The sequence below is a fragment of the Salmo salar genome, chromosome 10 (assembly GCF_965601325.2).
Source record: "Salmo salar chromosome 10, fSalSal1, whole genome shotgun sequence".
NCBI classification, from domain to species: domain Eukaryota; kingdom Metazoa; phylum Chordata; class Actinopteri; order Salmoniformes; family Salmonidae; genus Salmo; species Salmo salar.
In genome coordinates this window covers 19,779,255-19,851,343 of record NC_138300.1, presented here as the reverse complement: position 1 = coordinate 19,851,343, position 72,089 = coordinate 19,779,255, and the positions used below count along the sequence as shown (strand labels likewise).

The window sequence follows — 72,089 nt, the reverse complement described above, 5'->3', positions numbered from 1 at the left end:
AAAGCAACTTTGACGTGTCAACCTTTAAACCTATGTTCTTAAGAATTTCTTCAGAAAACGCTATGGTCATGAAAGCGTACATAGGCTTATGGACCAATCATGAACTTGAAAGCTGTATAGTCCATGCCAAGTTTATCTGTAACGCTACTATGTCTATCTTCACACCAGTATCCAGATTTCAAAAGACATCAGGGCCTATATGATACTATTTGTGTTTTTTTGTTAAGGCCCTAATGACAGTGAGTAAGTGGTTTAACTGGAAGAGGCTGATAGCATCTCTCTATCTCTACAACCAGCTTCAGTTCTAGTTGGAAGTCAAGTATCTAGGTGCTCCATAATGATCAGGGTGGCAAAATAATTTATTTTTGCCTGTATATTCATCTCTGACAATCATTTCAGGGAAGGCTGTTATGACAATTCACTCCTTTACCGTTAACACCTGTATGAAATTGCTTTGTTTCTCCTGTTTCAATAAGAGATCTGAACGTGATGACAGACTAGCGTTATCAAGCGAACATGCTGTTCTTTCAGGTATGTTCTACAGTTACTGAATAGGTCTACCTGTTTTCACAAAGTACTGTGAGGAGTGATGGGTTCATTTATTTGCCCAGAGACATACAGTTGAAGTTCGGAAGTTTACATACACTTAGGTTAGAGTCATTAAAACGTGTCTTTCAACCACTCCACAAATGTCTTGTTAACAAACCATAGTTTTGGCAAGTCGGTTAGGACATCTACTTTGTGCATGACACAAGTAATTTTTCCAACAATTGTTTACAGACAGATTATTTCACATATAATTCACTGTATCACAATTCCAGTGGGTCAGAAGTTTACATACACTAAATTGACTGTGCCCTAAAACAGCTTGGAAAATGCCAGAAAATGATGTCATGGCTTTAGAAGCTTCTGATAGGCTAATTGACATAATTTGAGTCAATTGGAGGTGTACCTGTGGATGTATTTCAAGGTCTACCTTCAAACTCAGTGCCTCTTTGCTTGACATCATGGGAAAATCAAAAGAAATAAGCCAAGACCTCAGAAAAAAAATTGTAGACCTCCACAAGAATGGTTCATCCTTGGGAGCAATTTCCAAACGCCTGAAGGTACCACGTTCATCTGTACAAACAATATTACGCAAGTATAAACACCATGGGACCACGCAGCCGTCATACCGCTCAGCAAGGAGACGCGTTCTGTCTCCTAGAGATGAACATGGGGACAAAGATTGTACTTTTTGGAGAAATGCCCTCTGGTCTGATGAAACAAAATAGAACTGTTTGGCCATAATGACCATCTTTATGTTTGGAGGAAAAAGGGGGAGGCTTGCAAGCTTAAGAACACCATCCCAACCGTGAAGCTCGGGTATGGCAGAATCATGTTGTGGGGGTGCTTTGCTGCAGGAGGGACTGGTACACTTTACAAAATAGATGGCATCATGAGGTAGGACAATTATATGGATATATTGAAGCAACATCTCAAGACATCAGTCAGGAAGTTAAAGCTTGGTCGCAAATAGGTCTTCCAAATGAACAATGACCCCAAGCATAGTTCCAAAGTTGTGGCAAAATGGCTTTAGGACAACAAAGTCAAGTTATTGGAGTGGCCATCACAAAGCCCTGACCTCAATCCTATAGACAATTTGTGGGCAGAACTTAAAAGGATAGCGGTGTGAGGATAGTAGTGTGCGAACAAGGAGGCCTACAAACCTGACTCAGTTACACCAGCTCTGTTAAGAGGAATGGGCCAAAATTCACAAAACTTATTGTGGGAAGCTTGTGGAAGGCTACTTGAAACGTTTGACCCAAGTTAAACCATTTAAAGGCAATGCTACCAAATACTAATGGAGTGTATGTAAACTTCTGACCCGCTGGGAATGTGATGAAAGAAATAAAATCTGAAAGAAATAATTCTCTCTGCTATTATTCTGACATTTCACATTCTTAAAATAAAGTGGTAATCTTAACTGACCTAAGACAGGGAATTTTTACTAGGATTAAATGTCAGGAGTTGTGAAAAACTGAGTTTAAATGTATTTGGCTAAGGTGTATGTAAACTTCCGACTTCAACTGTATGTGAAATGTTTAAGTTGAATCACAGATGCTTTGTTGTACACTTATTCTAACATTAGTATTTTATTAGGATCCCCATTAGCTAATTCCAAGGCAGCCACTACTCTTGCTGGGGTCCAAACGGGAACAAAGCAACACATCACAACTACGGCTGTGGCGGTCACGAAATTTCGTCAGCCGGTGATTGTCAAACAAATAACTGTTGGTCTTACGGGTAATTGGCCCAGAATTAACATAAACACATTTAGCATCTCCTGGCTTTGGTTGAGTCCTCAACTAATGTGAATTCAACGTGAAATCAACAACAAAAAACACCATGTCATTGGATTACAAATTGGGTGAAAAAAATATGAAATGCCCTTACGTTGATGACTTTTTGCAAATACAATATGTTTTCCACATTGATTCAACCTCATCATATTCGATTTTTTGGGTTAAAATGATGTGGAAACTGTCACGGTTTTCGTCGGTTATGGTGGACCAAAACGCAGCAGGTATGTGTATACTCATCTTCTTTATTTACGGGAAAAGAAGGAAAAAAACCAAACAAACACGTATACAAAAAAATAACAACGCAATGACCGACAAAATAACAGTCTTGAAGGCAACACAGCAATCCAAGAACAATCTCCCACAAATACAAGACAAACACACCCAACTAATATAGGACTTCCAATCAAAGGCAACACCAAACAGCTGCCTTCAATTGGAAGTCCACCCCAATTAACTCAACATAGAAACACACTCACTAGACTACACATAGAAATACATAAACATAGACCATAACTCAAAACCCGGTAATAATAAATCAAACACCCTCCTAACTAACACACCACCCTGAACCACATAAAACAAATACCCTCTGCCACGTCCTGACCAAACTACAATAACAATTAACCCTTATACTGGCCAGGACGTAACAGAAACAATGTTGATTCAATCAGTTTTGCCCAGTGGGTAATGACTGGTTTGTTCTTTCATAGCCATCATAACAACACTGCTAGAATCTCTATCTTCTGCATATTTTACTCAGGAAGCTGAAGACTTTTTGAAGGGAGGCCCTCCTATAGAATCATTAGCTTTATACTGTAGGCCTAAAACCAGAAACATCATGCTGTCCACAACCTATTTTGAGCGTGCATGCAGCTCAGCATACAGTATGGTCTTGGAAAAGAGGGCAGGCCTCTGAGATGATAACTGAACTGTGTCTTCCCTCTGGCTGTGGTGTTTTGAAAAGTGAGCAGGATAAGACTGCTCCACTCTTGTTCAGTATGTGGCCCTTTACTGTAGTCTTTTAGGCTACCACAGGCCATTGCCTTTGCCTCTGTCATTGGAGCAGCACATTAACACTGAGGGGCAACACTCTGTTTCCCCTGTTTTTCCATAGCCACCTAACACACTGTTGGCCAAGTGTGAACTGAACACACAGTAGCACCGAGAGACTCATTTGCATGCAGATCGTTTCACACTCCATTTGAGTGCATTGTGCGATGTGTGTCCCTCACTTCGATGTGATAGTAGGCCTATTTATCCCCATTCAGACTGCTTGGTGTTGAGAAGGATTTATTGATGAATACGGTCCCCTATGTACTGTACTGTAATACCTAAATTCAGATTGTGTGTTCATCAAATCAAATCAAAGTGTATCGGTCACATACACATATTTAGCAGATGTTATTGCAGATGTAGCGAAATGCTTGTAATCCAAAATGTGTGCATCATGGATTACAATATAATATACAAGTTAAATGGACACATTAGGTAATAGCCTAACAGAATATCATGCCTAAATTATTGACCATGCATGTCTTAGGCACTTCTGGTAAACCCCAGCAACAGTGAAGATGTTTTAAACAAGGGGCATGTGAAAACCTGCTTTGGACTGCTGACATATTTTCAGTACGCTAGTATAAAAAAATTCAGTAGCACTGAACAAACAAAACAAGACTGCTAAGCAGTGGCATTCCAAACACATTTAACAAACTTCCCAATAGTTTCAGAGAAGTAACCGAACATAAGACTATTGATGACTATACAAAGATTAAGGACTGCATGATCTCGTCCCCCTATTATTGGTGTTGCGTCAGTGTCTGTGTCTTAAAAGTAAAGGTTGCGTAAAAACAACTATACCATTATTCATCTGCAACATCTAGCTGTTGTACTATAGCCAACACAACAAAGAAAGGAACACCTCCATTTCCGAAACTAAAAACGCAGACTTCTCTAGTACCCAGACCTGTAGTCCTTACAATGAACCTCCTGGTTGGCTAAACAGACCTTTTGTCACGACACAGTAAGACAACTCTATATGGAGCAGGGATCAAAGGAATTGAGTGCGAGTCACTTTGACGGGCGTCTGTATCATGTTTTCTTTAGCCAGATGCATCATCAATCATGGTCCCTCAACCATGTTTGTTTTTCCCTTTGTACTCAGCCTGTGGATGAGGTATGAATATCATTGGGCATAGAGTTGTGTGTGTATCATTGGGCATAGAGTTGTGTGTGTGTGTGTGTGTGTGTGTGTGTGTGTGTGTGTGTGTGTGTGTGTGTGTGTGTGTGTGTGTGTGTGTGTGTGTGTGTGTCAAAGTGTCAGAAACCATCATAGACACACACACAGACAAAATACACCTGTGGAAATGCCTCTTTGCATAGATATCCAATACTTATCTCATGACAGGCTGCACTTTATGAGTCATGTACAAAATATGGCAGTTGCTACAGTGAAGAGTTCCACAGAAAGTCAACCGCAATATCATAATAAGCAAACGTTGAATAATGTTGTTTCATCTTCTCAGTGTAAGAAATGCCGCCTCTATTCCAGAGAAATACAGGTAGTCAAGCAGGTACAGAGCAGGGCAGAGAAGAAAATACCAATTCTCAGAAAACAGTTTACGGTCACCAAATGGGAAGTGTCTTTCCACATAACTTTCCACATAACAAGCACAGTAATAATCCCACACATTTTACTGTACTTATCAGGACTCAGGATAAGACCCAAATGCAGACAGTTCGAATCACAGATGTTAATTTACAAAACAGGGGGCAGGCAAATGACAGGTCAAGGGCAGGTAGAGGTCAGTAATCCAGGGCAGAGTCAGAAAGGTACAGAACGACAGGCAGGCTCAGGGTCAGGGCAGGCAGAATAGTCAAAACTGGGAAGACTGGTTGGGGGGATGCGCTGCTGACAGCAGGGTTACTGAGAGGCTGGGAGGTTACGGCAGTGGCTGGCTGTCTAATAGAAAATCCACGGACTTGCTCCAGCAACGTGTGGAAAGCACGGTTGTGGCGTTCCGCCAAGGTCTGGAATCCTTCCATAAGGTTGTGAAGTAACTCCTCTTTTCTTCCAATGGTGGCTCTGTGGGAGGAGACGGCGTCACGGACCTGGTCCGAGTCTGCTGAGTCAGTCATGGCCAGTTCATACTATCAGGACTCAGGATAAGACCCAGATGCAGACAGTTCGAATCACAGATGTTTATTTACAAAACAGGGGGCAGGCAAATGACAGGTAAAAGGCAGGCAGAGGTCAGTAATCCAGGGCAGAGTCAGAAAGGTACAGAACGGCAGGCAGGCTCAGGGTCAGGGCAGGCAGAGGTCAGTAATCCAGGGCAGTGTCAGAAAGGTACAGAACGGCAGGCAGGCTCAGGGTCAGGGCAGGCAGAGGTCAGTAATCCAGGGCAGAGTCAGAAAGGTACAGAACGGCAGGCAGGCTCAGGGTCAGGGCAGGCAGAGGTCAGTAATCCAGGGCAGAGTCAGAAAGGTACAGAACGGCAGGCAGGCTCAGGGTCAGGGCAGGCAGAGGTCAGTAATCCAGGGCAGTGTCAGAAAGGTACAGAACGGCAGGCAGGCTCAGGGTCAGGGCAGGCAGAATGGTCAAACCTGGGAAGACTAGGAAGAACAAAAACTAGAGCACAGAAAACACGGGAATACACTGGTAGGACTTGATGGGACAAGACGAACTGGCAACAGACAAACCGAAAACGCAGGTATAAATACACAGGAGATAATGGGGACAAATGGGAAACACCCGAAGATAGGTGAAACAGATCAGGGTGTGACAGTACTGTCTGGAACATAAAGCACAGCACACAAGAGGCTTCAATTCCAAGAGGAACAACATGATTTTCATATTCTCTAAAATATGAAATACACAGGTCGTTGAGGAGAAACCAAGTGAAGCCATAAGCTATTACTTTCACTATGTTATTTCTTGATACAAACTGTGGCGATTTGACGTGTAATTACAAACTGTGGGAAGTAAATGAGGAGCTTTGGCTGTGGCCCATGTTTACTGAAGCTTCTGAGCCCAGGCCAACCAATCAGCACACCGTGTACAAGTACAGTATACAATACATGTTTAGACAGAGAGATATAAGAAGCTCATATCCCTTCAGACTGTGGAATTTATCCATAGCAGTGTGGTGTCAACACACTACATTTATAGAATAGAAAGGTGAAAGAGACGTGCAGTGCCTTCAGAAAGTATTCACACCCCTTGACTTTGTTGTGTTACAGCCTGAATTACATTTCAATTCTGGGTTACTGATCCACACACAATATCCCATAATGCCAAAGTGGAATTTAGCTTTTTAGAATTTTTTACAAATTAATTCAAAATGAAAAGCTGAAATGTATTGAGTCAATAAGTATTCAACCCTTTTGTTATGGCAAGCCTAAATAAGTTTAGGAGAGAAAAAAATGCTTAACAAGTCAGATAATAAGTGCACTCAGTGTGCAATAATAATGGATAACATTATTTTTGAATGACTACTCCATCTCTGTACCCCACACATAGTACAATTATCGGGTGTGAATACCTTCTGAAGGCACCGCATACCTGTTGATGGAGAACTGACAATGGAAAGGTTTTCAATTTAATATCAGAATGTTCTACAAATATTATTTAGTATATTTTGTGGATAAGTAGGATGGTAGACAGTTCTACCCACAGATCCCCAATTTAACCCTTAATTGCATATCACAATATCACATATCACAACAGATCTGTTCTGGTCCATAATGTAATAATATAGGAATATTCACACAATTCACACAAGCATTGACCATTGAAATGATCATGACAACAAACACATAAGACAATACAGATGCATAACCTAAGACAAGTGGACAGCGTCTCCATTTGTTGTCAAACTGCAAGACTGGGCAGTCACTCCAGTTAATTGTAGTAACTATAGAAAAACTGGGAAAGGTCTTGAAATAGCAAGGAATTAGGAATGTGAGCTGCCTTAAATCATTTAACGCATGACTGCTTCAACAGTTTTTTATAATAGGAGAATCAAGAACTGTAACTATGTACTAGTTTTAATCTCTAGATTCCCACTTTGTGTCATGTTGAAAGTGAGCTGTTCTTATTATGTTCTAGAAAAGGTGTAATCTTGGATTGTGGCTGTAAAGACTCATAATATTAATTTGTATATACCCTTATAATTAATTTCAGCTTTTTTATGTTTTTTATAACCTTTATTTAACTAGGCAAGTCAGTTAAGAACAACCCAGACGAAGCTGGGCCAATTGTGTGTTGCCCTATGGGACTCCCGATCACGGCTGGCTGTGATACAGCCTGGGATCGAACCAGGGTCTGTAGTGATGCCTCTAGCACTGAGATCCTGTGCCTTAGACCGCTGCGCCACTCAGGATCCCCTATCATGTGTGCTATTAAGACATTTATAGACAGCTACACAGCTGGACCACTTTGTGAGTCAAATAAAAAACAATGCATTAAAACAGCATTAGTGCATTGGTAATCGACTCATCCTCATAATTTATTTTCATTGTGTGTTGGAAAGGGAAAGTCCTGAAGAACGTCCTTTTAAACAACCTCTTACTATGTCATTTGTTATTTGTGTATAATAGAATAAAAGATCAATGGAGAGAGAGAGAGAGAGAGAGAGCGAGAGCAAGAGAGAGGTTATTGTGTAAGTCCTAAAGGCATAATGAGTGGGTTGGCCTGGAATAAATAAATAAAAACCTGATCATGGGGCCTGTAGAAGGTGATGTGACTCATATCTCTTCCAGTCCTGACACTTCTCTGATATGTTTGTATTGTGGTAACTACAGCCAGACAATGTATTTGTTTTCCTTTTTAGTCATAATTACTTTTGTGTATATACCCTTTGGTGAGAAGCCATCAAAATGCATAAACCTTAAGGAAAAATGAAAATAAATAAAAATGTTTCCAACCTCCCTAATCAGTCCAGATCAGTCCAGCCTGAATTTTTCTGTGAACATAGCCATTGAGAAATAAAAAATTGCAATTCCTAATTGGAAATTATATAGCATTTGGAAACAAAAACAAAAATCCCTAAAAACACTACCTTAAACGTAAACCACAATGACGGGCTATCAGGACATTTAGGCTACTGTCCAGTGGCTTAGAGAGTCACAACACACTCCTGTTATTTTGAGAAACAGCCTTTTCAAAACCATGTCTAGTTGGAGAGCTGCTCTACTCTACACTCTTAGAAAAAAGGTGCTATCTAGTGCCTAAAAGTTGTTTGGGGCTGTCCCCATAGGAGAACCCATTGAAGAACCCTATTTGGTTCCAGATAGAACCCTTTTAGGTTCCATGTAGAACCCTTGGGGATGGCCAAAGAATACTTTTTTTTCTAAGAGTGTAGCATAACATGTCTATCAAAGTCTGGCTGCCACCGTTTCCTTCACTGCTCCACAGTCAGATGGGCAGCAGCGAACCATGTTGTATCTGTCTGGCCGAAAGCTATGTGATTTCAATAAAGACTTTCAGATGCTCATTGTGTGGGGCCATACCACATGATAAATGGGGCCACACCAATAATCCACACTAATTTCAAGTGCTAATTTCAAGTGACATTGACGCCCCCTTAGAGTTTGGGTTTAATATTTATCTTTCAGAATCAGTTCCACTAATTGAGGGGCCTAGTATTACCACTGTCCTGGTGGAAGGTTGAAATGAACCACTGGTATTCAGACATGGGTTCAATGAGAGAGCCAAGCCCCAGGGTGAGACGCCCTGTACTAGGATTTCACACTCGTTACTCGTAAAGCTACACAATGCTGTGTTTACTAAAACGGGAAAAGTGGGACCTACGTGATGAACAACGTTCCCGAAATATGCACTATATTTACGTCTGTGACGGAAAAAAAGATGGAGAGTATTTACACTGAGCTCAACTCTGCACTGTGTCAGTTTCCCGGAGGCAGATGTGTTCTCTAAACAAAGCCATGGTCACTTGAAAGTTTAAACCGTTTGAGCTACGGCTATAATGGCACACTTCTCATAACAGAGGCCTAGACTCACATTATTTACAACGGACTGGCAATGATATTAACATACACTAGTGATACTGTACTGTCTGGGCAACCTGTCACATTTACAGGTGTGACATTAGGTAGCTACTTCACACGTAGTATAGAAGGGCAATGATAGTATTCCATTCAAATCATGCCTCATCGCATATTATCGAAAAATGTTGCCCTTTGCTGAAAAGGATAATTTGGACCTTGCTTCCCGCCATTCACAACCCTTGAATGTGGACTTCTGCTTCTGTGGGGTGATGATCACCAACTCGATGGAACTTTCCAGATTCCTGCATTTTCGGGGAAGAGTGCCGTAACAGTTCAGAGCTTTCCACACACACTCCTATAACACCCCTGTGTTTACGGCTTAGGCCAATCAGAGAGCTAGAGGAATGGAGACACATATGGAAGACATCTTTACAGGATTTGGGGTTTCGTGCCTCTCACTCAGCCAAAGGCTTCATTTTTAGACATGCTATGAGTGCCGTTCTGAGAAATTACACCAATTGATTGGACAAGTTGGGTTTCAACACGATGGACTTTCAATTAGTTGCTTTTCCAGTCAGTTTTATGAAAGCACTGCTTTGGTGTCCTGGAACATTTCCCCCCACTATTATGACTCGTAGTAAAAATATAAGTCTGTATATAGTTCTTGTGAATCAACTAGTGATGGGGGGGAAATGATGTATACAGTTACGTATCGGGTTATTTTTTACAATATATCATATCGTTTGGACACTATCCCTATATTACTTTTGCACTTGTTTCCTGTGCTTTTGTTCAGTGTCTATTGCTGTCTAATAACAGTGTAATTGCAGCGGTGAGTAACACATGACAGTCATGGCCGTGCTTAGAGGTCATTAAGTGTTTGTCCTTCAAAGGAAAATCTCCTTCAGCTCTGTAACTATTTCTGATAGCTACCTAGCAGAATGACTGGCATTGACCTAGCAGAGAAATAATCCCCTTGTCTAGGCTACATGGTTATTCCTCTCACAGACCCACCATTGGGTCAGGTATGATTGAAGTTAAATGGTTCATATTGGGTCTTTATGATGGCCCCTCCATCCTGTTCTAACCCAAGCCAGGCTCTTCTTCACCTGGCCTCCGTTGACCGTAGGGCATCAAAAGACATGTCGGAATGGAAGCTTTTAAGAGAAAACTGTTCAATATGACAAGGATCATTTGTACTCTATTACGCAGTTCAAAGAACATTCTCTGAATTACCCCCAAATGACTCTCCCACAAACTCATATGTCGATTTTCGAAAAGAAAATTCACAAAAAAGAATTCACATTTTGGACTTGACTATGGGAGCAACCTAATAACACACATTTAATGGTCTTACCAGAATGTAGCAGAATCTATTATTGTGCCAATGTCGCCAAAACAAAACAAGAAATACAGAGTGCCACAAACACAAACAACCAAGTATTCAAATGACACGTGTCACAAATGCCACTCCCCTTTAGAAAAGCCTTCAATACAAAAGTAGGCAGTAAAACTGCATATGACATGTATATTTGGTTGTGAGGCCTGCCTATCTTCTGTATCATCTGGTAGTTGTCACCCCCCCCCCCCCCCCCCCTTCTGTAAACAGAGGCTGGGAGAGAAGATCTGTGGCGTTCTGCCGTGGAGTTCCTGTAGGTACACCACCTCCTCCTTTCCGGCTGGGAATCTGGGACTTCTCAAAGACTATGTAGCCTCCAAGTTCAAGGGAGGTTGAGCCTTTCACTCGCTTAAAATTCCTCCCTGATCGCTTACTTCCTGAAAATAACACCTCTGGCCCTGCCACACACACACACACACACACACACACACACACACACACACACACACACACACACACACACACACACACACCACACCCCCCCCCCCCCCCCCCCCCCCCCCCCCCCCCCCCCCCCCCCTCCTGTACTAATACCAGTCAAAACGCCAGACTGAGCAAATCATTAATTGTCTCTAAGCCTGGCAACTGAAAGGCACATTACTTGAATTTCTTGTTAAAACAAACAAGGTTGTACCATGTCAAATGTCTTTATTGTTACAAAAATGGGTAGGTAAAAAATAATGGAAAGAAGGAACAGTGAAACATTAGATGAGCTGAAACAGTGTTCATCAACATGTTCTACTTTGTAGTCAACTTACATTGCTCTCTCTTCCTTAAACATCACGATTAATACTTTGATGAGTGACTTGACCTTATGTGAGGGTCAAATTCACAGTGCAATGTGAAAAGAATTCTTCAACAACGCATTGACTGGAAAACCTCTCCCAAGAGAGCACTGAAGAAAATATTACCTGGGTAAAAATAGTCTAATGTTAGCTCTCTTGCTGAGAGACAGACAACGCTACTGATAATAACTGAAGTATTTAAAAATGTGCCCAATAAATAAAACTGTCTTGATGAAAAATATGGAGGCTTATACTTGCTTTTAAGATGCAAAGATAGACACGCTAAGCTGTGATCATTTATATCAAGACATAACTTTTCAGAAGTTTCATGATGAATATCTAATTGTGAGTTGCATTGACACAGTTGGAGTTTGAATTTAATCATTGCATACAGTACCAGTCAAAAGTTTGAACACCTACTCATTCCAGAGTTTTCCTTTATTTTTACTATTTTCTACATTGTAGAATAATAGTGAAGACATCGGAATTATATATTAACACATATGGAACCATGTAGTAACCAAAAAAGTGTTAACCAAATCAAAATATATTTTATATTTGAGATTCTTCAATGTAGCCACCCCATTGCCTTGATGACAGCTTTGCATACTCTTGGCATTCTCTCAACCAGCTTCATGACATGAGGTAGTGCCCTGGAATGCATTTCAATTAACATGTGTGCCTTGTTAAAAGTTAATTTGTGGAATTTCGTTCCTTCTTAATGGAATTGAGCCAATCAGCTGTGTTGTGTCAAGGTAGGGGTGGTATACAGAAGATAGCCCTACTTGGTAAAATACCAAGTCTATATTATGGCAAGAACAGCTCAAATAAGCAAAGAGAAACAACAGGCCATCATTACTTTAAGACATGAAGGTCAGTCAATTCAGAACATTTATATTACTTTCTTCAAGGGCAAAAACCATCAAGCACTATGATGAAACTGGCTCTCTATGTAGAAAATTGTAAAATAAATAAAAACTCTTGAGTAAGGAGGTGTGTCCAAACTTTTGACTAGTACTAGACTAATTGGACATGTTTCCGTGTTTGACAAAGAATAACAAAGAAAGATGGTTTTAATTTTTATATATATATTAAAAAATTAAAACCATCTTTCTTTGTTATTCTTTGTCAATGTTCACCATATAAGACTGCGGCTCAGTTGGTAGAGCATGGTGTGTGCAACGCCAGGGTTGTGGATTCGATTCCCACGGGGGGCCAGTACAAAAAAAATGCATGGTATGAAATGTATGCATTCACTACTGTAAGTCGCTCTGGATAAGAGCGTCTGCTAAATGACTAAAATGTAAAATGTAAAGTTCAATCAATGTGTTTTGTAAATATTTTAAGTCTTACCAAATCACTATGAAATGGAAATATTGAATGAATATAATAATGTATACAATTAACAGTTTTCCAGTTGTTCACAATAGTTGTTTTGTTTATGTCACACTTGAAATGAAAATGCTAAGTGTAAGTGGCAAGTCTGATTCTGATTGTTGCTAGTTGCAGTTTACTAAACAAACAGTAGGGAGACTGCATTTGTATCTCAACAAGTTACAGCAGAGAACGTTTTAGAAAACTGGAGTGATTATCTTAGAACATACAATTCTATTGTGCATAAGGAAATGTTTTATACTTTTTGGGGGTAATTTTTGGTTCATTGAAAGAAGCAGACTCACATGTAGGCATTATGCCCAGTGCCAATATGTAGACATAATTTATGTACAGTGCATCCGGAAAGTATTCAGACCCCTTTACTTTTTATACATTTTGTTACATTACAGCCTTATTTTAAAATGGATTACATCGTTTTTTTCCCTCATTGATTTTTTAAAAACTGAAATATCACATTTACATAATTATTCAGACTCTTTACTCAGTGCTTTGTTGAAGCACCTTTGGCAGCAATTACAGCCTCGAGTCTTCTTGGGTATGACGCTACAGGCTTGGCACACCTGTATTTGGGGAGTTTCTCCTATTCTTCTCTGCAGATCCTCTCAAGCGCTGTCAGGTTGGATGGGGAGCGTCTCTGCACAGCTCATTTCAGGTCTCTCCAGAGATGTTTGATTGGGTTCAAGTCCGGGCTCTGGCTGGGCCATTCAAGGACATTCAGTGACCTTTCCCCAATCTACTCCTGCATTGTCTATGCTGTGTGCTTAGGGTCATTGTCCTGTTGGAAGGTGAACCTTCTGAGAGTCCTTTAGATGGGGGCTCCCGAGTGGCGCAGCAGTCTAAGGCACTCAGTGCTTGAGGCGTCACTACAAACACCCTGGTTCGAATCCAGGCTGTATCACAACTGGCCGTGAGGGCGGCGCACAATTGGCAAAGCGTCGTCTGGGTTTGGCTGGTGTAGGTCGTCATTGTAAATAACTTAACTGACTTGCCTGGTTAAATAAATAAAAAATAAAGGTGCCTTTAGGCAAATTCCAAGCGGGCCGTCATGTGCCTTTTACTGAGGCGTGGCTTCCGTCTGGGCACTCTACCATAAAGGCCTGATTGGTGGAGTGCTGCAAAAATGGTTGTTCTTCTGGAAGGTTTTCCCATCTCCACAGAGGAACTCTGGAGCCATGTTAAAGTGCCCATCGAGTTCTTGGTCACCTCCCTGACCAAAGCCCTTCTCCCCCGATTGCTCAGTTTGGCCTAACAAGAATATTGGTGGTTCCAAACTTCTTCCATTTAAGAATGAAAGAGGCCACTGTGTTCTTGGGGACCTTCAATGATAAAAAACATTCTAAAAACCAGTTTTTGCTTTGTCCTTACGGGCATTGTGTGTAGATTGATGAGTAAAAACATGTATTTAATCCATTTTAGAATAAGGATGTAATGTAACAAAATGTTTAAAAAGTGAAGGGGTCTGAATACTTTCCAAATTCAGTACACTGTCAGAAATAAACAGTCATGTCTTCATGAAGAATTTGGCCTCATGAACATTGACCCTAAGACTTACAGCAATATCTCCAAGTATTACAGCAGGCACTCATCTAATTTCCTATTACATGGCTCCTCAAGAGTTAGGCCGGTAACTCATGCGTGAGGTCGTTTTGTGCTCAGGAAATAATCCAAATATAAACGTCTGACAAAACTCCAGCAGGAACAGATACAGTGAATTCGGAAAGTATTAAGACCCCTTCGCCTTTTCCACATTTCGTTACGTTACAGCCATATTCTAAAATGTATTAAATCGTTTTTCCCCTCATCAATCTACACACAATACCCCATAATGACAAAGCAAAAACAGGTTTTTAGAAATGTAGGTTCCAGTCCTTAACCCTAAATCAACCCTAACTCTATGTCTCTACCCAAACAGGACATCACAGTGCCTGGGACATCGTCTGCATATGTGAGATTTGAGCGTGCCTGCTCCTTGCTGCAGCTGGATACTGTATATTGTGGGGCAGCGCTACAGAAGAGTGTTAGGTGAACTATGGCGCTGGGAGAGAACAGCGTCCAAATCCCTCTGATTTATTATAGGGATTAACGTGTCTCTGATGAACCCTGAATCCTCATTGTCATCCAACCCTCTGCAGGTGTAACCAATTACCAGCCTTTATTACAGACACACTGCCCTTAATCACTGGCCGTATAAGAGCACTCACGGATATTGTTATAAGTTAGTGTGTGTATACGGTTTGTGGTTGTGTGTGTGTGTGTGTTATACACTGTCTAAGCCTATCAGATGTGTCGTTGTGAGTCAGGAGAAGAACATGCCAATTGTCTGGAAGTTGAAATGAATCTACTGTATTAGTCAATCATTTGTGGTCTAAATCATCTGAGTACATAGGAATGCCAGGGTGGCCTTACCAAAATAGTTATGCACCACTTGCAAGCATGTAATATGGAAAATACATAGATGTACTATACTGTAGGCTATTTATTCAGCAGGAACTGCAGAAATAGCATACTAAGACAAATACATGTTAGCATTGTTTTCAGAGGTATTATTCGAAAATTATAATAATGTTTAAAAAATATGATTCATGTCCTTTACACAATTTTGATTACATTTTGAGGCTTTGGTATTGCTAAGATGAGCAGTCTCTGTTGATCCTTTCTTGACACTGTACAATCTTCAAACCAAGAGCACCCTCCTGTGGTGAGATACCAACACTTACACGGACAGCGACGGCCTGAGCTTTCAGGCTTGTCTACTAATAGGTAGTGCTGAGCGATTAGTGCTTTTTGCTGTTGCTTCTGTTTCTGTTCGATGATTAAAAATGAATGACGGTTTTCGATTTCGATTATTATTATCATGTTTTTTTTTTACATTAAATGCACTATGCATTATGTGGGTTGGATGCTGTAACAACACTGAATAAAACAATTAATAAAAGTCCCATGATGGTAATGACTGCCCATTACTGCATAATTTACTCACATTACTTTAATAAAATATTTGTTTTATTTGATGACTATTATTTCATTCCAAGTCATCATCTCATCTCTATTGAGCTGCTGTCTATGCTGTCTTAAAAAATATATATTTTAGTAGTTCTTCAAGTAAATAAGGCATACTTTTATGACTGCTGAATACCAACTATCAATCACTTAGATCATGTATTTTAAGGCTTGCGAAGCAACTACTTTCTATCCCTCTCGATCGCACATTCTCTCTTCTCTCGGTTTCTTCTCTTAGTTTCGGCGTCTGTTCCACACATTAGGACAAGTTTAAACGGGTGCGCAATGGATTATGGTCACTGTAGTTAATTATCACGTTTCTGCGCTAAACTATGTATAATATTTACCTGTTGGAAACTACAACTCCCTACTCCATAGCACAGTTCAGGCTTGGTCGGATTTATGTCTACAGACATTGCACATCCAGCTCACAAATAAAACGGAACTAAATGGAATTCGATCATTTAACCTACGTTGGTCAATTAGTTGTTTAAAAAAAACATTCATTTATGTTAATCGCTCAGCACTACTAATAGGGTTGCAAAGGGAGGGCATGTTATTGATAACTTTTAAAGTTTACCAGTAAATTACCAGAATTTTGGTAACTTTCAAGTTTTTTATTTTATCACATTACATCTAGTGGCCTTTTTGGGTACATCACATTATCACAGGCGTCTGATTGTCTCTGGCCCCTATAGTAGGCACTATGCATTGGGGCAGGTAGCGTTCTCCTGGCATCCGCCAAACCCAGATTCGTCGGTTGGACTGCCAGATGGTCAAGGGTGATTCATCACTCTAGAAAACGTGTTTCCACTGTTCCTGAGCCCAATTGCGGCGAGCTTTACACCACTCCAGCCAACACATGGTGATCTTAGGCTTGTGTGAGGCTGCTTGGCCATGGAAACCCATTTCATAAAGCTCCCGACATTGTTATTTTGCTGACGTTGCTTCCAGAGGAAGTTTGGAACTTGGTAGTGAGTGTTGCAACCGAGGACAGATGATTTTTACGCGCTATGCGCTTCAGGACTCGGCGGTCCCGCTCTGTGAGCTTGTGTGGCCTACCACTTCGCGGCTGAGCCATTGTTGCTAGACGTATCCACTTCACAATAACAGCACTTACAGTTGACCAGGTCAGCTCTAGCAGGGCAGAAATTCGACGAACTGACTTGTTGGAAAGGTGGCATCCTATGACGGTGACACATTGAAAGTCGCTGAGCTCTACAGTAAGGCCATTTTACTGCCAATGTTTGTCTATGAAGATTACATGGCTGTGCGCTCGATTTTATACACCGTTCAGCAATGAGTGTGGCTAAAATAGCCGAATCCACTCATTTGAAGGGGTGTCCACATACTTTTGTATATACTGTGTATTTCCACACTATGAGGTTGGAATAATACAGTGAAATTGTGAAAATTATGATAATGCCCTTTTAGTGCATGTGCTGTTTGAAAAGACTGCCTGAAATTTCAGCCTGTTTTGGTGGGAGGGAGTTTTGGCCTTCCGAGGTAAGTTAGTAAATAGACTAATAAGAAAGAGTTCCAAACCTCTCTGCCAATAACAGCTAATTTCCAGTTTTCCCCTCCCCACTTAAACCACTCCAGGACAGACCTAGCAAAATTCTTGCTTGAGAATCTGCTCTTTGCTATGAAGCTATTTTTGACAATTTTAATTTAAACAATCACAGTTAGGTACTTAACTGTTACATGCTGACCAAACCGGGCGTCCGCATGTTGATGTTGTACCCCCCACACCAGACACGATCAGGTAACGCAGGTTGAAATATCAAAACAAACTCTGAACCATTTATATACATTTGGGGACAGGTCGAAAAGCATTAAACATTTATGGCAATTTAGCTAGCTAGCTAGCTTGCGGTTGCTAGCAGATTTTTCCTGGGATATAAACATTGGGTTGTTAATTTACCTGAAATGCACAAGGTCCTCTACTCCGACAATTAATCCACACATAAAACGGTCAACTGAATCCCTTTCTCGTCATCTCTCCTCCTTCCTCAGGCTTCTTTTTTACTTCTTTGGACTTTATATGGCGGTTGGCAACCAACTTTAACGTGCATTACTACAACCAACTGGAGTATGGACGTCAGTTCATCTTTCAATCACCCATGTGGGTATATGCTCCTAAACACCAATGAGGACATGGGAGAGGCCAAACTTGCAGCGCGTTGAGCGTCACAAATAGAACCTATTTCTATTTTAGCGCCTGGCCATGCAGATGCACACTGAGGCGCGCGAGCAGTGTGGGTGCAATGATTGAATAACGTGTTCATTTATTTTGCAACGCTCGCGGTGTGGTTAACATGTTACCCATAAATAATTTGATAGAGAAAAAGAAATCACTGCATTGGACCTTTAAAGCATAGAGAAATAATTTATTGAAGTTTTGTAATATTTTGGCATTACCCAGGCCTAATAAACCAGGTTTCCATGCAACCATTTCATGCAGATGAATTACCCGATGCATGAAAAAAGTTGAGACTGGGCTGATGGAAATGCCGGTACAATTGTATAAATGTTGACAGACAATTTGTTCGTTAGACAGGGTATGATCTTTTTGTGTTGGTAAAACTAATTATGCGGGGAAACACTTTATGCGCAAGTATTGATATAATAACCACCATATTGAAGTGAACTTGGAGTCACTCAATGATACGTTTTGTGGTCCTCCCTCCCACTACAACTCGGGAAAGCATACAGTTTATTAGGCTACAGGTTAAATCATTTATGATGAATTTCACAGGGTGGTGAAAATGCACGATGATGAGCTTGATGCTCCTTTCCAATAAATCTTGAGGGTCTTATTCTGGTAACATGATGATCGATGCATGGCTGCAGTTTGACAAATAAAAAGAATTATCCATAATGTAGGTGTCCTGTATCAGCAAAATGTTGGATAGAGCGCAGGTGCCAAGACCAGAGTGGGCACATTTGTGATAGAATTCAACAGTTTTTGTGACAAAACCATCCGTAGAGACGAAAATGCAATAGAAACCCATTCAACTTGTATTTTTTATTCGCTACATGGGAATTTAACCACAAGTTTTTTTTATGGGCACTAGTCAGCACGCACAGCCATTTACTCACAATAAGTCAGTTTGATGGAAACATCTCTGGTGGAAAAATGTGCATATTTTTATATGCAGATTTTAGAATATTGGCAGGAAAATCTGTCGCCAATTGGATGGAAACCTAGCTACAGTTGAAGTCGGAAGTTTACATAAACCTTAGCCAAATACATTTAAACTCAGTTTTTCACAATTCCTGACATTTAATCCGAGTAAAAATTCCCTGTCTAAGGTCAGTAAGGATCACCACTTTATTTTAAGAATGTGAAATGTCAGAATAATAGTAGAGAGAATTATTTATTTCAGCTTTTATTTCATCACATTCCCAGTGGGTCAGAAGTTTACATACACTCAATTAGTATTTGGTAGCATTGCCTTTAAATTGTTTACTTGGGTCAAACGTTTTGGGTTGCCTCCAAAAGCCTTCCACAATAAGTTGGGTGAATTTTGGCCCATTCCTCCTGACAGAGCTGATGTAACTGAGTCAGGTATGTAGGCTTCCTTGTTCGCACAAGCTTTTTCAGTTCCGCCCACAAATTTTCTGTAGGATTGAGGTCAGGGCTTTGTGATGGCCAATCCCATACCTTGACTTTGTTGTCCTTAAGCCATTTTGCCACAACTTTGGAAGTATGCTTGTGGTCATTGTCCATTTTTAAGACCCATTTGCGACCTAGCTTTAACTTCCTGACTGATGTCTTGAGATGCTGCTTCAATGTATCCACATAATTTTCCCTCATCATGATGCCATCTATTTTGTGAAGTGCACCAGACCCTCCTGCAGCAAAGCACCCCCACAACATGATGCTGCCACCCCCGTGCTTCACGGTTGGGATGGTGTTCTTCGGCTTGCAAGCCTCCCCCTTTTCCCTCCAAACATAACGATGGTCATTATGGCCAAACAGTTCTATTTTTGTTTCATCAGACCAGAGGGCGTTTCTCCAACAATTACGATCTTTGTCCCCATGTGCAGTTGCAAACCGTGGTCTGTCTTTTTTATGGCGGTTTTGGAGCAGTGGCCTCTTCCTTACTGAGTGGCCTTTCAGGTTATGTCGATATAGGACTCGTTTTACTGTGGATATAGATACTTTTGTACCTGTTTCCTCCAGCATCTTCACAAGGTCCTTTGCTGTTGTTCTGGGATTGATTTGCACTTTTCGCACCAAAGTACGTTCATCTCTAGGAGACAGAACGGTGGCTCCTTCCTGAGAGGTATGAGGGCTGCGTGGTCCCATGGTGTTTATACTTGCATACTATTGTTTGAACAGATAAACGTGGTACCTTCAGGCATTTGGAAATTGCTCCCAAGGATGAACCAGACTTGTGGAGGTCTACAATGTTTTTTCTGAGGTCTTGGCTGATTTCTTTTGATTTTCCCATGATGTCAAGCAAAGAGGCACTCAGTTTGAAAGTAGGCCTTGAAATACATCCACAGGTACACCTCCAATTGACTCAAATTATGTCAATTAGCCTAACAGAAGCTTCTAAAGCCATGACATAATTTTCTGGAATTTTCCAAGCTGTTTAAAGGCACAGTCAACTTAGTGTACGTAAACTTCTGACCCACTGGAATTTTGATAGTGAATTATAAGTGAAATAATCTGTCTGTAAACAATTGTTGGAAACATTACTTGTGTCATGCACAAAGTACAGTGAGGGGAAAAAAGTATTTGATCCCCTGCTGATTTTGTACGTTTGCCCACTGACAAAGAAATTATCAGTCTATAATTTTAATGGTAGGTTTATTTGAACAGTGAGAGAGAATAACAAAAGATTCCAGAAAAACGCATGTCAAAAATGTTATAAATTGATTTGCATTTTAATGAGGGAAATAAGTATTTGACCCCTCTGCAAAACATGACTTAGTACTTGGTGGCAAAACCCTTGATGGCAATCACAGAGGTCAGACGTTTCTTGTAGTAGGCCACCAGGTTTGCACACATCTCAGAAGGGATTTTGTCCCACTCTTCTTTGCAGATCTTCTCCAAGTCATTAAGGTTTCGAGGCTGACGTTTGGCAACTCGAACCTTCAGCTCCCTCCACAGATTTTCTATGGGATTAAGGTCTGGAGACTGGCTAGGCCACTCCAGGACCTTAATGTGCTTCTTCTTTAGCCACTCCTTTGTTGCCTTGGCCATGTGTTTTGGGTCATTGTCATGCTGGAATACCCATCCACGACCCATTTTCAATGCCCTGGCTGAGGTTCTCACCCAAGATTTCACGGTACATGGCCCCGTCCATCGTCCCTTTGATGCGTTGAAGTTGTCCTGTCCCCTTAGCAGAAAAACACCCCCAAAGCATAATGTTTCCACCTCCATATTTGACGGTGGGTATGGTGTTCTTGGGGTCATAGGCAGCATTCCTCCTCCTCCAAACATGTTGAGTTGATGCCAAAGAGCTCCATTTTGGTCTCATCTGACCACAACACTTTCACCAGTTGTCCTCTGAATCATTCAGATGTTCATTGGCAAACTTCAGACGGGCATGTATATGTGCTTTCTTGAGCAGGGGGACCTTGCGACGCTGCAGGATTTCAGTCCTTCACGGCGTAGTGTGTTAACAATTGTTTTCTTGGTGACTATGGTCCCAGCTGCCTTGAGATCATTGACAAGATCCTCCCATGTATTTCTGGGCTGATTCCTCACCGTTCTCATGATCAGTGCAACTCCACGCGGTGAGATCTTGCATGGAGCACCAGGCCGAGGGAGATTGACTGTTCTTTTGTGTTTCTTCCATTTGCGAATAATCGCACCAACTGTTGTCACCTTCTCACCAAGTTGCTTGGCGATGGTCTTGTAGCCCATTCCAGCCTTGTGTAGGTCTACAATCTTGTCCCTGACATCCTTGGAGAGCTCTGTGGTCTTGGCCATGGTGGAGAGTTTGGAATCTGATTGATTGATTGATTGATTGATTGCTTCTGTGGACAGGTGTCTTTTATACAGGTAACAAGCTGAGATTAGGAACACTCCCTTTAAGAGTGTGCTCCTAATCTTAGCTCGTTACCTGTATAAAAGACACCTGGGAGCCAGAAATCTTTCTGATTGAGAGGGGGTCAAATACTTATTTCCCTCATTAAAATGCAAATCAATTTATAACATTTTTGACATGCGTTCTTCTGGATTTTTTTGTTGTTATTCTGTCTCTCAGTGTTCAAATAAACCTACCATTACAATTAGACTGATCATTGTCAGTGGGCAAACGTACAAAATCAGCAGGGGATCAAATACTTTTTTCCCACACTGTAGATGTCCTAACCGACTTGCCAAAACTATAGTTTGTTAACAAGAAATTTGTGGAGTGGTTGAAAAACGAGTTTTAATGACTCCAACCTAAGTGTATGTAAACTTCTGACTTCAACTGTGTATAAAGCCTTACCGCTTGCTCTGCAATACGAGTAGTATTTCGATTTCAATGACAATTTTTCACAAATGTATGAATATTCAAATATATAACATTTTTGATTTGGCTAATTTCGCATATATATATATATATATATATATATATATATATTGTTGAACATAACATACTATACGGGCATATCAAAGTTCCAGACTGGGATCTCTGATACTTTTGGAGTGATGATCCAATTTGTAAGCATTACCAATAGGGTGAATGTGAAAATGGATTCAAATTGGTCGCTTCTGTTGGTGATTTGTAGGATTTGCAGTGATGAAAGTAAAAAGAGGGCTGTGATTGCCTATTATGACAATTTCTCTGTATAAAATGGGTCTTAACTATAAAACTAGCAGATATCCCACTCTGGAACTTTGATATGCCCGTGGAGTATATTATGTTCAATAATTTGGTGAAAAATGTGCCAATATATATTTGTCAATATTTGTTTTATTTAAATCCAAATACTATTTATATTACAGAGCAAGCAGTAAAACTTAATATAACAAACAACTTTTGTCTTTGTAGTACCTACAGATGAAACATTATGGGGTCTTAAAGGTTGAGTAAATTCTGTCCACAAAAGTACCCACATTTGTATTATATGTAAATAGTTTGATTAATTAATGCCATAATGTAGCCATTTTGTTAGATACTTCTCCATATTAGCTGAAATATAATTTTTTCAAAGCCATTTTAGCTGTCACACTAGCTGTTCGGTCCGAAACAGCTTTGCACACGGTCTCCCTCCAAAGCATGAGTTGCTAGGCAACCTCCATGCACCTTTCTGGGCAGGCCTGGTCCCTCTGTGGCTAAAGCCAGTGTGAAAAAAAGGTGCTAATAAATATTTGTGTTATAAAATGAGAAATACTGCACTGACCCACAAAACATATTTGCTAGATTCATGATACTGTTGTTAGAAAAGCAAGGAAAGTGAACGACAAAACGCCATGTAGTTTTATTGGAATTTTCAGCTGTTGGCAAGTAATACATCTGCTAGCTTCTGATATGACTGCAACTAGAAATGAGACTTGGTTAAGGCCAAAATGTAAAATGTTCCAACTTCAATTAATGATTAGTCAATTATGGTATAAGATACAAATGGGATCGTTCTATGGTTTCCATTTAAAATCCAATTAGTCAGGGTCTTGTTTTGTTCTAGTTTCGTGAGGAATCCCACCAAAGCTATCTGACCAGTCCAAATACAAAATCTTTAGAAAACTCAGTAAACCATGAAAACAAGTTTTGCTTTCTGTTAAAAGTTTTAATGTAATTCTGAAATACATTTGATATGACAATTTTACATACTTTTTTTTTCTCATAACAAGTGATTATTTTTTTTGCTTCTTTTTGTAGCCATTTTATATTAAAGCTCAAAGCAAAAAATAACATGATGATTGTTGAAACAGGCAAGACAGTAGGCTCAACAATACATTTCAGGGGAAGGGACTGGGGCAGTGGTGGGCAACTCCATTCATGGAGACCTGTACAGGCTTTTGTTTCACCAGTGTTCAGGGCTTATTCTATCATTCTATTCCTTCTTCAATTTTATTGTAAATCATTATGTGCAAATAACCAAAAGTCTCTAATGCCTGCACTCACTGCAGCTCTCCAGGTCCGGAGTTGCCCATCCCTGGACTGAGGGTTCCCCACCCAGACCTTTTAGCATCCCTGTGGTTTGTTTGGACTGGTGGACAGACCTCTATGGTTTGGTGACGGACAGCAGTGTTGTAAACACGTCTATGCCACGTTTCCTTGCCTTCCTTGAGTAAGTCCAGACCACTAAAATGACTCACTGCAATGCTGTGGTTCTCCAGCCCAATGTCCCTCAGCAATCTAAGCAGTCATGTCCTGGTCACTCATCTCTTACATGTCTATAGGGCGGTGGAAGGGAGGGGAACATGTTGACATTTACCGTCTTTGTTATCCTCAAAACCTTCAAGGAGAAATCAAAGAAAAGTCCAAAAGGCTAAAATGTGTCAATGACATTTGACGGCACTATACTAAGGTTATTAGAATGATGCCTTCCATCGAGTTAATGCATTAGAGATTCGTTAAAAATATATTGCAGATAGTGGATGCTCTGACAACCGTACAAGATATGATTGAGGAGGAGGAGATTGAAAGTGGTCTTTCTGTGGAGGGATTCTGTGATACACATATCAACAGGGCTGAATGGTACAGTACTGCTGTGTGTTGCCTGAATGGAGATTTGCTATGACGATGCTATGACCTTTTTAGCTTATCTATTGCTATGATATGACAGCATCTTTGCCCTTGTTCCACACATACTGGGTGATCGATATCAAAATGACTGGTAACGACGTGGGCATTGTTGAAAAGAGACATGTAGCTATTCTAGTGTTCCTCAATGACAAGCATCTTTCTCCCGATAGGTATGGTCCGTCTTTACATGTCTCTATTGCAGTTGCGGACCATTGGAAAGAGAGAGGATAGCTGGTTAAAAAGCCTATCCCATAAGTGGGAAACAATACAGCTTTCTCTGTTCATTTCATAAGCCTATTATGGAACACTCCTGATCCCTTACGCATCTCTGGCGCACCTACTCTATGACCACATCTCCGTTGTATTGGACTAATCAAAATAAGCAGCAATGCCACTACTGTGAACTATCAGCTAATGTATTGAAATGAATGACATGTTTAGAAGCCAATGCAGATGACATTATTATGAAAACATATTCCAGTCACAGATACAGTATGGGACAGGTGCTCTTGTACAATAGCGGCAAGGGCTCGTCATGTCAACTAAAGTTTCAGAACATCACCACTTGACTTCCATTCAAAGATGTACTGTTTTGATAGAATTCTAACGGAATATCAACATTGACTTGTATAGTGATAGGAACGGCAACAAAATAGCACCCGGTTATGGAACAACTACACCTAACTTAAAACAGAAAAAAAGGTAGACATTTTGAGGGACAATAGCAGACATGACAACCAATACAGCAACACAAATATAACATGAACAAAAGTGTTTCTGTCTTACAGTCACTCCCCAGCAAATAACCATCAACAGCCCCAATGTAAACAACATTCAACACTTCATCATTGACCACCATTTGCCATTTTATTAATGGACAGCACAAGTTAATTTGCATTTACGAACATTTAAAAATTCATATTGACGGGAGAAATATAACAGAGAAGGAAAAGTGCTGAAGAGCGTCGGCCCCTGGCTCTTTATACGGACCCAAAAATGCCATACATTCATGTCTGAGCCCCATGTCCGGAGGAATAGTCCTATGTTTGTCGCTACATAAGCAGAATGTGAAGAATGGAGAGAACACAAACGTACAGAGCACACTACATGGTGAGGTTTCTACAGACAACGGTGAAGAAGAGTACAAAATAAGGAGGGGCATCCTTTTTATTTTTTTACACTTAAAGGCTGCTCAATAATATACATTACGGGATTTATACATTTTAACCAAAAACATTTCTACTTGCCTGTTTTTTTAATCATTTTTTTCCCAGTTTTCTTAGTGTGCTTTTTTTGTGTTAAAAATACATATTTTCACATGAAAGGCTTGTAGTACATGAAAAAGGATCACACTATAATACAACAGTTTAGAGATATGACTAATTCCACTGATATGAAGAAGAAAGGCTTAAAACAAGAGGAGCCACACTTCACTGAAGGAAATATAACTGCAGTCATCTATTCTCGTAGGGGATCCGTTTTAAATACACCAAACCAAAGCCACTGATTAACAGAGGAATAAAGAGGGCTCAGCACCAGACTATTGGTGAGAAACAATGTACTTGTAGTCTTCCAATCATGTGCGTGTAGAACCACCTGTTCCAATGCCTATAGCTCTTTGAATTAAAATGGCAGCATTAGTTGTTCTGAGAGTATATGTGCATTTTGTAGGGTTTTGAGGTCAAACCCATTTAGGATAGATGCAAATAACGACATGTTAGGAGAAACAAACTGCCAACACCCAAACCTAGAAGTTATTATATTGACCTTTCTCATGGTGTGAAAAAACATACGTAAAATATGTTTGCAAATGATCGAGGTTGTTATAAACAATGTCTGTGTAACTTATTTAAAGCAAACAAAAAAATTGTAAACAACTAATAAAATTGGTTTATTCAATATATATTTGGGAAAATGATATATTTTCAGATCCATCTAAAAATGTTTTATATTTTTGAAACAAACAAATCTAACATCTATATTTAGGGAAAACTTTGGGGTCATGGAAAAAAACCTGTTGTAAAACTATCAAATCCAACTAGCTTATTTGCAAAATAGGTTCATTTTCGAATGAACTTCAAAATCAAAGTCGATATATCAACTATCAATAATAATAATCATCATAATAATGAACACAGGTCAACTCCATTATTAAATGGAATTCTTTATTAAATCATTTACGTCAAAGCAGGTGTTTGCACAAGGGCTTCTATTTCAAATGATTTGTGGTCAAAAATAATTTCTAATGTAGACTACAGACTAAACAACTAAGTGGCCAAAGGAGGTATCGACGGACTTAAAACACAAAATAAAACTTGAAGTGAGAGTTCAGACACTCTTCAATGACAGACAACTCAGTGAAATAAAAAAGACTTTATAAACAATTATTTGCTAGGCAACTAGATCTTTACCTCTCTGAACAAAATACAAGCCCCACTGGATTTGAAGTGCCTGAGGTCTGTTTTCTTGCAAGGTGGATAAAGAGGTCCCACTTTTAACGGCAAGCTCTTTAGAATGTACTTACATCGGCAAGAGAAGAAAATTGCTTTCTCATTCCGTCTTGCAACGTCTCACTCATCAATATGATGAGCGACAATTCAAACTCCAAAAAATATATATTTTTCAGTTCTATAGGTTAAAAAAACTAAAATAAAAAACAAACAAAAAGACCATCCATCCCGGATATACTGCGAATGCAGAGAGACTGAACTGCACAGAGTTAAGTTAGTAGCACCTGCATAGGATCCTTCCTGGAACTCCACTGTGACCTCTGACCATTGGGGAAATGCTGGACTGAGGTGTCCGTGGAGGTGCCTGTAGGGGTCCTGACTGCAGCGGGTGGAGGGGGGCAGGCGCTATGAGGACCCACTCCCGCTGGCCTGGACCTCTGGACCCTCTAGGGAGAGGAGAGACAGGCATGGTGAGTGATTGTCATTGGACTGTTGTTTTAAATTACATTCTTGGACCTTTTGAATGGGCGCGATGTAGCTTGAATCAAATAAGACAACATCCAAGACAACTGACAACATCCAATGAAAAAGTACAAAAGTAAAAAGTCCCATTCAAAGATGCCCCGATAACTTCCTTGGACCCCCAGATACCTTCTTTGGCACATCAGTGGGGGTGTCCAAGATCACTTACTTGGACTTTAAAATATGTTTGTTTGACAGTTAGGGGGCATGTCCAGGCGACCTTTTTGAACCCCGAGATAACTTTTATGGACCATCGATAGGGGTCTCCCAGATCACTACCTTGGAACACCAGATAACACTTTTGGACTATCATTTTGTCCAGATATCATCAATTCACTTTTTTGAATAAATCACAGTAAGGGGTGTGATGGAAATTGTTATGTTAGTGCTTTTCTATTTACCAATTTCTATGTTCTATGTTTGTGCTATTCTATAAACCAATTTCTGTGTTCATGCAAGTGACTGATTGAACGAATTTCGCAGTACGCCCAGAAACTTGTTTAGAGAAAGGGCTCTCTCAGTTTCAAGGTGTCAGCTTAGAGAGAAGCCTCGCTATCCAGTTGGCGTCTGCGAGGAAAATCGGTGGCACATATTATGAAGCGTGAGGGAAATTCCCGTCTGACCTAAAGATGACGAGACCCACCCAGACCCTTACTGTGAGCTGCCCAGGAGGAGACACATCATCGGCCAACAATTGAGGGATGGCAACTGATTTCAGTAAGTCAATTTAAAATGTATAAAAGTGAGAGGGAAAAAAATGAATGAAATCAAGGCGAGTAACCCATAAAAAGATACCCATAATCTTCTAGAGAGAAGACTATTCAGTAGTTTTATGAGAAGACTAGTGTGAGGGCGTAACAATATCATGGAATGCCCCGCTGACAGCTGTCTGTAGGCATTTAGAAGAAACGTCTACCGCCACTACGAAATAACAAGATATTATTGAATACGGGGTGTTATTTATATGTATAGCAAGTAGCGACAAGAGAACCATTGAAGATGCACATGGGGTGTGTTTGGGAATAGTAATAAGTGAATATGGATGTGAATGTGTGATTGTAAGTAGAGGTCGACCGATTATTGGAGGGCCAAAAAAGCCGATACCGATTAATCGGCCGATTTTTTTATTATTATTTGTTTATTTATAATAATGACAGTTACAACAATACTGAATTAACACTTATTTTAACTTAATATAATACATTAATAAAATCAATTTAGCCTCAAATAAATAATGAAACAAGTTCAATTTGGTTTAAATAATGCAAAACAAAGTGTTGGAGAAGAAAGTAAAAGTGCAATATGTGCCATGTAAAAAAGCTAAGGTTTAAGTTCCTTGTTCAGAACATGGGAACATATGAAAGCTGGTGGTTCCTTTTAACATGAGTCTTCAATATTCCCAGGTAAGTTTTAGGTTGTAGTTATTATAGGAATTATAGGACTATTTCTCTCTATACGATTTGTATTTCATATACCTTTGACTATTGGATGTTCATATAGGCACTTTAGTATTGCCAGTGTAACAGTATAGCTTCCGTCCCTCTCCTCGCTCCTACCTGGGCTTGAACCAGGAACACATCGACAACAGCCACCCTCGAAGCAGCGTTACCCATGCAGAGGAGGGGAATCAACTACTCCAAGTCTCAGAGCGATTGACGTTTGAAACGCTATTAGCGCGCACCCCGCTAACTAGCTAGCCATTTCACATCGGTTACACCAGCCTAATCTTGGGAGTTGACAGGCTTGAAGGGGTGGGTATAATTTGTGGAACGTTCCAACAGGAATCTGTTCCAAAAAACGTAAAGTAAAAGGTTGCCAACCAACAACGCATACAAAGTAGCAACGCATACAAACCTAGCTAACTAGCTGCCGAATAGGCATCAACTCACCACGTAGCTTATTCTTAATGTTTGTCTATAGGCAACCAGAGTGAGGACAGACATTTTTCGGAATAAACGTGATGAGTGAAAAACGCTATGAAATAGACCACTCACAACCCGGTATTTTATTCTGCCGCTATACAACTTTGTATGCGTTGTTTTTTGGCAACCTTGTTATTTACGAAGTTTTTGGAATAGATTTATTGTTGGAATGTTCCACAAATTATTCCCACCCGGTTTGAAGTCATAAACAGCTTGAAACACAGCGAAGAGCTGCTGGCAAAACGCACGAAAGTGCTGTCTGAGTGAATGCTTATGAGTTATATTATGTCAATGTTATGTAATAATTACGTAAAATTCTGGCAAATTAGTTCGCAACGAGCCAGGCGGCCCAAACTGTTGCATATACCCTGACTCTGCGTGCAATGAACACTAGAGATGTGACACAATTTCATGTTAGCAGGCAATATTAACCAAATATGCAGGTTTAAAAATATATACTTGTTTATTGATTTTAAAGAAAGGCATTGATGTTTATGGTTAGGTACATTGGTGCAACAACAGTGCTTTTTTCGCAAATGCGCTTGTTAAATCAACACCCGTTTGGCGAAATAGGCTGTGATTCAATGATAAATTAACAGGCACTGCATCGATTATATGCAACGCAGGACACGTTAGATAAACTTGTAATATCATCAACCATGTGTAGTTAACTAGTGATTATGTTAAGATTTATCTTATAAAAAACGATCAGTTTAATGCTAGCTAGCAACTTACCTTGGCTTCTTACTGCCCTCGCGTAACAGGTAGTCAGCCCCTGAACAAGGCAGTTAACCCCCGTTCCTAGGCTGTCATTGAAAATAAGAATGTGTTCTTAATATATATATATATATATATATATATATATATATATATATATATATATATATATATGCCCCCCCCCCCCAAACTAATAAAATAAAAAATATTTAAACATTTGGCAAATCGGTGGCGAAAAATACCGATTAGCGATTGTTATGAAAACTTGAAATCGGCCCTAATTAATCGGCCATTCTGATTAATCGGCCGACCTCTAATTGTGGGATATGACATATTAAGCTGATTGAAAATTGGATAATACATGGATTTAAATTATTACTATTAAAATTGGAATACAGATTATAAGATTGAAATGTGGATATTAAGCTGATGGAAATCTGGCTGATTGAAATTTGGATAATGCATGGACTTAAATTATTACTATTAAGATTGGAATAAGGCTTATAAGACTGAAATGTGGATATCAAGCTGATTGAAATTTGGATAACAAGATTGAGATTGAAATTTGGATAATGCATGGACTTAAATTATTACTATTAAGATTGGAATAAGGCTTATAAAACTGAAATGTGGATATCAAGCTGATTGAAATTTGGATAACAAGATTGAGATTGAAATATAGCTATAAATTATTGAGTGATTGAGAGCTGTCAGGGGACTAGCTCATGTGTGAAAGAGGTGAATGAATGCCCCAACCAGTTCTGTGAGCTGAGTTTTTTGATCTATAACGTTATCTAGGGCTCTGTCCACCACCGCTGTTGGATCTACAGGTAAAGGATAACATGTCTCATAAATCTCATAGGTAACATGTCTCAGTAGTGACGAGGATAACATGTCTCAGTAGATAACATGTCTCATTAGTAACGAAGACAACATGTTATCCTTGTTACTAATGAGACATGTCTCTGAGGATAACATGACTTTAGATTACATGAGGATAACATGACCCATCCGTGGAGTTTGATGGTATAACGTTATTATGTGTGTGGAGATATGAAAGAAGAGAGTATTATTTCCGAATAAGCTGTTAAATAGAACACTAGTGAATATTTAAACTCCTATATGAATATAACACTAGTGTAGAGGAGGAACTTGTGATGTAACACAAATGTATAATGGGTTATTAGAGAAAGATAATATTTGTTTAATGGGTTACTAGAGATCTGATGAAGTAACAATAGAAAAAATAATAACATTTAACTTGCACACCCACACGTAGACGTACATAAGTGGTGTAAAAAATATTCTGCGAAATGTTCGGAGTGGTCCCTTTAGAGATCATTTGAGTTATGATAAGGTTAAAGCATTGTACGGGACTTGACTTACCCCTAACAAACAAAAAACTAGAAATAGTTTTAACTAAACAATTTATTGTACTCCTGGAGTTTTCATTGATATCCAAAACGATGAGATATTAAACCAATGAGTAAGCAGGCAAATTGAGGAGTGGGGGTCTGAGACTGTCTCCCAATCTATTTTGTCTCAGGTGCCAGAAACCTTATGGATAGAACATTCCAATGACAGTGGACTGATAGGCAGTGCTAGCCCAGTTATAATAACGGTTTCTCTCTCTCCTTCTGAATTGACCGATGTATTTTATAAATTTGGCACATTATATATGAATCTTAAAATAATCGATATTTAATAAGTGTGAAGCAAAAAGTGAATATCCAACAGAAATTTGAAATAAATATTAAGAGTAACATTGTTAGGGTAGACAAAAATGAAAACAATGCCTTCCAATAAGGAGAAATGCATGTTTGTTTTGATTTGTTTTCAACCTTGCAGAATGTTGTTTGAGAGTGATCCGTGTGTATTAGTAGTAGAAGATTGAGAAGGTCTTCCTATTGGGAGTAAGGGAGTCCTAGTTGAAGGAAACATGGAGACTAATGAAAGTTACAGAGTGAATGGTAATTGGCTTACAGATAGCCCTCTAACGATGCAATATCTTAGTAATTTGATTGAGCATTGGGACTGATTAAATTAGAGGCCGCTCACTCTTAAATGCCTGGTTCTATGCTCTCTCATCTATGCTCTCTGTTTGGGTTAGAGATAACCTTCCTGTGGAACAATAGATAGCTTCCAGTATACACTGAACTGAAACAGGCTGTAAGCGAGACAATGGGGAAATTAGGGACAGTTTGTACAGAACTGTATGTCAAAGTCAAAATGACTGATTACAAGAGAGGGGCTTTGGGATTGTTTACTTTAGAAAGCGCCTATTCGATGTGTCTGAAGGATAATTCTGTATACGACTGATGGAACGTCCGATACCAAGTTTTTTTTCTCTTCATGTTTATCAATGATTCTGTATCTCTCCCTTTGAAAGGCTTGCTAAGGCAAGTGCCTTAGAAGAGCAGTTTAAGGTTCCCGGATCCAGCTGTTAACCTGTTAGGGCTAGGGGGCAGTATTGACACGGCCGGATAAAAAACATACCCGATTTAATCTGGTTACTACTCCTGCCCAGTAACTAGAATATGCATATAATATGGCTTTGGATAGAAAACACCCTAAAGTTTCTAAAACTGTTTGAATGGTGTCTGTGAGTATAACAGAACTCATATGGCAGGCCAAAACCTGAGAAGATTCCATGCAGGAAGTGGCCTGTCTGACAAGTTGTTGTTCATCTTGGCTCTTTTTATTGAAGACTGAGGATCTTTGCGATAACGTGACACTTCCTACGGCTCCCATAGGCTCTCAGAGCCCGGGAAAAAGCTGAATGATATCGAGGCAGCCTCTGGCTGAAACACATTATCGCGTTTGGCAAGTGGCCGATCAGAGTACTATGGGCTTAGGCGCGTGCCCGAGTCGACTCCATGCTTTATTTTCTTTCGTCTGTTTACCTAAACGCAGATTCCCGGTCGGAATATTATCGCTTTTTTATGAGAAAAATGGCATAAAAATTGATTTTAAACAGCGGTTGACATGCTTCGAAGTACGGTAATGGAATATTTAGAAATTTTTTGGCACGTAATGCGCCATGCTCGTGACCCTTATTTACCCTTTCGGATAGTGTCTTGAACGCACGAACAAAACGCCGCTATTTGGATATAACAATGGATTATTTGGGACCAAACCAACATTTGTTATTGAAGTAGAAGTCCTGGGAGTGCATTCTGACGAAGAACAGCAAAGGTAATAACATTTTTCTTATAGTAAATCTGACTTTGGTGAGTGCTAAACTTGCTGGGTGTCTAAATAGCTAGCCCTGTGATGTCGGGCTATCTACTGAGAATATTGCAAAATGTGCTTTCACCGAAAAGCTATTTTAAAATCGGACATAGAGTGCATAGAGGAGTTCTGTATCTATAATTCTTAAAATAATTGTTATGTTTTTTGTGAACGTTTATCGTGAGTACTTTAGTAAATTCACTGGCAGTGTTCGGTGGGAATGCTAGTCACATGCTAATGTAAAAAGCTGGTTTTTGATATAAATATGAACTTGATTGAACAAAACATGCATGTATTGTATAACATAATGTCCTAAGGTGGCATCTGATGAAGATCATCAAAGGTTAGTGCTGCATTTAGCTGTGGTTTGGGTTCATGTGACATTATATGCTAGCTTGAAAAATGGGTGTCTGATTATTTCTGGCTGGGTACTCTGCTGACATAATGTTTTGCTTTCGCTGTAAAGCCTTTTTGAAATCGGACAGTGTGGTTAGATTAATGAGAGTCTTGTCTTTAAAATGGTGTAAAATAGTCATATGTTTGAAAAATTGAAGTTTTTGCATTTTTGAGGTATTTGAATATCGCGCCACGGGATTACACTGGCTGTTGAGTAGTAGCCCATAGAGGTTAAGGGAGCTCCCAAATGAAGTAAGGCCTGGCCATTTTGTTTGTTTTTAATCTACGATTTTTACCACACACACACCTGTTAATGAATATTTGGTAGTGGTTAATAATCTGTTTGATTTATTGTATGGGGTCTTTTTATTTTGGATTTAGGATGCTGTACACAAAAGTTTATATTGTCAGAGTTTTGGGTGTACACGTAAATTCTCTTGATAAGAAGAAATGTAAATCTGACACACAACATTTTTGAAATATTGGAAACATCTTTAAATAATGTCTGAGGTACAGGAAAACAAACACTCACTTAATGGGGTGGAATGACCTGTGACCTCTGTTCTGACTTCCTGGTGAGGCCTGATCACCCTCACTAGAAAGACTGGAGACATTGGGTGAGATTTAAATGGGCTATGTAAACACTAATAATTAGAAGAAGTTGATAATTTATCAATAGTCTCATGTGTGATTCAGACCACGAGAAGGACAGAGAGATAGCGCTGCCCCTGAATGAGGGACGCCTGTCTCTAGTCTATTTTTCCATTACCTGATGGGATACAATTATTTCCTTATGGAGTTATCAAGAGTTGTAATTCTAATATGATTTGTTATTCTAATTTGTTTATTTTGGATTTAACATGCAGTGTTGTTTCTTTGGACGCATGAATCACAATGTGACTCATGTATCCAAGAGAGGGAATTACCAGTCCCCTAGGGCCCTTAAGTAAATATGCAAATTGATGTATTGATGCCTTCACATTCGTGCCTGTAATATGAAAAAAATAGATGTTGGTAATGGTTGACAGTTACTCCAAATGGATTGAATTTCCCCCCACATCAAGTGATGTGTATTGCTGTTGTTTTATTTTCTTTCTTTTTATGTCTTGCTTCAATAAAAACATCTCTCCAGATTGGGTCTGCTGGATGCTCAGGATTTCTCCCTAAGCATTAGCCCTCAACTCCCTGACCTGTACCTCCGCAGTGAGATCACCAAGATGATAGGGGAGTATAAGCCAATTTGGAGGGGAAAAAATGGTTTCAACTGTGTGTTGTTATTCTCTTTGACATTTGTTTTAGAAATCTGTATTAACTTCTATGGGCTACGTGGGAGCGTCCCAGCTAGCATCCCACCTGCGGGACACAGCCAGTGAAATATCAGGGCGGCAAATTCAAAAACAACAAAATGTCATAATTCAACTTTCTCAAACGTACAACCGTTTTACACCATTTTAAAGATACACTTCTCCTTGATGTAACCACATTGTCTGATTTTAAAAAGGCTTTACAGCGAAAGCAAAACATTAGATTATGTTAGAGTACATAGACAAAAATAATCACACAGCCATTTTCCAAGCAAGGACATGTGTCAATAAAACCCAAAACACAGCTAAATGTAGCACTAACCTTTGACGATCTTCATCAGATGACACTCCTAGGACATTATGTTACACAATACATATATGTTTTGTTCGATAAAGTTCATATTTATATCCAAAAACAGCATTTTACATTGGCGCGTGATGTTCAGAAAATGTATTCCCACCAAAACTCCCAGTGAATGTGCACATCAATTTACAAAAATACTCATCATAAACGTTGACAAAATATAAAACAATTATTTAAAGAATTATAGATAGACTACTCCTGGATGCAACCGCTGTGTCAGATTTTAAAATAGCTTTACGGAGAAAGCCCATTTTTCAATAATCTGAGTACATAGCTCAGCCATCACAGCGAGCTATACAGACACCCGCCAAGTTCGGGGCAACCTAAACTCAGAATTAGTATTAGAAATATTCTCTTACCTTTGCTGATCTTCGTCAGAATGCACTCCCAGGACTGCTACTTCCACAAGAAATGTTGTTTTTGTTCGAAATAATCCATATTTATGTACAAATACCTCCGTTTTGTTCATGCGTACAGATCACTTATCCAAAGGCATAACGCTCGAACGCGGAACCAGAGACGAAAAGTCAAAATGTTCCATTACCGTACTTAGAAGCATGTCAAACGCTGTTTAAAATCAATCTTTATGGTATTTTTTACGTAAAATTGCGATAATATTCCAACCGGACAATAGCATATTCATTCAAGAAGAAAAAGAAGGAACGGTGCGCTCACGTGACTGCGCATATCCAATCCCTTTGTCTCCAGGCCATCCACTCAGTAACTAAGCTCCTATTATCTGCCCAGTGACAGGAGAATGCTCAAACCACTTTCTGAAGGCTGTTGACAGCCAATGGAAACTTTAGGAAGTGCAACGTCACTCCACAGACACTGTAGTTTCGATAGAGAATCAAAAGAAGAACTACAATTCTGACTTTCCCCTTCCTGCTTGGATTTTTCTCAGGTTTTTGCCTGCCATACGAGTTCTGTTATACTCAGACACCATTCAAACAGTTTTAGAAATTTCAGAGTGTTTTCTATCCAAATCTACTAATAATATGCATATTCTAGTTTCTGGGCCAGAGTAGTAACCTGTTTAAATTGGGTACGTTTTTCATCCGGCCGTGAAAATACTGACCCTACACCCCAACAGGTTAAGAATCGGGTAGTAGTAATAATTTGTCATACAGTTAATAATTTGTCTGGATTTCCTGAATCAGAAATTCCCTAAACTAAACTGTTGTTCTTGTCTGTCCTCTCCCGAGGTTATGGCGAAGGTGACCACAGATGGTGTCTAGATGCATGGAAGGGATAATTTGACCAAGAACAGTGTGAACCTCAAACCCCCCCTAACCGGCTGAAGTAATGGTGAAAATGGCATTCAATATGGTCCTTCACCACTACCTTGAGGCCTGAGTCTGAGCCAGAAACCTGTACACAGCATTCAGACGAAGCTATCAACTGCCTTTTCTCTCAGGAGTGCGACAACAGTCCACATGGAGTGAGCATGGAGAGATCCCGTGCAAACTTGCTGGTGTACTGGTAGGAAAAGGGACAAGACATAATGGACTGTAAAGGACTGTGGCGGCTCAGGTGAGAGACATTATCAAGGGCTGTCCACTTTGAACATGTCCTGTTAAAAGGACGAAGTGAAACACTATCTGAAAAACAACATGAAGAAACACCAAGCTGTCATTACCACAAGTGATGAGAAAAGTTAATGCTAGAAATATAAGATGTATATACTGTATGTCAATGTACATTCTACCAGTATCTGTGTGTGCTAAGTTGAGGGTCTTAAATTGTAGTGATAGAACCAACGTGAAGCAATAAGGACTGTCATTATAAATTTGGGTTGGATTCTTTATCAATTGTTATAATTATGATTTGGAAAGGCTTCTTGAGACAGAGCTATGCCCCTAAATTGTGAGGAGAGCCACTCGATTGTAGCTTGTGCCAACCTTGCCCCAATCTCATTCTTATCAAGGTTGATGTGAAACTGTTATAACATGTGTTCTCTCGCTTCCCTGTGAAAGTCAATATGCATGTGCCCTAGACCAAATTTGGGAGATCTCTAGAGACGTAGAGAAAATTGGCATTGCTAAAATAATTGTGTAATTGGGCTCTGCAAAACAGAGGCTCTGGACTATGTTTTGTTTTGTTAACATGCTGTAAGGCGATCTGTGCCTCTCTGGCTGGTAAGATTTCAGCAGCTATCATGTTTTATGCTCCTCCAGAGGATGGTGAAACTAATGAGCTGACTACTCTGGAAGAGCTCCCATTTCCCCCTGTAGATGAGTAATGATTGAAGGTTGTTTTCGTTTAACAAGTTGAGGGTAAGGTCATCTAAACCCTTAACCTGTTCCCATTATGTGAACACTGAGCTGATGAGCCAGCACCAGCCTTTTGAAGAGTTTAGTAGAATTGTTAATGGAGTTTAGGCCATGAAACTGTGTGTATGCTAATTTAGAAATGTTGACCTAATCAGACAAGAGAAAATTGCCTTGGATCAGAGAGCAGGGTCAGGCCCAGAACAGAAGATGGACGGGGTGTGATTCTGACATCTAGCTAAACAGAGAGAGGACCATGGACATTCCACAGGGGAGCCAGAGGGAAACTCATTGGGGTCATAAAATGTATAGCTGGGGAGGTGACACCTACAAGAGGGGGGAAAGAGTATAAAATGGGTTGTAAACTTTCTAAATGCATGCACTCAGCTGACTGTATCCTTGGTATTAAACACTTGAAACTTCAAGCTTTGTCTCAATTCCTTATTGCAAAGAAGTTGCAATAGAATTTTTATCAAGCTTTATTAGGATTTATTATAATGTAGTTAATAGAAGTATAACCTTTACTATGATGTAATCTCATAGAACCTCCTTTTGATAGAAGCTTAAATCTTACATTAAAATGTAATGATTATTATCACACAAGTGATAAGAGGATGGAATGTGATGGAAATTGTATGTTTGTGCTTTTCTATTTATCAATTTCTAAATCCCGCTATACCCTCCGACGAACCATCAAACAGGCAAAGCTTCAATACAGGACTAAGATTGAATCCTACTACCCCGGCTCCGACACTCGTTGGATGTGGCAGGGCTTGCAAACTATTACGGACTACAAAGGGAAGCACAGCTGCGAGCTGCCCAGTGACACGAGCCTACCAGATGAGCTCAATTACTTCTATGCGCGCTTCGAGGCAAGCAACACAGAAGCATGCATGAGAACAGCAGCTGTTCCGGATCGCTGCGTGATAATGCTCTCCATAGCCAATGTGAGTAAGACCTTTAACCTGTTATGGCTAGGGGGCAGTATTTTCACGGCTGGATAAAAAACGTACCCGATTTAATCTGATTATTACTCCTGCCCAGAAACTAGAATATGCATATAATTATTAGCTTTGGATAGAAAACACTCCAAAGTTTCTAAAACTGTTTGAATGGTGTCTGTGAGTATAACAGAACTCAAATGGCAGGTCAAAACCTGAGAGATTCCTTTACAGGAAGTGGCCTGTCTGACCATTTATTGTCTTTCTTTGACATCTCATTCCATTACAAAGGATCTCTGCGGTAACGTGACACTTCCCACGGCTCCAATAGGCTCTCAGAGCCCGGGAAAAACCTGAATGTCGTCATTCCAGCCCCAGGCTGAAACACATTATCGCCTTTCTCAAGTGGCCGATCAAGGGACTGTGGGCTTAGGCGCGTGCACTGGCCGCCCCCGTCTTTGTGTTTTTTCCTCTGTTTACCGAAAAGGAGATTCCCGGTCGGAATATTATCGCTTTTTTACGAGATAAATTCCATAAAAATTGATTTTAAACAGCGGTTGACATGCTTCGAAGTACGGTAATGGAATATTTAGATTTTTTTTGTCACGAAATGCGCACGACCCTGATTTACCATTTCGGATAGTTTCTGGAACGCACGAACAAAACGCCGCTATTTGGATATAACGATGGATTATTTTGGACCAAACCAACATTTGTTATTGAAGTAGCAGTCCTGGGAGTGCATTCTGACGAAGACAACAAAAGGTAATCAAACTTTTGTAATAGTAAATCTGATTTTGGTGAAGGCTAAACTTGCCGGGTGTCTAAATAGCTAGCCCGTGATGGCTGGGCTATGTACTTAGAATATTGCAAAATGTGCTTTCACCAAAAAGCTATTTTAAAATCGGACATATCGAGTGCATAGAGGAGTTCTGTATCTATAATTCTTAAAATAATTGTTATGCTTTTTGTGAACGTTTATCGTGAGTAATTTAGTAAATTGTTAGTAAATTCCCCGGAAGTTTGCGGGGGGTATGCTAGTTCTGAACGTCACATGCTAATGTAAAAAGCTGTTTTTTGATATAAATATGAACTTGATTGAACAAAACATGCATGTATTGTATAACAATGTCCTAGGGTTGTCATCTGATGAAGATCATCAAAGGTTAGTGCTGCATTTAGCTGTCTTCTGGGTTTTTGTGACATTATATGCTAGCTTGAAAAATGGGTGTCTGATTATTTCTGGCTGGGTACTCTGCTGACATAATCTAATGTTTTGCTTTCGTTGTAAAGCCTTTTTGAAATCGCACAGTGTGGTTAGATTAACGAGAGTCTTGTCTTTAAATAGCTGTAAAATAGTCATATGTTTGAGAAATTGAAGTAATAGGATTTTTAAGGTATTTGAAAATCGCGCCACTGGATTACACTGGCTGTTACGTAGGTGGGACGATTACGTCCCGCCTAGCCCATAGAGGTTAACAGCTTCTACCCCCAAGCCATAAGACTCCTGAACAGCTAATCAAAATGGCTACCCGGACTATTTGCATTGACCTCCCCCATCATCCCCATTTTTACACCGCTGCTACGCTCTGTTTATTATCTATGCATAGTCACTTTACCTACATGTACATGTTACTTCAATTAACTCGACTGACCTGTGCCCCCGCACATTGACTCTGTACCAGTAGCCCCTGTATATAGCCTCGTTACAGTTATTTTATTGTTGCTCTTTAATTATTTGTTATGTTATTTTTCTATTTTCTTGTCTTTTTTTACTTCAGTTTATTTTAATAAATACTTAACACTTATTTTTCTTAAAACTGCATTGTTGGTTCAGGGCTTGTAAGTAAGCATTTCACTGTAAGGTCTGTTGTATTTGGCGCATGTTACATAACATTTGATTTGATTTTGAACCTTTTTTAGAGAAAGGGATATCTCAGTTTCAAGGTCTCAGCTTAGAGAGAAGAAGCCTCGTGAGGTACGGGACAGTATTGGTCGTCACATGACTTAAGCAAACATGAATTATGAATGATGAATAAGCTGAATCATGCAAATATAAGTATGTAAGGGAACTAACGGGACTGCCCCGTTAGAGCTCCTGACAGACGTTCAAGTTTGTTGCAACCTCTCCAGCGCACTGACAAACAATTATTTTGATTCTTTTAAGATTGACTGAGTGTCCCTGTGTAAGAATTTTCACGACAGAGGTCTTCAGATCCGTTTGGGGTGATTAGATCAGTTAGGGTAACAGTTAGATTAAAAGGGTTCTATAGTTTACCTGTGATGTTGGCAGTGGGTGTGAGCGATTCGTCCTCATCACTATCCTCCTCGTTAGACTGGGGGTGAGGGATGTGGCCGTCTAGAATGGGGACCCGGGGCTCTGGCTCCTGGTCTGAGCGGCTCCGCAGTGCCAGGATACGGTGATGCAGCGCTGCGTACAGCTGACCCGTGTCCTTAGAGCTCGCCTGGAACAGTCACATAACTAACACATCAGTACTATACAGAATGTCATGGCAGTGTTAGATATACTCAACTCATCTATTTACCATGTAATTATAGTGTAATTACTAGGGATGGGCAAAATATTTTACTATTCAAATAACATGACATTTTTTTAGATATCCAGAAAGTCGAAATTCAATCTTGGACCTTTCTGAATGACGCAAATGCACATGGCAGAAGTAAACAGCGGATATCTGCTTTTCTCCAAAAGTTTGGCTTGCAGCAACAGAGACAAGAAGTTTTCACCATGATAGAACTTATTCTGTTACAAAAAGGTTATCTGGTTAGTGTTTTGCATTGATCTATGTCAGATATTGTGGAAACTCTGTTAGGCGAGTGCCTGTAATAGCTATTTGAAGTGGGGAAAATAGCATACTGATGTCAGGGCAGCCTGGAGGGATAAATGCGCAGCAGTAGCTCAAAGTACCGTTCAAAAAACAACATTCAAAAGTTTGTTTTATTAAATTAAGAATTTCAAATGTTATGGTATATCCTTGTAGATAAAAATGTCAAATGGATAAAGTTATTTAGACAAAGCTTTTTCATTGTCAAAATAGGTCTACAATTTTTTTCTCCTAAGATGAACACTCAAGTAATCGCACACTAACGTCCGTTCGCATATTGGGATATTCCAATAACCGTGCGCATCCTTAGTAATTACTATGTAATAAGTAATGTCGTCTTACTCGTACCGATATGAGGAAGACCTTGACCCCCTGGTCCTCAGTGTCCATGGCTGTGATGCGGACGCTCTTCTCGCTGGCTTTGTCCGTCTGCATTTGGGGCCACAGCTTGGTGTTGAGGATCAGACGCAAACTGCCCTGGGTCCTCATCACTACAGGGCCAGAACAGCACAAACTCAGGTCATACACAATGCATATAATAACCAATGTAATACATTCAAACGGGAGTTACGTTTTGACATGATTTGATTCAAGTGTTATGCCACTGCAATGACTGTACCTAGCCTGGACTGTAACGATCCCTCCTCTGTGGAGGCCATATCATTAAGCCTCAGTAGACCTCTGCCTCTCTCCACCCAAGACTGAGATGCTTTGTCAAACACAAACAACTTGCATTGGACCTGAGAAAAAAATAAGAACATTCCATTGTCAGATGAATGTTAATTGACGATTTCAGCCTATTTCCAACCCTGTCTGAGGTGACATGTAAACACAAAACTACTGTGGGTAACTTTACATCAACAACTGCTAAATGTTCTGGTGAAGTAAATTGAACGTTACTATAAATGCACTAACATTGAACAACAAACAACTAGAGCTTGTGCATACCTGTAGTACATTACTCTCCGACTCCTCTCCAGTTCTGACCTCTACCTTCTCTAACAAGCACTTCTTGGCTGTGGCTTTGGTGTAGGCCGCTGCCGACTCCTCCAAAGACTCTGTCACATTGGTATCTGCAAAGAGAACCACAAACCCATTTGAAAATGAACAGCAAACAAGGAGGACACGTTGGACACCTGAAAATAAGCCCGTCTCTCCTTTCTTGGATTGCCATTATTATATGGGCATAGTAACATGAATGTATGTATCTTATTTTCTCTGCCCACCTTTGTCGGGGCTGCTGTCCAGTGAGGGTGGCTCACATGGCGGGGTGGCAGGGGGATCTCTGCTGCTCTCTGCTGCCTGCTCACATTTCAGCGGACTCTGCAAAACAAGAATGTGATACAACATGTTTTAACATAACTTTGTGGATCCTGTCTTTAGTTGGCAGGGGAACAAATGATAGAAAAACGACAGAGATAACAGATGAGTAGATTAGCCTCACAAAACAACACGTCTCACCAGGACACGATCCGACATGTTCTGTCCAAACACAAACTTAGCCCCGTCGTCGGTGTTGTTCTCAGCCTTCTGTAAGCTGGGTGGAAAACATACAGCGGAAAGGATGTTATATTAATAACATTATAAAATTGTGATAAAGTATTAGCCTAATAAAAGTGATAACTGATCATATCCATTGGAGCCAGAATCCATGAGAGACTAACCTGGGAGTGCTTCTGTACTGTAGGAAATAATTGGTTTCCCCTGATTCTGCTGACAGAGACACTTTCTTTTCACTGCTTCCCTCAACCTAGACGAATGGGGGAAAAAAGGTAATGATCAGACAAATAACAACAAAAAGAACATAAAACTCACATAATAAAGCATGCAAGGCCACAAGAGGCTGCTATATTTAAGCAATAAGGCCCAAGGAAGTGTGGTTTATGACCAATATACCACGGCTAAGGGCTGTTCTTAAAGCGCATCGCAACGTGGAGTGCCTGAATACAGCCCTTATATTGGCCATATGCCACAAACCCCCGAGGTGCCTTATTGCTATTATAAACTGTTTACCAACGTAATTAGAGCAGTAAAAATAAATGTTTTGTCATATCCGTGGTATAAGGTCTGATATTCCACGGCTGTCAGCCAAATCAGCATTCAGGGCCAGAACTACCCAGTTTATAATTTGATTTACCCACACCTCAATGGGGTGTTGTTAGGTATGAGGCAAAGCCCAGAGTATCTTTCAAATGTATTCCATATGACATGCACTTTAGTTAACTATTCAAGCCACCTTGGCTCGGTCTCTGACATTCTGACCAAATACAAATGTGGATTCCACAGGAGGATCTGTTCTCTCTCCATTCCTGCTCTCATCGCTCTCGCTTTTCTTCTCCTAGAAAGATGAGAGCAGCGAGACACATTCATGGAAATTCCATGCTAAATGTCCAAGAATAAAACCTTCCTTGTGTCCTGTTGTGTTCTCTGTTGTTGTTAGGAGCTTGATAACTATATAGGTTTTTATCGGCCACTGTGGAGCCCTTCCAATCAGGAAACATGTAGCTAGCGTGGCACCCTTTGACCTCTCAGCTTACCTGTGACTTGGCCATATTGTCTGTGGAGCCATCACAGTTCTCTGTGTTGTTCTGGGTGACTGGCAGACCATCGGACGATCTGTTCACTCCATTCGTACCACTGTTCAAACCTATGAGGACCACAAGAGGAGAGTCAGGGACATTCCAGAAATGGCTAGATTTCCCTCAACAGATGTTTTGTCCAAGCACATTGAGATGAAAGAAAGCTGGAGGAGAATGGCCATCGCAGAACAGAAGGAAGTAGCAGAGCTGTTTGTCTGAGAGGATCTGAAGACTTTGAGGTTAAGCTTTCCTCAGTGTACCTACCGGTCAGGGTTAGTGATTTGCTAGGCGGAGGGGCCTGCAGTACTGCGGGTCGTAGTACGCTGCGGTGCTGCTCCTTGGGCTTCTGGCTCGGGACGCCTGCAACACATTATACTTGGCCTAAATATAAGGCTCTGGACAGACCAATGCCAGACAAACAAGGGCCATCTTCTTTCCAACTTATTGTGATGTTTTGTACATTGCTTTTGTGACTGAGCCTGTGTGCTGAAACCCCCGAAACACATTTCATATTTCACTCAATGGACAATAAAGCCTCTCTGAAATTGACAGGGGAGAGCAGCCACCTGCACGAGGAGCCTGTCCATGGATCAGGGTGGGAGGCTTCAGGCGAAATCCAACCGTCTTCTCCTCTGTTGACATCAGAGAAAGATGGAGAAAGAGAGGGAATATGAGATGGCCAGAACTTTGATTAAGGAGAAAAAGCAAACCATTCTTGTCATGATTCTTCAAGGGTCATTCTCCTTATCATACAAATACCAAGTAAATTAAAAAGGAGATCTTAAGACAACTATTCAGGAACTCACCAGGTTCTGAATCTGAATTATTTCCTGTCGGGGACTGACAGAAACTGGATGGCATGAACACATTGTTCTTAGAAACTGCAAGAGACAATGAGAAATAACATGAGTACAGACCCTTTCTCTACACACTAACAAAATAATATTTTAATTCAACAAAACGTACAATTACCTGAATGTGCGGGTGGGAATTGTGTTAGTGATGATGTTCTCTCTCTCTTGGCCGGGGGACAGTAACTACTCTCATCTTTATCAGAGTCTAGAGGAGACAGAATCAGCAAAGATTAGCAAAGTAACTACAATACAGTAATATAAAATGGACGTGTCATTTTTCCAAAGAACCATAACCTGCTAGGTTATCCTCCTCATCCTTACCTTCTCCATCCTCAGCACTGGACCCTTCTGCTGATCTCTGTTATGGGTATGACAGAAAAAGAGAGAGAGGAAGAAACAGACAGTCAGACACATGAAACTGAGTGAATTATCCAGCCAGTGTGAAGCCAAGTCTGACTCATAGTGTGCCGTCACACTTTCAATTTTCAGCAGAGGTGTGAAAAGAGTCTCTCACCTTCTGTGCTTTATCTTCCTGGAACACAAACACAGGTGGGGCTATGGCAGGTTTCTCTGCAAGAGAAATCAGATGTCACTGTTGAAGATATAATTTCGCACATCTTTGGGCAAAAGCTTAAAGGGAAAATCCACTCAAAATCTAGTCAAAGGTCCCCCGGTACAAGTTGAAAAAAATGTATACAGCACCAGTCAAAAGTTTGGACACACCTACTCATTCAAGGGTTTTTCCTTTTTTTTTTACTATTTTCTACATTTTAGAATAATAGTGAAGACATAAAAACAATGAAATAACACATGGAATCATGTAGTAACCAAAAGTGTAAAACAAATAAAAATATATGTTATATTTGAGATTCTTCAAAGTAGCCACCCTTTGCCTTGATGAAAGCTTTGCACACGCTTGGCATTCTCTCAACCAGCTTCACCTGGAATACTTTTCCAACAGTCTTGAAGAAGTTCTCACATATGCTGAGCACTTGTTGGCTGCTTTTCCTTCACTCTGCGGTCCAACTCATACCAAACCATCTCAATTGGGTTGAGGTCAGGTGATTCTGGAGGCCAGGTCATCTGATGCAGCACTCCATCACTCTCCTTCTTGGTTAAATAGCCCTTACACAGCCTGGAGGTGTGGTTGGTCCATCTGTTGAAAAACAAATGAGAGTCCCACTAAGCACAAACCAGGCGGGATGGCGTGTCGTTGCAGAATGCTGTGGTAGCCATGCTGGTCACCTACTCTGCATCTCACAAAGACATGGCGATTGGAACCAAGAATGTCAAATTTGGACTCATCAAACCAAAGGACAGATTTCCACCGATCTAATGTCCATTGCTCGTGTTTCTTGGCACAAGCAAGTTTCTTCTTATTGGCATCCTTTAGTAGTGGTTTCTTTGCAGCAATTCGACCATGAAGGCCTGATTCATGCAGTATCGTCTAAACAGTTGATGTTGAGATGTGTCTGTTACTTGTTCTCTGTGAATTATTTATTTGGGCTGCAATCTGAGGCTGGTAACTCTAATGAACTTATCCACTGCAGCAGAGGTAACTCTGTCTTCCGTTCCTGTTGCGTTCCTCATGAGAGCCAGTTTCATAACGTTTGATGGTTTTTGACATTTTCCAGATTGACTGACCTTCATGTCTTAAAGTAATGATGGACTGTTGTTTCTCTTCACTTATTTGAGCTGTTCTTGCCATAATATGGACTTGGTCTTTTACCAAATAGGGCTATCCTCTGTATACCACCCTACCTTGTCACAATACAACTGGATTGGCTCAAATGCATTACGGAAAGACATTCCACAAATTAACTTTTAACAAGGCACACTTGTTAATTTAAATTAATTCCAGGTGACTACCTCATGAAGCTGGTTAAGAGAATGCCAAGAGTGTGCAAAGCTGTCATCAAGGCAAAGTTTGGCTACTTTTTAGAATCTTAAATATATTTATATTTGTTTAACACTTTTTTGGTTACTACATGATTCCATATGTGTTATTTCATAGTAAAAATAAAGAAAGACCCTTGCATGAGTAGGTGTCCAAACTTTTGACTGGTACTGTATATGGAGAATTTTTAGTGCCAAAAATACATAGAATTATTATTTATTTAATTTTTTTATTGGGTTTCCTGTTTATCATCTGTCGCAAACAAAGGACACAAATTTCCTTTGATTTTTTTGGGCGGACATCTGTTCCATTTAGTGAATCTGTTATTCAATGCTTTTGTATGGGCTAATAGCAGTAAGACCAAATAACATTTCTCATCAAATATTTTTTTATTTTGATACTTCAAGAGGTCTTAAAATTCTAAATCAAATAGCTAAATGATCCTTGGTATGACCTTAAAACAATTCCATATAGCTTAGTAGAACCCCCTACCCCAGGCATAAACAGGGCGTACACTGTAACGGATTAACCTTTATGATGACGTCTCTTGACATTGTCCATAAAACCCCTCTAATTCTATTCATGAGCCTTCTCTGTACTCCTAAATTACAAATATTACCAATTAGGCTTGGACGGTATACCGTATACCGGGGTATTTAGAAAAGACACGGAATGGTTTTTCAATAGCGTCAAAATTATTTCCTTGGAAGATTTTTTAATCCATTTGAATATTTGTAGCTACTTTTAAAATACTTTGCAGTCAATGTTTGTAATACGTTAGGAGATAAAGAAAATTGCGTTCTTCATTTCACCTGTCACATTATTAAAAGGCTTACGGTAGTCCCCAGTCATGGGCTGTTTGGGATTTTAGGCTGGGTTTCTGTACAGCACTTTGAGATATCAGCTGATGCAAGAAGGGCTATATAAATAAATTTGATTTGGTGTTTGTTTACAAGCACACAATGACGAAAGACCGGAGCCTTGTAAGTCACTCACTGGTGATCTACAATATACATACACAAATGTATGTGGACAGTGGACACCCTTCAAATTAGTGGATTTATCAACACCCGTTGCTGACAGGTGTATAAAAATCGAGGTCACATCCATGCAATATCCATAAACAATCGCCTTAATGAAGACCTCAGTGACTTTCAACTTTCTGCCCTGCTATAACTTCCCCGGTTAACTGTAAGTGCTGTTATCGCGAAGTGAAAATATCTAGGAGCAACAACAGCTCAGCCACAAAGTGGTAGGCCACACAAGCTCACAGAACGTGACCGCCGAGTGTTGAAGCGCATAGCATGTACAAATTGTCTGTCCTTAGTTGCAACTCTCCCTACTCTGTTCCAAACTGCCCCTGAAAGTAATGTCAGCGCAAGAACTGTTTATCGGGAGCTTCATGAAATGGGTTTACATTGTCGAGCAGCCGCACACAAGCTTAAGATCACCTTTCGCAATGCCGAGCGTTGGCTGGAGTGGTGTAAAGCTTGCCGCCATTGGACTCTGGAGCAGTGTAAACACTTTCTCTGGAGTGATGAATCACGCGTCATCATCTGGCATTCCGACGGACGAATCTGGGATTGACAGATGCCAGGAGAACGCTACCTGACCCAATGCATAGTGCCAACTCTAAAGTTTGGTGGAGGAGGAATAATGGAACGGGGCTGTTTCTCATGGTTCGGGCTATTTCTAGTGAACGAAAATCTTAACACTACAACATACAACATTCTAAACGAATCTGTGCTTCCAACTTTGTGGCAACAAAGCATGACAATTCCCCCGTTCACGAAGCGAGGTCCATACAGAAATGGTTTGTTGAGATCGGTGTGGAGAACTTGACTGGCCTGCACAAAGCCCTGACCTCAACCCCATCGAACACCTTTGGGATGAATTAGAACGCTGATTGCGAGCCAGGCCTAAACACCCAGCATTAGTGCCCGACCTCACTAATGCTCGTGGCTGAATGGAAGCAAGTCCCCGCAGCAATGTTCCAACATTTGGTGGAAAGCCTCCCCAGAAGAGTGGAGGCTGTTATAGAAGCAAAGGGGAGACAAACTCCATATTAATGCCCATGATTTTGGAATGAGATGTTCGACGAGCAGGTGTCCACATACTTTCAGTCATGTAGTGTAATTACAGTATGCAATTCACAACTAAATGTTTGCCAGTTAGATATCTTATAACTATTGAGTTAACTGTCTAAAATGTGCTGAATGCTCTGCAGTTGTGCATTTGGTTTGCTAATACTTGTATAGTTTAGGTCAGAAACTGTTCGCAATGCGCTCTTTAGCATTTAGACAGCATTCTCTATGGGATTTGACATGTACTTGTTAGCATTGCTAACCTTCAGATTACAGAGTATCAGTGGGGTTTGAAAACAGTGCCGGTATTACCGAAGATCCCAGTATGGCACAACGTCGGTATGAAGGTATGACAATATGGATACCGCCCAAGCCTAAATGAAATTCTACAGAGCTGACAAAGACCTGCAGGTTAGGCCAAGGTGAAAAAGTAACAGGTTTTGTTGAAATGTGCACTTGCTTCACCTCCCCCAGAACACCACTAACCTCAGGGCTCAGGCATCCCAGTCAGTGTAAATAGACTCCCTGTCACTGTCAGTACCCACTCAGCTTTGATAGTACCCCAGCCAGGACCAAATAAATCTTCTCCCCAGGCTATAACTAGAACTCTCTAGTCATGAGACTTCCCTGAATAAGAGGCTCTAGCCACTAACCCCAGTCCAGCTGGAATAGTCTTCTACAGCTGAGGGAGACGTGCCAGTTGTGATCGGGTAGGATGAGTGGAGGACTGCCAGCCCCAGCAGATGGATCTGAAGGATGATATCAACCCTAGAATGACTCACTGCTGCTAAAATTTGCCCTTGACTATTTTTAGGGTAAGCCACGTGGATGGGATCTGATTGCGAGGATGTGTGTATGACTTTATATAATTTGACCGCCTACGGGTGCTTCGTATTTTTAGGGATCCGGGTCAACATGATGAAACTACACTGGGGTTGACCCAATAAATCAGGCAATAAATATATAGAAACAAAACTAAAGGAGCTATGGTGAAGGTGATATGGCCATGAGAGGAGAAACATTCTGAACGAAAGGGCGGCAAGGACATTACCTGTTTTAGAAGGCTGGGCAGGCAAATGCGCTTGCTACTGACACTGAACAGTAAAAGCAGATATAAAAGATAGCTTTTCAATATATAGACCTAGTAGCTTGAAGGTTTATGTGGTCAGTCATCCCCAGCTGAGGCACAAGGCTTTGTGATGACTTAGCATTGCTCATGTGCCCTGGAGGTGTGAAAGACATGCATAAATGCTTGCCAGAGATGGTGGATTCACACTGAAAAGTATTTGAGTTCTGCATAAATACAGTGTTTTACTGATGCCTCCAACCACATCACTGCTATTCTCTGTGATACGGCAATGAAACATTCCCCCTTTTTATAAAAACCAGAAGGAAAATACATGGATTTGCCTTGTCACAAAATGCACTTAAACTATCAGATTAAGGAAGTGGATCAAAGACTGCACTTCCTTGATTTAATCTAACTTTGAAACAATGCCGAGTTACACTCGATATAGCCTACACACTAGTCTATACTTGTTTGAAATGTAGTCTATAGCATTTCTGACTAGGCTAGTTCTTTCAGTCTCTTGACATTGACAGAGGAATGTCTGTTAAGTTAAAGTAAAGGCTACAATGCAACTCAATCTACTTCATGTAGCCTATAGCATTAGTTCTTTATCCTGAGAGAGTAGCTTGCCTAAAAATAAGTGAGGTGACGCTGGCTTATTACATCACCAGAATTCAGGTGCCGGACTAAATAAAAGTCCACAACATTGCAACCAAACTACCTTCAATGAGGCAAAAATGATTTGGAAGGGGAAATAAATCACAAAGATCCACCTCGCACCAAAACATTCTCTCATTAAAGGTAGATTGAGTGCAAACTGGTTGTTTCTGAGTCACTTACATACTCAGCATAGATCCCCTCACCTTTGTCCTCATCAACGCTGTCAATTCTGATCCCTACCTCTGGCTCTAACTATCACAAGCTGAACATCTCATACTATTCCTGCTAAGAACAGAAGGAAAATCAGAAGTGTTTCAGTAAGGGGAACAAGTTGTCAAGACCAAAACAACTGATTCCTCTTGTCATTCGATTGAAATTGGAAACTGGTGGAAATTAATTATGTGTGATAGGCAGGCACGTCTCCTATGACCTCACGCATCGTAAGTAACTGCGGACGAAATGAGAAAGGAACCCAGGACACAGAAGAGAAGCTAGAGGGGTTTTTACGTTAACATGGAATTGGGGTTCTAGTGTCTTTCAATGGAGCAGCTGTCAAACAGACTAACTCCAGACCCCTCTACAGTGACATTCTGGAGAGAGAAAAAAAGTGTCTACAGGCATTAATCTCATTAGTCTTCGATTCACATAATGTCTAAGCCTCTTACTTTTGGGATAGCTGCACAACTTCAAATTTTCATTAAATCTTAAACATTTGAATGAACATTTGAATGAATCAGCATACACCGAAGAAAAGTTATTACAGCAAGCCATTGTTATTTTTGGTGGTGAAATCAGAAAAATAAGTCCAGAGTAAAGAGCCAGTTGAAGGTTTGAACTTTCGGTAGCTGTGCCTTAGCTCTATGTACAGCTCTATGTACCGTGATAGCTACTGTTCAATACGATATCTTTCTGTATTGGCATCATTCTACGTATATAAAATTGGATTGTTTTGAAACTGTATAAAAGTAATTCATTAAAATCCATCTAACTAAGTACTTTGCAAATCCTATTACGCAACTAGGCTATCTAGTTCTGGTACAGTATAGCTATGCATTGAACTCGCAACATTGTAGGCTGTACCTCAATGGGATAGACACCTGTAACATCGAGCAATGACAAGATCCAGTTGTCTGAAAACAGCCCCGCCATGCAAAAAAAAATAAAAATAGCCAAGCTGGGACATGTTAACTGTGTTTTAACGATAACTACCTGATGTAGGCGTTTTGAACATAGAAGGCATACTGCAGATAGCTACATGGTGAAAGTGGGAGGTTTAAAAAGGCTATTCGATAAGAGCAAAATTCCACCCGGTGTGTTTCCCATGTGACCCACACAGAGCCCTAAATGTATATTGTTTGTGCTTCCATGTGCTTGATTTCTAAAATTGGAACACACATACATAGATTTACAAAAATGCAGTTAAATCGGAAGGTATTGTTCGCTCGCTACAGATGCGATATTTTCACGTCTGACAACTGCCCCTCCCCCGGTTGTGCCACACGGTCCGGCCTGCCGCCCCCCACTCCTCCCCCACGTAAAATATAGCAAAGGCCGGGACTCTTAACATATGCTGTTTAGTCAAATCGCTGCCACCACATCGCGCTGCTGGCGAAACGGAGCATTCCCTGCACATCTGCTGACAGTCCCGTCGCTGTCTGAACTACATGCACTCACTGTGGTGAATCATTAGATTTGTTTATATTTCCCCCCAACGAGCAGTTCCTTACCTTCGTTTGCCAGGTCCGCCATTTTACTTCCTCACTGACACCCACAATACTCCGCGGTAGACATGCGTGTATGGCTGGGCTAACAAAATGCTACCACCACTAGAGGGAGTCATGTTCACACAATGTAAGCATAATGAAACATCACGTTAGAATTAAATTGAAAATATTTTATTAATTTGACAATAAAGCATCATGTTTTCTGTCTATTTCAAAGTAACAATTATCTTTCAAATATAGAAAAAAAATAACAAAAAAATAACAAAACTAAAAAACAGTCGTATTGTATTGCAAAAAGTGAGCCATTGCTTTGACAGATTTACAAGTTCAAGGCCTATACTCGTCAGTTAAAAAAAAAAACTACAGTTCCTCCCTTAGTGGTATCAAACCATAATTTATGGAACACAATGAAATCCCTATTATCCTACAATCATTTGAATGTTATTTAAGCAAAGGCCCTGGAGGCATACTTGCAAACAGAAAAAAGTTTAAAACGGGCCTTTGCTTAAAAAGCAAGTTTCTCAAAATGTGCATTGGCGAATTAAAATCGTTGATGTAGTTGCACGTGATAAAACGCTACACGTTAGCTGTTCCCATTACATAACCTGACACATTTAGCCCTATGCTAACCTGAGCAGCTGGCAGTGATTATTTCCTATAACAAAATCTGCATCAGCCTATCAACGTTACCAACCAATGGCATTTCTTAAAATAGGTCAAAATGGCCACCGGAAGGATATTTTAAACCTCCAAATTCTGCTTGGTATGTTTCAAGTATAGTGCCCCAATTGTACATGATGCATCCTTGACTACGCTACTAATATTAGACACATTTCAAACGGCACGTTTTCATATATGACAAATCCCAAGTTTTCGCACACATCAATGTGCTTTTACAGGAAAAAAAAAGATAAGAGGTCTATGCAATATTTAAAGTGTTTCATATATTGTTAAAAAAAGTTGAAAAGCCTTATGGACTTGTCAAATAGCTGTCATGTACCGTCATTATTCGGTCCTGGTGGCACACACTGTTGACGCTAAAATGACAGTGCTCATAAACCATGGGTTCAAGCCCACCTTGCGTCATGCATTTTTGTTAAGAAAAACACTTAATTGCTGGTCCTCAACGCTAGATTCAAATAATGCATTTGTGACGAAGTGGATGATTATAATAATGCATATAAAACGTAAGTGTAGCCTACACATATATTAGTGCTGAAGGATGTGTTTTAAGGTCGGTTCGGTTTCAGGTTTGATTCTGAAAACAATCACTTTTTCGATTTCGGTTTCCATATTATTATGTTTGTATACATTAAGTGCATATGTGGGTTGAATTCTGTAACACAGAATAAAACAACTAATACAAGTGCCATGATGGTAGTGACTGCCCATTACTGCTTATCACTTATCAACATTACTTTAATAAAATATTTGTTTTATTTGATAATTCTGCATTTCAAAAGGGGGAAAATAAACTCATGAGATTCAAATCCTTGCCACAATCTGCAACAATTACGTGGAGTTGGCACTCTACACAGAGAGCTATTTGACCAGTCAGTCAAACACACGTGATCTAGTTGCTTTGATTATCAGAACGTGTCGTTGGACTTTTAAGTACACTTTCATGAAAAAGTGTTGGATCAGGTCCAACTACGTCAACGACCGATACAACATTTGAACCAGATATGATCACGGGCCTGCTGTGCAAGTTAACGTAACCTTAGCCTTGCGCTTCAAACCCATAAAAGAAACACCCTCCACCACTTATGCACGTTACATTTTTTGGGTAAAAAATGTAACCTTTATTTAACTTGGGGGAATCCCCGCAGCCATCTTTGTCGTCGGTCCAAATGATTAGCCAAGCAAGGGGAGTTGGCAACGTAAGCCCTTCTGCCCTCGCTTTTGGTCGAGTTTGCGAGTGTACAATTTTGTTCACTCCGGGGCTTGAAAAGCCCCATATTCAATTCGCGATGATTGTACATCCACTAAGAAAAGTCAGCCAAAACCAACATTAATATGGAGAAGTCAACATACAAGTGTAAGTAGAAACAAATGTAAATAAGTTAGAAATTGTGCTACTAATGCACATGACGGCTCAAACACTTCTCATACAATTCATTATGTTGTTTGTTTGGGTTTTGGAAACGTTTGCTTGCGCATATAACTTTCCCTGACATCACACTTATACATTGTAATTTTCGATTTACCGGATATAGTAGGATGGCTAACATTCAATGTCTGCGGAGGCGTTGTCTTCTAGCCAAGATATGAAATGCAATCATAATTGACTGTAGAGCATATAAGGCACATTCAACAGTTCCATGATGACTGAAAACACAACCGTGGGATGAACGAGTGACACATTTCCGGGCAAGAGCAGTCCATTTAAAATTAATTCATTCTTCCCTTGCCCTGCAGGTGTCAACTCATCAGACGTAATAATACGTCATCAGAAGTGTCCACTTAATTTGAGGGTGTGTCGTTTAAGTGTTTGGAACGCAACCTAAATCTGACAGGTTATCTGAAGGGAACGTCTAACATTAACGCCGCGTTCAAAACAACTGGGACCTGGAATATCTCAGACTTCCGAGCGTTCAAGACAACTGCTTACTGGAGGGGGGGGGGGGAGGCTATCTACGACTAGGAAAATGTATTTTGAGCAGTCATCCAACTCGGAATTCCAAGTCGGGAACTCTAGCCTCTTTCTAGAGCTTTGACTTTCCGACCTGTTGATAGAGCACTGATGTCATGATTCAACCTCATTCCCCCCAACTCCCAGAGTTCCCAGTTGTCTTGAAAGCACCAACAGTGTTTGATCACGTGCAACTACGCCAACGATTTTAATTGGTTGACGCATTTTGAGACGGAGAAAGTATGGCCCCCCTGTGTCTAAATAGCTTCCCATTCAATGACTGGGAACACTGCATAGAAGAAAGCCCTTATATTAGTCCTTCAGTAAATCATTTGGACTCAGTCTCACTGGCAGAGGTAAAGAGTAAAAGGTAATTAGCCTATTCCTGGTCATCCACAAGCTCATAATGTGGTTTTTGTCTGTACAGACAGTAATGCTGAATGATGAACACCACATCAAAGAATATGGAGAACAAGCCAAGTCCTGCCTTTGTGGGATCCCCAAAGATGAGCTTCCATTCATCTAGGAAACAATAGAAAAAAATCATGAAACCCTGATGTAGACCATCAATTAATTCAGCAAGTGATGTATGTCACAATTCTGTTTAAGATCGATGGAATTAATCTGAAAAAACAAAATGCATCACTATTTCAATGTACTTTTGTAACCTTTTTAATACATTGTTTAAATAAATATTTTCCTTTTCTGTATGTTTTTGTAGTTATTATTTATATTATGACTTCTTTGTTATGATTTGTCTCTTCTCCCAGCCACAGGGAAAGAGATGGGTGGGTGGACATGAAAAGGAAATCTTGTATTATGAATATTGTGACACTGTGTGTGTTAATGTACAGGAATAATTGTAAAAAAGTAATATATATATATATATATACACACACCTTACCAGTCAAAAGTTTGGACACCTACTCATTGAAGGGTTTTTCTTTATATTTACTATTTTCTACATTGTAGAATAATAGTGAAGACATCAAAACTATGAAATAATACATATGGAATCATGTAACCAAAAAAAAGTGTTGGAGATTCTTCAAAGTAGCCAACCTTTGCCTTTGACAGCTTTGCACAGTCTTGGCATTATCTTAACCAGCTTTTATTTATTTAATTTTTTATAAAATGTAACCTTTATTTAACTAGGCAAGTCAGTTAAGAACAAATTGTTATTTACAATGACGGCCTACACCGGCCAAACACGAACAATGCTGGGCCAATTGTGCACCACCCTATGGGAGTTCCAATCAGGGCCGGTTGTGATACAGCCTGGAATTGAATGAGGTAGTCACCTTGAATGCATTAACAGGTGTGCCTTGTTAAAGGTTAACTTGAGGAATTTCTTTCCTTCTTAATGTGTTTGAGCCAATCAGTTGTGTTGTGACAAGGTAGGGTGGTATATAGAAGGTAGCCCTATTTGGTAAAAGACCAAGTCCATATTATGGCAAGAACAACTCAACTAAGCAAAGAGAAATGACAGTCCATCATTACTTAAGACATGAAGGTCAGTAAATACGGAACATTTCAAAAACTTTTAAAGTTTCTTCAACAGCAGTTGCAAAAACCATCAAGCGCTATGATGAAACTGGCTTTCATGAGGACCGCCACAGGAAAGGAAGACCCAGAGTTACCTCTGCTACAGAAGTTCATAAGAGTTACCAGCCTCAGAAAATGCAGCCCAAAAAAAGTAACAGACACAAATCTCAACTGTTCAGAGGAGACTTCGTGAAATCAGGCCTTTATGGTCGAATTGCTGAAAAGAAACCACTACTAAAGGACACCAATAAGAAGAAGAGACTTGCTTGGGCCAAGAAACACGAGCAATGTACGTTAGATCGGTGGAAATCTGTCCTTTGGTCTGATGAGTCCAAATTTGAGATTTTTGGTTCCAACCACTGTGTCTGTGAGACAGAGTAGGTGAAATGATGATCTCCGCATGTGTAGTTTCCACCGTGAAACATGGAGGTGGTGTGATGGTGTGGGGGGTGCTTTGCTGGTGACACTGTCGGTGATTTCTTTAGAATTCAAGGCACACTTAACCAGCATGACTACGACAGCATTCTGCAGCGATACACCATCCCATCTGGTTTGCGCTAGTGGGAATATCCATTTTTTTTTCAACAGGACAATGACCCAACACACCTCCGGACTGTGTCAGGGCTATTTGACCAAGAAGGAGAGTGATGGTGCTGCATCAGATGACCTGGCCTCAACCCAAATGAGATGCTTTGGGATGAGTTGGACTGCAGAGTGAAGGAAAAGCAGCCAACAAGTGCTCAGCATATTTGCGAACTCCTTCAAGACTGTTGGAAAAGCATTCCTCATGAAGCTGGTTGAGAGAATGCCAAGAGTGTGCTAAGCTGTCAAAGGCAAAGGGTGGCTACTTTGAAGAATCTAAAATGTATTTAGAATTACTTATTAAATTTTTTAAAAAAACATACCTTTTTACATAGTTATTCAGACACTTTGCTATGAGACTCAATTGAGCTCAGGTGCATCCTATTTCCATTCTTCATCCTTAATATGTTTCTACTTGATTTGAATTTACCACAGGTGCATCCTATTTCCATTGATTGGGCATGATTTGGAAAGGCACAGACACACCTCTCGATATAAGGTCCCACAGTTGACAGTGCATGTCAGAGCAAAAACCAAGCCATGAGGTCGAAGGAATTGTCTGTAGAGCTCCGAGACAGGATTGTGTCAGGGCACAGATCTGGGATGGGTACCAAAACATTTCTGCAGCATTGAAGGTCCCCAAGAACACAGTGGCCTCCATCATTCTTAAATGGAAGAAGTTTGGAACCACCAAGACTCTACCTAGAGCTGGCCAAACTGAGCAATCGGGGTAGAAGGGCTTTGGTCAGGGAGGTGACCAAAAACCCGATAGTCACTCTGACAGAGCTCCAGAGTTAATCTGTGGGAGAACCTTCCAGAAGAACAACCGTCTCTGGAGCCATACACCAATCAGGCCTTTACGGTAGTGGCCAGATGGAAGACACTCCTCAGTAAAAGGCAAATGACAGCCCGCTTGGAGTTTGCCAAAAGGCATCTAATGGACTCTCAGACCATGAGAAACAAGATTCTCTGGTCTGATGAAACCAAGACTTTGGCCTGAATGCCAAGCGTCACGTCTGGAGGAAACCAGGCAGCGCTCATCACCTGCCCAATACCATCCCTATGGTGAAGCATGGTGGTGGCAGCTTCATGCTGTGGGGATGTTTTTCAGCAGCAGGGACTGGGAGACTAGTAAGGATCGAGGGAAAGATGAACGGAGCAAATTACAGACAGATCCTTGATGAAAACCTGCTCCAGAGTGCTCAGGACCTCAGACTGGGTCGAAGGTTCACCTTCCAACAGGACAACGACCCTAAGCACACAGCCTAGACCACGCAGGAGTGGCAGCGGAACAAGTTTCTGAATGTCCTTGAGTGGCCCAGCCAGAGCCCGGACTTGAACCTGATCGAACATCTCTGGAGAAGACCTGAAAATAGCTGTGCAGCGATGCTCCACATCCAACCTGACAGAGCATGAGAGGATCTGCAGAGAAGAATGGGAGAAACTCTCCAAATACAGGTGTGCCAAGTTTATAGCGTCATACCCAAGAAGACTCAAGGCTGCAATCGCTGCCAAAGGTGCTTCAGCAAAGTACTGAACAATGGGTTTGAATACTTATGTAAATGTGATATTTCAGTTTGAATATTTAATACATTTGCAAAAATTTCTTAACCTGTTTTTGATTTTCCATTATGGGGTATTGTGTGTAGATTGATGTGGGAAAAAAAAAAACAGATTTAATCTATTTTAGAATAAGGCTGTAACGTAACAAAATGTGGAAAAAGTGAAGGGGTCTTAATGCACTGTATACACACACAATGAATGACTATAAACAATTAATGACAACAATAAAAATGTTAAATGCCTGCAACTGAAGACACGTTTAGAATTTTTGGGACTGTCCTGTAAATATTTTCACTGACTAATTATTGCCTGTTCTACTGAGGCATGTGGACATTAGTGTACTACGGGAAGCGTGGGCAGCCTTACCGTTGTTATACGACTGAAGGAACATCTGAACGAGACTGAAGCTGCCTCCTGTGAAGTCCAGCAACACATTGCCAATGCTCCACCCCTCTGTGCTTTGTCTTTGGTAGTTCATGTAGACCTGAGGACACAGAGAGTGTGATCATGAAAATCAATAGTATCATACATTTCCAACTGAGGCGCAACAACATCTACTGTAACAAATGCTAATTGCATAAGCGAAAACCATCCGATATGCAGTAAAATATTGTGAAATCCATACCTGTGGGATGTATTTGACGAGGGTGACACCTAGCTTGATGTAAGAGAAATAGTAGAGATATTCCAGCCAGGTGATCTTACGGGCCACAGCAACAAAGAGGGTGACCAGGGCAAACGTCCAACCAATCACCAGAAGGCCAATAGCGATCTTGGACACCTTCTGCCCTCCTCTCTGCAACACAGGAACACAGTAATCACTTTCAAAATGCTTTTAACTATCAATGTTTCTTTGAGGCCTTGACAAAAATGCTTTCCTTCCAACAACAAAAAAAACAAAACACAAAGGATCAGATGAATATCTGTCTTTGCCAACAATCAAAACATAAGCTAATCATTATTTGGCCAGCCAACATCTGTCTCCTGTTTATAACCAAGGGGGACATCTAGGAAGTCACTAAAGACTGGTCTATTGTTACTCACTTCATAGATGGCACACTGAGAGACATATACAAGAGTCAGCACAACTGCATGGAGACTGAAGAACACATCGTTGGCATCCACTGGGTTTACACCATTTGGATTTATCTTCAAAAACTCTTCCTGTAAATAAAAAAAACACACTGCTATATAACCATATGGAGTAAAAACTGAGTCAATAGGACCATAGAATACTATCCAGCACAAATCCCCATTGGTATCAATGCATGACTGACAACATTTGCAGAGTTGTGTATGCAGATCTCAGGTCAGGATTCGTCCCAATTTGTTACACCGTTTGTGAGGGCATGTAAGCGGTTACCTTCATGTACGGAACCCAGAAGAGGCCTACATTGAAGACACTGTAGGCAATGAATCCTGTCAAGTTGAGTGCCAGAAAATCAAAGTTCAGCCCCACCACACTGTCAAACAGACAAAGTTAGTCAGAAACCATATCCAAAAGTCCTTTAGCTCTAAATCCTGTGATGCAGAGGATTTTGAAAAAAGTCCAAGTGTCAGAGGCACTACCTTTTCCTTCTCCAGTTCTCATATACTTGAGGGTAGAATGATATAGACCATGCTAGGAAGTAAATCCAACCAATTACTTGGTTAATGATATCAACGATGTTGCTTCTAATGACCAAGAAACGGATTCGGGTCTTATGGCTGGAAAACATAAATGAGAGAGTTTTAGTACATTATGTTGGTTTAAAAATCAGTCTGAAAGTGAGAAGTGTTCATGGAGTTGGAATTCACTGACAGAAACCCTGTACAGCTCACCTTGCAATGCCAGTGTTGTTGCTGTATAAATAGGCTGTCACCTGACCCACATGTTCTGCATGAACCTCAAAAGTGCTTGATGTGGCGTTTGCAGGCAACTCTACCTGGAGATCAGAAATACAGAACATATAAAGTCGGAAATACTGCACTTAAATAATAATAAAATATATAAAAAGTGACTGTAAACAATTGTTACATTTAGACCTAATATGCGTTTATGCTTCCAATGTAAGTGCTAGTATTTATTTTACACACAGTGGCCATTGTAGTTCATTTAAATATGATAGATGCATTAATAATCAATTACATGGTTATTGGTTCTTGCTCTTCAGTTAGTTTGAATGAAACAAAATGCATACCTGCTGAGGCAGTTGAAGTATTGAGGTAACATTTGCGGAGGAGTCAGTGAAGTTAAAAATAATGAGTGCTGAGACACTCTGAGGAGAGCTGCAAAAATAAAGAAATGCCAAACACTGCATCAAATTATCACAACAAATATATATAATACTGATAAAAACTGGTAGTAGATAACCAGCTATAAGCATAGTTACCTAGGCGTTATGGTGATATTGGCTGAACTTTTCTCCTCCAGATTTACAGTGGCTGGAGCAGATAGGGATACACTCCCATCTGTTGAAGGAATATGACATTTCAGTATTCAAATAGGGGATGTTTCAATGTAAATATATTAAATCAGAGCTTATGTTGGTTGGACAAGGACAAACTCACCACATGTAATGACCGTACAGAGTGTTATGAACAAGAATAACAGAAAGTTCTTATCTGCCATCTCGAGGGATAGCTGAACTCGAAAGTGCAAATGAAGAAGAGATGACAGATTTGTATGAGGGACAAACAATCTGCATTAAGCAACATATGCCTCCATACAAATCCATAATTACAACAGAAATGTGCCATATACATAACGGTAAAAAAGCTTCGTCTTAACAACAATAGTTAGCTAGTTCAACACAGTATCTAACTAATCCTGAAATCAACTAATTATACTCTACCGCAGCTGAGCAGTCCTTTGGTTTCCTCTGCTTCCGTGAGTTTGCGCTAATGTAAGGTCATATGACTTGGCTCGTCTGTAGGCTATGACGCGTTGTCTAGGGTGCGTTCAAGACTTTCAATGTTGTGGGATGTTTAACGCGCAGTTAAAGCAATCCTAAAGAGGGTGTTCTACTAAGCTGACATATGGAATTGTTTTAAGATGGCCATACCAAGGATCATTTAGCTATTCGATTTGGAATTTTAGGACCTCCAAATAATTTGATGAAACATTGAATTTTGCCTACTGGTTTTAGTCCATAGAAACACATTGAATAACAGATTCATACATGGGAAAACAGACAGCCAAAAAATAAATCAAACAGAAGTTTGTTTTAAAGTGTCTGTCCTATATCTGAGAGATGTTAAAAAGATTCAAATGAGATTTTTTATCCATTTGTAACCCCTTTTTTTGGTGGTGCACTAAACTACTTCCATTTATACTTCCTTAGATTTTTGTTACTTATACCGAGCCAGGGTCAGCGTTATGGACAGGCCATAGGGGGCCTGGCCCACCCAACCGTACCACCTTGCCCGTCCACATAAAATATTTCAATATTGATAATTAATTTGACCGAGACACTCGCAGAACAAAAGATCTCAGATAAAGCATCCGAGCGAGCGAAACAGCACCCCTCTGTCTCAGTATGTGTAGACCATACATCTGATATTGTCTGGACAAAAGGGGTATCGCATTTCATACTTTTTCTGGCCACACAGCATCGGCTACATAGCAAGACAGAGGGACACTGTTTCGCTTGCTAGTTTCAGCAGAGAGGATGATGTGAAGCTTGAGGGCTCAATCTCATCAAAATCTGTCCTGAATAAGCCCAATGTGTTTGTGGGCATAATGCAGACCTAAGCTTGTCGCCCGAATTCCTGCCTTTGGGACAACAACTTGCATTATTAGGGCGTAAACATGAGCATTTTGTCATTATATAAGCCTAGAGATCTCTGGTTTCAGCCACTTGCAAATTAGAAAGGAAATTTAGCGGGTACACATTGCACTTTTCAGATGCTGGCTTCCCCTAAAGTAAATTGTTTTCTCCAAAATTATAAGATTACTCCTGTCTAAATAAAATCATTCAAAATACTTTACCAGAGAGCTTGACTTAGCTGTGGATTGTTTCATAGGCCTATGCCTATTTGGGAAGCCCAGTAATTTGGGTAGCGCCCGTAGCAAAAGACCTAGCTGATTATCAAGTTGCGGCTGGCCACTGTCTGTCGCCAATTCTTGCACATTCATTGTTTCATTGTGTGAATTGTTTGCCCTTTGTTTATTTTATAAATTCCCCATTACATATGTAACCAGTAGGTCTAGTAAATATGCCGTTAATCCCCGTCATTTGGTTACATTAATTTCTGTTAATGCATGAATTAGGCATTTACCGTTGTGTTTACGTCCCTGTTACACAACGCCACAGATTTGATGTATTAAGTTGAGGGAGCGTGCAATTAGCATTCTGACTGCAGGAATGTCCACCAGAGTTGTTGCCAGAAATTTTTATTATAATTTATCTACCATAAGCCGCCTCTGTCGTTTTAGAGAATATGGCAGTACATCCACCCGGCCTAACAACCGCAGACCACGCGTAACCACACCAGTCCAGGACCTCCACATCTGGCTTCTTCACCTGGGGGATCATCTGAGACCAGCCAACCAGATAGCTGATGAAACTGAGGAGTATTTCTGGTCTGTAATAAATCCCTTTAGTGGGGAAAAACCTCATTCTGAGTGGGTGGGCCTGGCACTCACATGGGTGGGCCCAAGCCCTCCCAGGCCCACCCATGGCTGAGCCCCTGCCCTGTCATGTGAAACCCATATAGTAGGACCTAATGAATTTATTTTGTTATGTTCCCTAGCAAGAAAACCAAAAATGACACTCAAACAGAAGGGGGAAGTAACAACGTCAATGACAACAACCAAAACAGGTGGGGTTTAAGGAGGGGTTCTGAAATACACTCATGGGGGTGTCCACTGAAAGTTGACTACAAAAACTGGAACCTAAAAGACACCCACCATTAGCGCCCACTAAATTTGCCCAAGAAGAGGCAAACAAAATAAAACCAACACCAAACTTAAAGACAGAAACAAACCAAAAAGTGGAGCAAAACAAAATCAGATAAAGGAATGTTTGTCTAGAGAAAGAGAGAGAGAAAAATAATAATAATAATAAAATAGGGCGCACCAACTAAAGGTGTTGACCCTCCACATCTCTCAAGACAACTGAAGCACTGGGCCAGCCACTCTTAAATAGCACCTGGGCCAGAACAGGTGAAACAACTTCCTTCGCCTTCTAGGACCTATGAGATAAAGTCATGTATAACTTGCACAACTAAAGGAGTTGTTTATATGTTACAGTGCTTTTGCAATAAGATTTATATTGGAAAAACATCTTGCGCCTTGAAACTACGCATTGGAGAACATAAATCCACTATCAGACATCAAGATATCACCTCGCCAGAGACACTTTATAGAACAAAATTGATACGGGATCTAAAAAGATAATCCACTACACAGAGGTGATTACGACACCAAATTACTCCAAAGAGAAGCCATGTGGATATATAAATTAAATTCTGTATCTCCATATGGTTTAAAACCTCTTAAGGATCCGCCCCTTTTTTTTTTACAATTTTGAACTAAAATGACATACCCAAATCTTAGTGCCTGTAGCTCAGGCCCTGAAGCAAGGATATGCATATTATTGATACCATTTGAAAGGAAACACTTTGAAGTTTGTGGAAATGTGGAATGTAGGAGAATATAACACATTAGAGCTGGTAAAAGATAATACAAAGATAAAACAAACCGGTTTTTTTTTTCTTTTGTGCCATCATCTTTGAAATGCAAGCGAAAGGGCATAATGAATTATTCTAGCCCAGGTGCAACTTAGACTCTGAATAGATATGCAAGATTTCACTGGATCACTCTAAAACTTTGCACATATAGTGGCATATGTGCAAAGTTTTAGAGTGATCCAGTGAAATCTTGCATATCTTTACAAAATGTTGTATCAAATCAAATTTTATTTGTCACAAACACAACGTTAGCAGATGTTAATGTGAGTGTAGCGAAATGCTTGTGCTTCTAGTTCCGACCATGCAATAATATCTAACAAGTAATCTAACCTAACAATTTCACAACAACTACCTTATACACACACGTGTAAAGGAATGAATAAGATTATGTACATAAAAATATATGAATTAGTGATGGCCGAACGGCATAGGCAAGATGCAGTAGATGGTATAGAGTACAGTATATACATATGAGATGAGTAATGTAGGGTATGTAAACATTATATAAAGTGGCTATGTTTAAAGTGGCTAGTGATACATTTATTACATCAAATTGTCCATTATTAAAGCGGCTAGAGTTGAGTCAGTATGTTGGCAGCAGCCACTCAATGTTAGTGATGGCTGTTTAACAGTCTGATGGCCTTGAGATAGAAGCTGTTTTTCAGTCTCTCGGTTCCCGCTTTGATGCACCTGTACTGACCTCGCCTTCTGGATGATAGCGGGGTGAACAGGCAGTGGCTCGGGTGGTTGTTGTCCTTTTTGGCCTTCCTGTGACATCGGGTGGTGTAGGTGTCCTGGAGGGCAGGTAGTTTGCCCCCGGTGAAGCGTTGTGCAGACCTCACTACCCTCTGGAGAGCCTTATGTTTGTGGGCGGAGCAGTTGCCATATCAGGCGGTGATACAGCCCGACAGGATACTCTCGATTGTTCATGTGTAAAAGTTTGTGAGTGTTTTGGTGACAAGCCGAATTTCTTCAGCCTCCTGAGGTTGAAGAGGCGCTGCTGCACCTTCTTCACCACGCTGTCTGTGTGGGTGGACCATTTCAGTTTGTCCGTGATGTGTACGCCGAGGAACTTAAAACTTTCCACCTTCTCCACTACTGTCCTGTCGACTTGGATAGGGGGCTGCTCCCTCTGCTGTTTCCTGAAGTCCACGATCATCTCCTTTGTTTTGTTGACGTTGAGTGTGAGGTTATTTTCCTGACACCACACTCCGAGGGCCCTCACCTCCTCCCTGTAGGCTGTCTCGTCGTTGATGGTAATCAAGCCTACCACTGTAGTGTCGTCTGCAAACTTGATGATTGAGTTGGAGGCGTGCATGGCCACACGGTCATGGGTGAACAGGGAGTACAGGAGAGGGCTGAGAACGCACCCTTGTGGGGTCCCAGTGTTGAGGATCAGCGGGGTGGAGATGTTGTTACCTACCCTCACCACGTCGGGGTGGCCCGTCAGGAAGTCCAGGACCCAGTTGCACAGGGTGGGGTCGAGACCCAGGTTCTCAAGCTTAATGACGAGTTTGGAGGGTACTATGGTGTTAAATGCTGAGCTGTAGTCGATGAACAGCATTCTTACATAGGTATTCCTCTTGTCCAGATGGGTTAGGGCAGTGTGCAGTGTGATGGCGATTGCGTCGTCTGTGGACCTATTGGGGCGGTAAGCAAATTGAAGTGGGTCTAGGGTGTCAGGTAGGGGGGAAGTGATATGGTCCTTGACTAGTCTCTCAAAGCACTTCATGATGATGGAAGTGAGTGCTACGGGGCGGTAGCCATTTAGCTCAGTTACCTTAGCTTTCTTGGGAACAGGAACAATGGTGGCCCTCTTGAAGCATGTGGGAACAGCAGACTGCGATAAGGATTGATTGAATATGTCTGTAAACACACCAGCCAGCTGGTCTGTGCATGCTCTGAGGACGCGGCTAAGGATGCTGTCTGGGCCTGCAGCCTTGTGAGGGTTAACACGTTTAAATGTTTTACTCACGTTGGCTGCAGTGAAGGAGAGCCCGCAGGTTTTGGTAGCGGGTCGTGTCAGTGGCACTGTATTGTCCTCGATGCGAGCAAAGAAGTTGTTTAGTTTGTCTGAGAGCAAGACATCGGGGTCTGCGACAGGGCTGGTTTTTCTTTTGTAGTCCGTGATTGACTGTAGACCCTGCCACATATCTCTCGTGTCTGAGCCATTGAATTGCGACTCTACTTTGTCTCTATACTGACGCTTAGCTTGTTTGATTGCCTTGCGGAGGGAATAGCTACACTGTTTGTATTCGGTCATGTTTCTGGTCACCTTGCTGCCATCAATCAATCCACGGTTTCTGGTTGGGGAATGTTTTAATAGAGGCTGTGGGTACAACATCACTGATGCACTTCCTAATAAACTCGCTCACCGAATCAGCGTATTCATCAATGTTGTTGTTCGACGCTATGCGGAACATATCCCAGTCCACGTGATCGAAGCAATCTTGAAGCGTGGAATCCGATTGGTCGGACCAGCGTTGAACAGACCTGAGCACGGGTGCTTCCTGTTTAAGTTTCTGTCTATAGGCTGGGAGCAACAAAATGGAGTCGTGGTCAGCTTTTCCAAAAGGAGGGCGGGGGAGGGCCTTATATGCGTCGCGGAAGTTAGAATAACAATGATCCAGGGTTTTTCCAGCCCGGGTCGCACAATCGATATGCTGTTAACATTTAGGGAGCCTTGTTTTCAGATTAGCCTTGTTAAAATCCCCAGCTACAATAAATGCAGCCTCAGGATATGTAGTTTCCAATTTACATAGAGTCAAATGAAGTTCGTTCAGGACCGTCAATGTGTCTGCTTGGGGGGGAATATACACGACTGTGATTATGATCGAAGAGAATTCTCTTGGTAGATAATGCGGTCGGCATTTGATTGTGAGGAATTCTAGGTCAGGTGAACAAAAGGACTTGAGTTCCTGTATGTTGTTATGATCACACCACGTCTCGTTAATCATAAGGCATACACACCCACCCTTCTTACCAGAGAGATGCTTGTTTCTGTCGGCGCGGTGCGTGAAGAAACCAGGTGGCTGTACCGATTCCGATAGCGTGTCTCGAGTGAGCCATGTTTCCGTGAAACAAAGAACGTTACAGTCTCTGATGTCTCTCTGGAAGGCAACCCTTGCTCGGATTTCGTCTACCTTGTTGTCAAGAGACTGGACATTAGCGAGTAGTATGCTCGGGAGTGGTGCGCGATGTGCCCGTCTACGGAGCCTGACCAGAAGACCACTCCATCTGCCCCTTCTACGGCGCCGTTGTTTTGGGTCGCCTACTGGGATCCGATCCATTGTCCTGGGTGGTGAGCCAAACAGAGGATCCGCTTTGGGAAAGTCGTATTCCTGGTCATAATGTTGGTGAGTTGACGTTGCTCTTATATCCAATAGTTCCTCCCAACTGTATGTAATAAAACCTAAGATTTCCTGGGGTAACAATGTAAGAAATAACACATAAAAAAACAAAATACTGCATAGTTTCCTAGGAACGCGAAGCGAGGCGGCCATCTCTGTCGGCGCCGGATGTGCCAAATTGGTTTATCCATACATTTTCAAGTTCACAATTGTGCACTCTCCTCAAACAATAGCATGGTATTCTTTCACTCTAATAGCTACTGTAAATTGGACGGTGCAGTTAGATTAACAAGAACTTATGCTTTCTGCCCATATCAGATATGCCAACAAAAGAAATCTCTTTAATCACATTAGCCTACGTTAGCTCAACTGTCCCGCAGACGGGACACCGATCCTGAAGAAGTTTTAAAGGAAGAACTACATCTCATCTCCTTCAAATAGGCCAAATTTAGACTGTAAATAGAGTCCCACAGCGGAGGTGTCATGAAAGTCACCTTGTCCAAGAGAGACCTACATGGTTATCAAAACTTCATGCCAGGGTAAGCCTACATGAAACACAGCCCTTATTTTAAGTGTTCCTAAAATCGTCTATGGGAAAAATGAATGGTGAAAAAACGATTGGAACCGTTTCCCTGTTCAACAGCTAGGTTTTATGGGTATTATGACTCATACTATGATACTTTATATTTGAACACAGTCCATATCAGATTTTGCATATTGTTTATGAGTCAGTCCCACATATTTATGAACGGCTGAGCCTGATGTTCTTTATGGTAAGCTACAGTGCATTTGGAGAAAGTATTCAGACCCCTTGACTTTTTCCGCATTTTGTTATGTTACAGCCTTAATCTAAAATGGATTAAATAAAAACTTTCCTCATCAATCTACATACAATACCCCATCATGAAAAAGCGAAAAACAGGTTTTAAGAAAATTCATTAAAAATAAAAAACAGAAATACCCGATTTACATAACTATTCAGACCCTTTGCTATGAGACTCGAAGGAATTGTCCGTAGAGCTCCGAGACAGGATTGTGTCGAGGCACAGATCTGGGGAAGGGTACCAAAAATGTCAGTAGCATTGAAGTTCCCCAAGAACATAGTGGCCACCAACATTCTCAAATAGAAAAAGTTTGGAACTGCCTAGACTCTTTCTAGTGCTGGCCGCCCGGTCAAACTGAGCATTCCGGGGAGAAGGTCAGGGAGGTGAGGTCAGGGAGGTGACCTGATGGTCACTCTGAAATAGCTCCAGAGTTCCTCTGTGGAGATGGGAGAACCTTCCAGAAGGACAACCATTTCTGCAGCACTCCACCAATCAGGCCTTTATGGTAGAGTGGCCAGACAAAAGCCAATCCTCAGTAAAAGGTACACAACAGCGCGCTTGGAGTTTGCCAAAAGGCACATAAAGACTCTCAGACCATGAGAAACAAGATTCTCTGCTCTGATGAAAACAATATGGAACTCTTCGGCCTGAATGCCAAAAGTCTGGAGGAAACCTGGCACAATCCCTACGGTGAAGCATGTTGGCTGCAGCATCATGCTGTTGGAATGTTTTTCAGCGGCAAGGACTGGGAGACAAGTCAGGATCGAGGGAAAGATGAACGGAGCAAAGTACTGAGAGATCCTTGATGAAAACCTGCTCCAGAGCGCTCAGCACCTCAGACTGGGGCAAAGATTCACCTTCCAATAGGACAACGACCTTAAGCACACAGCCAAGACAACGCAGGAGTGGCTTCGGGACAAGTCTCTGAATGTACATGAAGGGCCCAGCCAGAGCCCAGACTCGAACACGATCGAACATCTCTGGAGAGACCTGAAAATAGCTGTGCAGCGATGCTCCCCATCCAACCTGACAGAGCTTGAGAGGATCTGCAAAGAAGAATGGGAGAAACTCCCCAAATACAGGTGTGCCAAGATTGTAGCGTCATAACCAAGAAGACTCGAGGCTGTAATCACTGCCAAAGGTGCTTCAACAAAGTACTGAGTACTTATGTAAATGTACAGTACCAGTCAAAAGTATGGACACTCCCACTCATTCAAGGGTTTTTCTTTATTTTTATATTGTAGAATAATAGTGAAGACATCACAATTATGAAATAACACATATGGAATCATGCAGTAATTAAAAAAGTGTTAAACAAATCAAAAAATATTTTAGATTTTAGATTCTTCACCGTAGCCACCCTTTGCCATGATGACAGCGTTGCACACTCTTAGCATTCTCTCAACCAGCTTCATGAGGAATGCTTTTCCAACAGTCTTGAAGGAGCTCCCATATATGCTGAGCACTTACTGGCTGCTTTTCCTTCACTCTGCGGTCCAACTCATCCTAAACCCTCTTAATTGGGTTGAGGTCGTCGATTGTGGCGGCCAGGTCATCTGATGCAGCATCTCATTACTTACACCGCCTGGAGGTGTGTTTTGGGTCATTGTCCTGTTGAAAAACAAATGTTAGCCCCACTAAGCGCAAACCAGATGGGATGGCGTATCACTGCAGAATGCGGTCGTAGCCATGCTGGTTAAGTGTGCCTTGCATTCTAAATAAATCACTGACAGTGTCACCAGCAAAGCACCATCACATCAAATCAAATTGTATTGGTCACATACACATGGTTTGCAGATGTTATTGTGAGTGTAGTGAAATGCTCCACCTCCATACTTCATTGTGGGAACCACACATGCGGAGATCATCTGTTCACCCACCCTACGTCTCACAAAGACACATCAGTTGGAACCAAAAATCTCAAATTTGGACTCATCAGACCAAAGGACAGATTTCCATATCCATTACTTGTGTTTCTTGGGCCAAGCAAGTCTCTTCTTATTATTGGTGTCCTTTAGTGGTGGTTTCTTTGCAGCAATTCAACCATGAAGGCCTGATTCACACAGTCTCCTATGAACAGTTGATTTTGAGATGTGTCTGTTACTTGAACTCTGTGAAGCATTTATTTGGGCTGCAATTTCTGAGGCTGGTAACTCTAATGAACTTATCCTCGGCAGCAGAGGTAACTCTTGGGTCTTCTTTTCCTGTGGTGCTCCTCATGAGAGCCAGTTTCATCACAGAGCTTGATGGTTTTTGCGACTGCACTTGAAGAAACTTTGAAAGTTCTTGAAATGTTCAATATTGACTGGCCTTCCTGTTTTAAGTAATGATGGACTGTCGTTTCTCTTTCCTTATTTGAACTGTTCTTGCCATAATATGGACTTAGTCTTTTACCAAATAAGGCTTTCTTCTGCATACTACCCCTACCTTGTCACAAACTGATTGGCAAATGCATTAAAAAGGGAAGAAAAATCCACAAATTAACTTTTAACAAGGCACACCTGTTAATTGAAATGCATTCTAGGTGACTACCTCATGAAGCTGTTTGAGAGAATGCCAAGAGCGTGCAAAGCTGTCAAAGGCAAAGGGTGGATACTTTGAAGAATCTCAAATATAAAATATATTTTGATTTGTTTAACACTTTTTTGGTTACTGCATGATTCCATATGTGTTATTTCATAGTTTTGATGTCTTCACTATTATTCTACAATGTAGAAAATTGTCAAAATAAAGGAAAACCCTGGAATGACGAGGTGTGTCCAAACTTTTGACTGGTACTGTAAATTTCAGATTTCTTTTATATAAATGTGCAAAAATGTCTAAAAACCTGTTTTTTCTTTGTCATTATGGGGTATTGTGTGTAAAAACAATTTAATCCATTTTAGAATAAGGCTGTAATGTAACAAAATGCTGAAAAAGTCAATGGGTCTGAATACTTTCCGAATGCACTGTATCTCATAAATTGATATAGTGTATCCAAGTGAGCAGACACCTAAGTCAAGCTATTCATGAATTTCCCTTCGTGCCCGCTCCTTACCTTATAATTCTGTATTTCTTTGTAACTAACTTGTATACAGGTAGACAAGAAAAGCCACATCCCTGATTGGCAGATGAGTGGCAACTCTGATTAGAAGCACCTGCAGCTCGTCGGTTGTTCCCTACAAATGCTGTTTTGAATTAAAAGAGAATTGTACAAATAGAGAAAAAGTTGGCGAAGCAACAGCTGTGCTGGAATGAGAACACAAACTCTCGCATCTTTCACAGCAAAGAGATAGGGAGTCCGGGGGATGACTGGAGGAGCAATAGCGGAAGCGAAAGTATTGTGTGATTCTCTTGGCACAAGTACAGTTGGTGAGAATGAGTAGATGATGGTAAAGAAAAGTGAAGTGAAAAGAGCTAAAGTTGGAAATGCAGTTCATGGTTGGAGTGCGATTCATGAGCAAGGATGTTTTTTTTCGG

General features: G+C 40.7%; 2 protein-coding genes across 3 annotated transcripts; both read right to left on the bottom strand.

The window, feature by feature from the left end:
• Positions 1 to 26,502: 26,502 nt before the first annotated feature.
• On the bottom strand, positions 26,503 to 52,500 carry ranb3 (Ran-binding protein 3). The gene is given in 4 exon segments (NM_001146453.1): positions 26,503 to 27,524; positions 45,372 to 45,385; positions 45,542 to 45,597; positions 52,465 to 52,500. Coding segments are annotated over 4 exon segments (261 nt in total). The 5' UTR covers positions 52,487 to 52,500; the 3' UTR covers positions 26,503 to 27,355.
• Positions 52,501 to 52,616: 116 nt separating this feature from the next.
• Positions 52,617 to 61,693, bottom strand: LOC106613706 (cystinosin). 2 transcript variants are annotated; one of them, XM_014216240.3, is made up of 11 exons: positions 61,618 to 61,693; positions 61,334 to 61,406; positions 61,156 to 61,234; positions 60,964 to 61,051; positions 60,605 to 60,708; positions 60,353 to 60,490; positions 60,147 to 60,246; positions 59,828 to 59,947; positions 59,409 to 59,579; positions 59,150 to 59,267; positions 52,617 to 55,615 (listed from the first exon to the last, which is right to left on the bottom strand). In XM_014216240.3, the coding sequence occupies exons 2-11, from the start codon at positions 61,392 to 61,394 to the stop codon at positions 55,473 to 55,475; spliced, it is 1,122 nt and encodes a 373-aa protein (XP_014071715.1). In that variant the 5' UTR covers positions 61,395 to 61,406; positions 61,618 to 61,693; the 3' UTR covers positions 52,617 to 55,472. The 2 variants fall into 2 exon arrangements, with proteins under 2 accessions (XP_014071715.1, XP_014071716.1); XM_014216241.3 differs by lacking the exon at positions 61,618 to 61,693 and having other exon boundaries at positions 61,334 to 61,611.
• Positions 61,694 to 72,089: the final 10,396 nt, after the last annotated feature.

Excerpts from the sequence above, each read along its gene's own strand:
- LOC106613706 (XM_014216240.3), bottom strand. The coding sequence starts at position 61,394 with ATGGCAGATAAGAACTTTCTGTTATTCTTGTTCATAACACTCTGTACG. Across the intron at positions 60,247-60,352 it reads GAGAACTGGAGAAGGAAAAG|TGTGGTGGGGCTGAACTTTG; the intron begins GTAGTGCCTCTG and ends TCTGTTTGACAG. Across the intron at positions 59,268-59,408 it reads TCGTCAAATACATCCCACAG|GTCTACATGAACTACCAAAG; the intron begins GTATGGATTTCA and ends CTGTGTCCTCAG.